This window comes from Schistocerca americana, chromosome 11 (genome assembly GCF_021461395.2).
Source record: "Schistocerca americana isolate TAMUIC-IGC-003095 chromosome 11, iqSchAmer2.1, whole genome shotgun sequence".
Lineage (NCBI taxonomy): Eukaryota > Metazoa > Arthropoda > Insecta > Orthoptera > Acrididae > Schistocerca > Schistocerca americana.
In genome coordinates, this window is record NC_060129.1 from 90,230,796 (window position 1) to 90,302,884 (window position 72,089).

The following is a 72,089-nucleotide window of genomic DNA, read 5'->3' on the forward strand; positions in this document are numbered from 1 at the left end:
TCCTTACTCACATATTCATCATAATATATATATATCCTTATACATTAAACATATTCCTCATCAAACATTAATATATCACATACGTGGGGCCATTTGGCACTTCTATTCTCATAAAACTCCAATAATTTTTTCCTCAAATTATCTCTTGTCTCCGTCAATTACTTCACAGTAAATTACCTTCTTATATTAACTTAAATATTAACTCATTCATACTGATCATTCATTCTTACGTCCTCATTCATTCTGCTACATACCTATGTCATTACTGATCTCAATAGCTATTATCTCCTGTCATTAGAGTGCCTTGAAATAACTAATTGTTGGTTCACCTTATAATTTACAATTAACAACAAATGTAATTTGTGTAGATCTCATTCCAATATGAATATCTTTTCTCATTCAGTAAGTGTACTCACCTGGGTTTACGTTCTCTTCATAACTATGTGTACAAGTGTAACTGCGGTATATAATTTCCATAAATGAATGTTTGTGTTCTTAGGCTGTATAACTTAATGTTCGTGTATTCAATACAAATATCTATGATCTCGTTTTCACAGCAACTTGCTCATGTTCAACTTAGTTATTATTATATTATGTTGTTTTAGTGCACAAAGGGTTTCAAATGTTAGTGGGGATGCAGCCCCCTCGTCTTGTGAGATAACGGGTATTCTAGGGAGTAACAACCTGGGTGAGGTATGCTTGCTATTCTGAAAGGACCTAAATATAATAGCTGCCATTTTCTGTTCAGTTGTTTTAATTTTGGTAGACTTGGGATGTGAACGCAACAGAACAAGGTCATCAACCTGATAGGTTTGTGTATTTGTAACATGTTTGTCATACTTCTCTTTCCTGATCTTGGCTTTATTGCACAACGTAGTGTATGCCTGTCTTACTTTCTCTTCCAAAGGTGTATGTGTTGTGGATGCGGTTAGCTTTGGAATGGGCATAGCCCACTTGTTCAGTTCAGGTTTGTTTAATAATAATTCCTGTGGTGGGTATCCTGTTGAGGCATGAGGCAAATTGTTTACTATCTGCTCAAAGGGTGCTAAAAATTCGATCCACTTTGTGTGTTTGCGAGGTGAATGTATTCTCATAAATTGACCAAATTCTCTAAACATCCTTTCTACGGGGTTCCCTTCCGGGTGAAATGCTGATGTAAGAATATGTTTGATGTTATGTGTGGCAACAAAAGATTTCCATGTTCTTCCCGTAAAATAGGGTGCGTTATCCATGATAATGCTGTGGGGCTTGCCAAACCTTGTAAAGTAACTGTTAGTCAAACGTATAGCAATAGCAGATGCGTTGACAGTGCGGATAGCATACAATTTTAAGTATTTTGAGAAGACATCAAATATAGCAACGATGTATTTCACACCTCCACGAGCTCTGGGATAAGGTCCGGCGATATCCAACGATACTATCTCCAAAGGTCGGGTTGGTACAATAGGATGTAATTCATTCAAAGATGATCGGTTGGAAAATTTTGCTTTTTGGCAGATGATACATTTACGAACAATTTGCAACACTCTCGGACGCAGATTGGGAAAATAACAGTACTGTACTATTTTATCAGTGCATTTGGTGACTCCGTAGTGTCCCCAAGTTTTGTGTGTGAACAGAATAAAATCGTCAACATGCGCGTCAGGTAGACAAACACACCAATGGTGCGAGTCTGGGGTACGCCTATGAAAAAGTACATTGTTGTGTATTGTGTAATATTTTTGTAAATGTGAAGAAGGATCTGTACGTAATTTCTTTTTGATATTTGACCACCTGGGGTCGCTGTCCTGAAGTGAAGCAAAGTTCTTGCACATATTGCGGTAGTATGGGGCGTATGTACCATCATACATACGTAAGATGTTAAAGTCTGATGTTTGCTCGGAAAGTTCCGAAAAATCCTGTATGCCTTGGGGCAAACGGGACAGGGCATCGGCTACTACGTTTGATTCACCTTTAATGTAAATAATTTCGAAGCTGCATTCTTGCAGTGAAAGGCACCACCGGGCGAGCCGTGAATGAAGCAATTTGCATGATAGCAAGAAACAAAGGGCTTGGTGGTCTGTGTATATGCGAGTATGTTTACCCCAAAGAAAGTAGCGAAACTTACGGAATGCCCAAATAATGGCAAGAGCCGCCCGCTCCCGCATAGAGTACGACCTCTCGCACTCAGTGAGCGTGCGGCTCGCAAAACTTATCGGTTTGATGACAGATCGTCTTGATTCGGATTGAATTTGAAACAGAAAAGCTCCAAGGCCGTATGATGACGAATCCGTGGCTAGGCAAAAATCTGACGTCATGTCAGGGTGGAAGAGGAGGGGTGCGTTCACCAATGCATCTTTAATAGCCTGAAAATCAGCTTGGCAAAACTCTGTCCATCTCCAAATTGCGTTGTTTTTCAGTAAAGTTAGCAGGTGAGAGCTCTTCAGAAGCTGTTTTGAAACAAACATCCGAAAGAAAGAAGATAAACATAAGAATGCTTTCAACTGTTTGCGGTTTTGTGGAGGAGGCAAATTACGAATAGCATCAATCTTCTTAGAATCGGGACGAATACCTTCCGGCGAGATAATATGGCCTAAAAACTTGATTTCACGCCTTCCTACTTTGGACTTCGAAAGATTTACTGTGATTCCAGCTTGTGAAAATTTAAATAAAATTTGCTGTAACAGATCAATGTGTTCCTCCCACGTATTTGTTGCCACGACGATGTCATCGACGTACGCCGTGACGCGTGACAACAAACACGGGCCGAGAACGGCGTCAAGCGCCTCGATGAACACGCCCGCGCTTACGCGCAAACCAAAAGGCAACACACAAAACTTATAACTGCGTCCTTCACAAAGGAAAGCAGTGTATTTACGACTGTCATTGTGAAGCGACACCTGCCAGTACGATAAGCGGAGGTCAATATTAGTTAGGTATTGTACATTATAAAATTTTAGCAACTGTTGGTCCAAGTTGACGGGTCTTGTGTTAACTGGTATAATAATTTTGTTGATTTCACGTGCGTCTAGCACCAATCTGACATTGCCATCTTGCTTGCCTACCGCCAGGATAGGACTGCAATAAGGGGAATGTGATTTTTCTATGACACCCCAGGTCAACATACGCTCGATTTCACGTAAAACTGCAGGTTTCTTCACCCATGGAATATTATAATGTGTACTACAATAAGTCTTATGTGGCTTAACATCCATTTTGTAGCTATAACCTCTGATTACACCAGGCCTCTCACTGAAAACTTGTGCATAATCACATAATAATTTGTACAATTCTTCTTGCTGTTGTTTCGTTAAATAGTCAGATTTGACACATTTCTGATACAATAAATCCTGCTCAGTCTCCTGATAGTCTGAATCTTCAGGTGTTAAATTACATACACTAACTATGGTAGGATATACCAATTGAAATTGACTTACTTCGTAATGTTTTTGTCGTGGTTCAATCGTCTTGTTAAATTCAACATTAATTAGTTGTTCTCCTACGGATAATTGACATATGCCATTACTTAAATCTATGATTGCTTTGTGTTCGTTCAAAAAATCCATCCCTAGGATGCAGTGTACGATAAGCTTGTCTACAATCAGAAAGTTACACTTGAACTGTGTATTGGAAAATGTGAAGTTAACAAGGGCTTGCATGCGTATGTTCTTAGATTTAGTACCTGTGGCACTAACCACGTAGCAATTCTGTACAGTTTATAATTCGTTTCAATTCATTATAGAATGCGCTTGACATCACACTTGCAGCAGCACCAGTATCGAATAAAATTTGTACATCATAATCGTTAAACTTAACCCATGCCGTAGCTTGTATGAATTCTTTAACACAACTGCCTGATTTAATGTTTATCTCGTCGGTTAATTCCTGTTCTGCTGTCATTTTGTCATCGTACCTGAGGAAACAAACCGTCTCAGCCGTTGCGCTCTTACTACACCTCACGACCGAAGCACGAGCGCTTAGCTCGGTCGTCGACCGTTTTCCGTCGTCTGCTGTGTTTGGCCGGGTTCATTGACCAGCTCCACTATGTTTACATTCCGGCCGGTTGGCGCCCACGCGTCAGCTGATGGCGCGCCGCAATTGTTATTGCTACTTCGTGGCGGGGAGTGCATAACTGTACTGGGGAACGGGGGCGGATTCCGTGGAGGGTTATGATTTGTCAGGCGTGAATTTTGTGTGTTCCACATATTCTGTCGGTGATTGTTGGGATTGTTGTTGTTTTGGTGGTAATTATGTCTGTTATATGTCATGTTCCTGTCAAAGTGGCCCGGGTTGTACCGGTTATTCGCACGTCTCCTATTGTTGTTGTTGTTGTATTGTCTGTAATTTTCATTTTGCTTGTAGTTACCATTTTGATATGGGTGATAATTATTGTTATTATTATTATTCCACGAATTTCTGCGGTTGTTCCTACTGTCATACAGGTTTCCATTTGAATACGTTTCGCGCGCAGGCATCGTATTGTGTCGCGGCGCGGACGGATGGTTCCACCGACCACCGTCACTACGGTTCCTTTGGGGTGGGTGCTGATTTTCGTTACTAATATGAGTAAAATGTGAATGGCGTGAATCGCCTCTGTAAACTACGTCCATTTGATCTAAGAAGTTTAAGAAAGTCTTAACGTCATTCTCCGGTACTCCTATTAATCTGTCTCGGTATGGAAAGGGTAAGTGGCTCTTTAAAGTGTCAATTATCGCTGGCAAGTCGGCTGGTTTGGACCAGTACAGTGTCTTGTCTAGGTACCTCTCAAAGTATTGTCTTAATGTCTCTTTTTCAGGGTCATAGGTCTCGGGGTTGCACACTTCTCTCCTTAGACTCTGTTGCTCATTCTCGGACCAGAATTCGTCCAAGAAGGCTTGTTCGAACCTTTCAAACGTAAGGCACCGCCGTTTCATAGCGGCACCCCACTTAGCTGCTCGTCCTCTCATGAGATTGGTGATGTACCTGATTTTATCGACTACGTGGAAAAACACCGTCAAATGATCTAATAAACACAATAGGGTGGACTTTGTGCTTGTCCTCACTGGAAAATGTCTGGAAATACCCATGTCTTGCAAACATGTCGTCGGCCATGCCGGTTGGCATACCTGTATTGACGTAGTTTGTGTCACTTGCTACTCTAGGTGTCGTACCGTAATATTACTCGTTTGGTGGAAAAGAAAGCTCCACATTGTAATTTCGACTGGAATTGGTGATTTCACAATAGGTGGTGTTCTGTCTGTGTCATTAGCCATGGTTTTAGCTGTTTTGTCGTTTCCTAACGATGCATTTGCACCAATCGCCAAACAGGGCACAACATTGTCTCGTAATTTTGTCACTTCGTCTTCTACGTGTTTTGTCTCGTCTTTAACATGTGTCTTTGTTTTTGAAAGTATGTCTTTTGTAATTGTTTCAAGTTTTTTGTCCAGATAGTCGTCACACAATTTACATTCATGTACAATTCTCTCGGCCGTGTTTGTGTCGTTGTTTAGTGACGCGAGGTTCGCTCGGTCTTCTAATTTTTCTATCTTTTCTTTGAGGTGGGTTTGTTCAAGAACTACCGTTGTGAGTTGTTGGGTAGGATTTCCCACTTCTTCAGTCAGCTTTTCTTGGGTGGAGCTAGCTGAAGTGTGGGCCTGAGCCAACTCTTCCACACGGGTGTTCACTTCCTGCTGCACATTAACTATTTGAGTTAACTGATTCTCACATCGGGCGATATTGTTTTTTGCTTCATGTGTGAATGTAACCAAAGTTTCTTCCTGTTTAGTGACTCGGTCGGACAATGTCTCAAATCGCTAGCTGAGCTGTTGAGTGGTGTTATATAATTCTGTCATCTGTTTTGTCGTTCGTTCAAAATTTTCGGTCATAGTACGGTTTAATACGTCAAATTTTTCGTCGCTTTTATCTAGCCTTTGTTTAAAGTCCTGACCAAGTGCGTCCAGATTTGCGTCAATTTTCTGACTAACGTCTCGTTTCATGTCTGCAAATAACGCTAATAGTCGGTCCAATTTGTCAGTTTCCTGCGTCCGATTTGTGTCACATTGCTGAATTTGTCTCATATTCGGTTCTGACATTGATGTTAACAATGGCGCTGACGGTCTAGTCTCGCGTCCATTCCACATTTCGTCATTTAAAGTCGCCATCTGTGTATTATCACAAATGTTGCGAGTTTGAGGCAAAATCATTGTATTGATCTGTGAACTCGTCCATGGAGGGAAACGCGGACTTTCTTGTTGGTTGAAAGATGAATCTACTTCACTTAACTCATCTGCCGAAACTATCTCTACCTTACCGCGTTCCATTGTAATAGGATGTATAATCGTAAATCAAAAAGGGAGTAATATAAGTCTGATTAATAAAGATTTGACTCAAATTTATGTTGAAATATTTTCTCGTCAATGTAAATGATTGCTCTATTGCAAACAATGGTTGGGAAAGATGCAGCAGGGTGGACAAAATTTTTCGTAACAAATGACTGTTTGGCGGGCAAATTCACGATCTTCACATGCTACAACTATACTACAATTACCACAAACTACAATAAAGATAGATAATTTTGGAAAAATCTAGAAGAAAACTACAGGATGTGTGGAAAGGGAAAAATGGATTCTGCAGTTGGCTATTGAATGTTTGAATGAAACATAATTGTGTGACTCACCATTAAATTTTCTGTCCTGCATCGGCTGGTCAAACACTTCTGCGTAAATCGTATTCGTCAAAATCTGGATTTTCTTAATACATCTCCATCGGATAATCACCAAAAAGTCTCAAAATAACAGTTTTGCATCAATATATGCCATGAAAAGAAAACAGATTGAATTAGTTACAAAAATTCTTTACAATATTGTTGTATAATCATTTTCTTAGGTACAATGAAGTTGGTCTTTTCGTTACCCTTTAAATTTCAGGATTTTTGGTTATTCTCTGTTGGGAAAAAATACAAATTAAAGTTTCAAATTTGCTCAAAAACGACACATCCGAAAATTGGGTCCTGTCACGGTCGCCAGTTGTAGTGGTTAATAAAAAAAGAAAAGAGAGAATAAAAGAAAAAGAAAAGGAAAAAAAGGTTGAAAATGTGGGAAGAAATCGTAAGTGAAAATGTTTTTTTTTAATCGTTAATGACCGTGGAAAAAGGGAAAGAATGAGAAGCAAATCGGACTTCATATTACAGAAAACCTATTGTTAGGGGTGGTCCTTGTGGCGTTTTTGAGCAAAAGTTAAACCAATTTCCACTACAAAAATTTTTGAAAAGAAAACAGAGAATAACAAAATGTAACTGACAGGGGGAAATGGCGTAGCTTAGAATTCATTCTTTACCAGGTTAACATGTCCTCTTTCGTGCGGCGTCCAGGTCTTCAAAAATCTCCTTCAGTTCTGCGTGAAAAGTCTGCTCCGAAATCTTGCAATAGCCCAGGAATCACTAATTTATACCAATTAAAATCATCTTGATACTGTATGAAATTTAATTTACTTTGCTACTTCCATCCTCCGAACTTCTTAACAACTTCCACAATATGTCTACACATTAAAATCAGATCAAGACTAGCTAATAAGTTTTTTTTAACGTCTTCATTAGATCATGTCTGCCTTAAGCTTCAGCTATCAATAGACAATTAAGAAACGAATAGGAAACAAAAAAAAAGCTACAATATTAGTAGTTTCTCTGCCATCGAGCGCTCATACCGCTGCGACGGGATATTTTTTATCTGAGGGAACGAGTGTAGCGCAGCGAAATTCAAAGTCCCGCTACACCCTGTAGAAGGATATGGTTCAGTTGTTCCAGTTCAGGATGGTACTGGATGACAAAGGGGACACTTCTTTGTGGCTGGTTTTTGGGGGGTGTTGGGAGGATTGTGGTTATGAGGAGAAATCACATGCATGAGAGATCTGTTTGTGGACTATGTCTGGAGATAGTGCCTGCCTGTGAAGGCCTTAACGAGCATCCACATACTGAGCAAGGGAGTTTTTGTCACTGCAGATATGCTATTCTCAGGTAGCCAGGCTATATGTGAGGGGTTCTTTGGTGTGATCGGGATGACAGCTGTCAAAATGCAGGTACTGTTGTTAGTTGCTGGGTTTATTGAGGACAGATGCACAGACGGAGCATCATAGAAGGGGAGGTCACCATCTTGGAAGTTGGCACACTGGGTTGAGGAAGACCACATGAAGTGGTTGTGAGAGAAGGTGTTGAGGTTGTGAAAGAACGAAGATAGGGTGTCTTGGCACTAAATCATGAAGATATCATCAATGAACCAGAATGAGACACCGAGCGAGGTGGCGCAGTGGTAGCACACTGGACTCGCATTCGGGAGGACGACGGTTCAATCCCGCGTCCGGCCATCCTGATTTAGGTTTTCTGTGATGTCCCTAAATCGCTCCAGGCAAATGCTGGGATGATTCCTTTGAAAGGGCACGGCCGACTTCCTTCCCCATCCTTCCCTTATCCGATGAGACCGATGACCTCGCTGTTTGGTCTCTTCCCCCAAACAACCCAACCCCCCCCCCCCCCCAGAATGAGACTAGAGGTTCAGTGTTTTGAGAGGCTAGGAAGATCTCCTCTAGGTGCCCCATAAAAAGGTGGGCATAGGAGCGTGCCATGCAGATGCCCTTAGCTGTACTGCTGATTTGTTCATGTACCTCCCCTTCAAATGAGAAGTAGCTGTGTTTTGGGATATAGTTAGTAAGGTGTGTGAGGAATGAGGTAGGGGGCTTGGGAAATACAGCATTCAATAGTGGTAAGACCATGGGCATGAGGGATGTTGGTTGATAGGGAGGTGGCATCACCAGTGATCAGTAGGGATTCAGGAGGTAAATAGGTGGGGATAGAGGAGACTCAGCGAAGGAAGTTGTCTTTCACTTGTGAGGCTAGATTATGGGCAATTGATGGGAGATGTTGATGAATGAGTGCCAAATAATCCAATGTCAGAGCTGTCACTGGAAGGCACATTGAATCGGCAGGAGTCTCAACAATCTAAAACCCCATTGCAGCTGAGGGGATGAATCCATAAATAGTATGAATCAGAGTGTTGTTGAGATAAGAGTTCATTGCAATGTTACACTTGATAAGGATTGTACTGATGGGAAATATGTCCACAGTCTGATCTGACTTGTAAAATTTAGTATGTTCCTTCTTCAATCGTGCCCTTTTCGTGAAACCCAGTAGGCGCCCTGTTGAACCTTTCTGGTTAAAGTCAATCGTTGCATTTACAGTCCTTATTTCAGATTTAAGTGTATTGATGTCTGCACATAGCTAAATACCTTTTCCAGACTGTTTTAAGACTTTATTTAAATCGTCGATACCGTATGCACCCGGTTGTATTTACACAATATCTTTTTCACAATTAATATCCAGGTGCAGTTTGTTGTTAGTCTCGGTGATATTTTGGATGCTGTTGTACATCTCCAGTCCATTCAGTGCAATACTACATTCACCAATACTCAAATCAATAGGCGGGAAGCAATTTGCATGCAATACAGATGATCGCTCCTTTAACATCAAAGTTTGCGACATTGCATCTAAACTTTAACTGATGAAGGAATGGTTAAAGCCCCTCCTTATATAGTCTCCTTCTCCTTCTTTGTAAACGTCAAGAGAAACATGATACATAGTTGTACACAGTGCTGTGTATTAAAGTCCTGATAGCGCCGGAAATTGTAGGACACACGTCTTCTGTGAGTGACGTGTCGTGGTAACTCTCCTGGCAGTTACCGCCCATGCAGTATACCTTCCAGTGACAGCTCAGGTATTGGATTATTTGACGCTGTGTATTGTGCACCAGGTTAAACACCTTGTGGCATTTCGTGGTGAGGAAGTCATTGTACGATTACATCCAAGGCAAGACGGGCATACAGCATAAAACCAGTGGTCGCAATCTACAGAATGTCACTACGTTACCAAACTGCTAAGTGATAACATGTGCGAACTATGAGTTTCTTAAGTCAGTTGGCTTGAAACCCCGCAATGACGCCCTCACTCAATATAATCAGTCCAGTAGAGAATGATGAGAGAATTATACCTCAGGAATACTTCTCGCGTAAACCTTACACTTCAACCATATTTAATAAGAACGACATTCCTGTTCCAAGAGAGACTCTATGAACTCAGTGGGTCTGAGATCGACTGTACACGCAGTGTCGGCATAGCATCAGCTCTGCTTCACGTGCAGATTTGAATAGTTTAGAAATTGCGGGATGATTCATAGATGATACATAGGACAGAGCAGTTGCAGAGTATAAGCGATTTACTGCATGCATACCTCTAAAAGTGCTTATGGGGTACTTTGGGGACATGAGGCATATTATTATGAACGCTAAACAGGAACTCATTGTGGTGCGGAGTGCGACAGATAACAAATCATACACTCAAGGAGCTCAAGAGGAGAAAATGATCACAATCAGAAAGATAATATGGAAAATGGCTCACATCAGTGCAACAGAAGAGGAGCATTTGAAGCTTTTAAAAGTCCTGAATTCTGGTACATTTCTGTCACTGACATTTCGCTCGTGGAAGTTTTTCGAGTACCCAGTGTTACCGACTGCGAGCAGTGAAACAAGGGCTATTAAAACCTCTTCACAGCTAGAGACACCTAAATATATCATACTTGTGTTTCAAATTGATAGACGAGGGAATATAGCAAATGATTCCACCGTGTCCGACAAATGCAAGTTAACTAATGCCAAAATCTACCTGAATTCATATTTCTACACATATGACATATACACAAGGTTTCGCGCTTCTTACTATGAAAGTGCTGAAGAAGAAGGAGGAGGTTGTCTACTCAGTCCATGGAAGTTCAAAGAGCTATCACGGATCATCGTAATAGACTGCTCGAAACAGAACAAAATAATTAAGTCTGGACTGATAGACATGCGAAATGAATTTGAATCTTCGACAAATTCCACAGAACACACTGCCGCGTATGCTCTAGTTCTACATGACCGTGTGATCTACTACTGCCCACTCGCCAGTGTTGTGAAAGAAGCTGCGCAAATGAACAGGTGCTGCACCACGCCTAGAGCATTTTACAGTGACGTCTCAAGGTGTGAACATCATTGCGGATGCTCAGGGTGTGTATGATGGTGAGCGTAGACAGTTCATATTTAAATATGTTGCGTTTTTAGCATACACAGAAGATGCAGGAATAATAAAGACATTCTCAGTAAACATTGCATCACTTATGTCTTTCAAGTGTGTGAATTGTGCTAAGACATGGAAGAGTGCAAAGTGGTTAACACATTTCTACCATAGAATTGACTGGGATGATCATGGCATACCCTGTAAAGATATGGTGACATCGCTTCAATTATTCGACCACACGGATACCATCACTTACGTGAAGGGGAAGGAGAAGGGCTCATGGATGCATAGAATCTTTAAGTTCGCTGCTACTCAAGATCTTGAATTCTACAGGTGTCCTTCTCTCCATCGACTCAAGAAGAAGAACAAGAAGATGTGTGGAAATATTGTTGCTGTGGCTACTTATGAAAATGTAAAATTACTTCCAGGTTGGATTACAAATAAATGATTTTTTACCTCACAACCTCTGTGTTCTTGTTTTCAACCGTGTTTCCACTTTCATAGTGTACACTTTTAACCACATGCTATGTCTGTGGTTTCCTTCAAGCACAGAAGATATAATTTTAGAAATGTGATGGTACGCATTTCTCCTCCTTACACGAGGCACCACAGCAACGTTTCACCAAGCAATGTTGGTCAACTGCTGTTTGTGTATGACAAATCGGTTGGAAACTTTCCTCATGTCAGCACGTTGTAGGTGTCGCCACCGGCGCCAACCTTGTGTCAATGCTCTGAAAGCTAATTATTTACTTATCAGAGCATCTTCTCCCTGTCGGTTAAATTTCGTGTCTGTAGCACGTCATCTTCGTGGTGTAGCAATTTTAATGGCCAGTAGTGTAATAAAAATGAATTTGGCACCCCTGAAATTCTCACCGAAGGCAGATACCCCCGTCCCCCCCTCCCCGCTCCCTTCCCGTCCGCCCTTAGATCCGGGCCCAGCTTATGAGAAGCACATAGGCAATTACATGTCATCATTTTTCATTCTCTATGCGCAGTTGTTTTGCTAGTTGTACTGCTGTCAGCACTTTGAAGCTCACGAGTGATTCCTTTCACTGACTTCATGCGATTGTCTATAACCCCCTTCCACAGTGCTCGACAGTCCCCGTCCGTCACTACATGTGGTCTGCTCGGTCACACTCCTTACACCAAGCGAGGCATTCTTTGGCATTTACCGGCGTGATGTATGGCTTATGAGCAGCCGCTCGATCATAAAATCCAAGTTTTCTCACCTGCCCCCTGACTGTCATAGTACCTGCAGTGGATCCTGATGCAGTATGGAATTTCTGTGTGATGGTCTGTATATATGTATGCCTATAACACATTAAGACCCACTTCAACTGTCAGCGGTCTCTGTCAATCAACAGACGAGGTCGGCCTGTACGCTTTTGTGCTGTACGTGTCCTCTTCACTATCACATCGGAAACAGTGGATCTAGGGTTGTTTAGGAGTATGGAAGTCTCACGTACTGACATATGACACAAGTGGTACCCAATCACCTGCCACGTTTGAAACCCGTGAGTACCACGGAGCGCCCCATTCTGCTCTCTCACGGTGTCTAATGACTACTGAGGTCGCTGATATGGAGTACCTGGCAGTAGGTGGCAGCACAATGCACCTAATATGAAAAACGTCTGTTTTTGGGGCTATCCGGATACTTTTGATCACATAGTGTATACTCTATATTATATTACACCTAAATTCAATTTAGATAGTGTACAACCGATTTCAGTGTTTCCAGTTATACCTAATTATTTCATTAGAGTACGAACACTGTTCATAAAATATGATGGTTACGAGAATTACTCACTAGGTAATGTTATAAAATGTTCCTTGCTACTAATATTTATTACTAGGTCCAGGTATCTACGCAGTGATGTTTGATGGAGTTTTCTTTTCTTTTTTTTTCCAACTTTCGGAAAGCGTTATCGGCAGCATAAAGAAAGCGACGACATTCATTAAAGGACTTGTGATGCTAACAGCCAAGTTCCTTGCATTATATTTGTTCCATGCCGGCTTGATCATATTTGGGTTTCACTGAACTTTGTTCCTGTAAACATTATATGCAGTGCTGTTTTTCTGGGGAACGCTGGGGGATGCGTACCCCTAAACATTTTCGTCGACAAAGTAATTTTTTTAAGATGTTGAGAACTTGGAAGAGTGCCAAAAATTTATTTCGCGGACGTAAATTTTTATTTCTTTTTGTCGCGTTGGCAATTGCAATACGAACGATACCAGTGCAGTTTTTGGTGGGAAAATCGATGTCATTGACTATTTCAAGCATTTCGAAGCTGCGGCAACCGTTTTCGACATCTGAATCGCTGGCAGCCAGTTGGACAACCACGTAATGCCTTCGTCCGTTAATAGTGGGCGATGGTAGTGCTAAACGGATTTGCGTACGCTCAGACCGCATGCTTCACTTGAGGTGATGTAAACTGAAGTGTTCGATACAACTTTCTCTTGAATGTTTCTCGGCATCGCCAGCTTCATTTGAGCTGTAAAGTCAACTTAAGAGTCCGATACCAATTTTTGTTTTCGTAGTTCGACATGCTGATGACGTCATGGCTAAAAGCTGACGGTGGTATCCCATGCTTCAATTATAACTATTTTCCGCTGCATTATATCCCATGTCGGAGTACCCTCAAACTTTTATTTTTTTTAAAAAAGCACTTATTATATGTAATTCGAAATTAGTGTCGAACAGAGTTGCAATCTAGGGCATAGGTTCATCAGGCTACTAAAAATAAACTGACGGAAAAAAACTGCAACACCAAAAAATATTTAATGTAGAGTAATGAAATTTCGCGAATACACTTGTCTAGTAATATGTGTAAGTGATTAAGATTGCGAGACCACACGTTGATGTAAGTGCGAGATAATTGCAGCCACACATTAACAAATACCTTCTCAGAAATGATCACGAAACGTAAGACATCTACCATTCATTATATTATGACAAGAGATTACGTAACTGATAGAAACCCGCGTTATATTTGTGACCTGAAACTTGTAACAGAGGAACACGAATTTTTCATTAAAATGCCGTTGAAGTTGCATCTAATGTTACTCCGTGAAGAGGGGGCTGTGACTGTTTCTGTGATGGGGAGGGGGGATTTGGGGGGAGGGAGTGCGCAAAATTCCCATCTTGAGAGATACACGCACACGTCCGTGCGCGCACATGAGAGCGTGTAGGTGTGCGCATGCGCGAGTTTGCGCGCTCAAATACACTGTCAAAAATGAACTCATGAAACTTTTACGCAACCTGCTAACAAATAATTTACATTATTGCACATAGTCCCAAGACTGACTAAACGCATTCTGGAGAAAACACCTCACGGAACTATAGCACCAGCTGAGTGGCACTAAACGTACAAGGCAGTCATTGCCATCAACAGCATGTTTGTAAGTTTTGAAAAAAAAATGGTTCAAATGGCTCTGAGCACTATGCGACTTAACTTCTGAGGTCATCAGAACTAATTAAACCTAACTAACCTAAGGACACCACACACATCCATGCCCGAGGCAGGATTCGAACCAGCGACCGCAGTGGTCGCTCGGCTCCAGATTGTAGCGCCTAGAGCCGCACGGCCACTCCGGCCGGCTGTAAGTTTTGAACATTAACTCGACAGGCAGTAGATCATGAACATAAAACTGACCAGGAACTCACTACGGAGCAGCGACACTAAAGACACACGCAGCTAGTTTTTTACTAATCCAAGCCACTGACAACCAAAAGAAACACCGTTTCAGTTATCGCAGCGATTTTGCTTATGGGTGATCACGAAGGAAATGACTGTCCCAGAAGCTGCAGAACACGAGAAACTGCGTGCAGTTAGACCACGTATGTTTTTCATATATGTTGACATGTCTAATAAAGACGCAAAAACCTTAACATCCTAGAATAACACAAACATCACACATATTCGCAACTACCTATGAGCACAATCGCTATTGATTACGCGTCAGCCACATCTTGCGCTACAAAAGTTGAGTATCTCTTACCTTTTCGCCGAGAGAATTTTCTGCTGGACGCTGGAAACCTAAAATAAAAGCTTCTGTTACAGAACTCTGTTATAGAATTGTGCAAGCTTCGAATTCGCGTCGTTTGTAACTCTCGAGGGCAGCGCAACAAGACAAGTGTCGCAAACCGACAGCTGCTCGTATAAATACGCCATTCAGAGAGCAATTATTCGTCGCGGGAAAACGCTCAGAGAGTAAATAATACGTGGCGGGAAAAGCAATCTCGCAGCGAATATGACTGAAAGATGCGTATCAGTCGTACAGAATTTTGACATGAGCTAAAAATAAAATATATTAACTGAAGTAATGCATAGTTTTGTAAATAGCACCGCCGATTGCACCAGCCCTCTGTCAACCTGTATGTTTACAGAAATAATCCTCCAATTTTTTCCAGCCATTGATATGACGCAATTTATACACACCAAAAAAAGTTTTGCATCACCTCGGTTCCGAGAGTTCCGGAGACTGTACAGAAAACTGGAATAGAGGTCAACATAAACACCATTTCCGCCCTTTTTATTGCTCATGGAAACCACACATTGCATGTTGTACCACCGTACAGCGAGACCTTCAGAGGTGGTGGTCCAGATTGCTGTACACACCGGTACCCAGTAGCACGTGCTCTTGCATTGATGCATGCCTGTATTCGTTGTGGCAAACTATCCACATGTTCATCAAGCCACTGCCGGTCCAGACTGTCCCACTCCTCAACGGTGATTCGGCGTAGATCCCTCAGAGTGGATCACGTCGTCCATAGACAGCCCTTTTCAGTGTACCCCAGGCATGTTCGATAGAGTTCATATGTGGAGTACATGCTGGCTACTCTAGCCAAATGATGTAGTTATCCTGAAGGGAGTTATTCACAAGATGTGAATTGTCGCACGTGAAGACGAATGCCTCGGCAATATGCTGCCGATATGGTTCCACTATCGGTCGGAGGATGGCATTCACGTATCGTACAGCCGTTACGGCGCCTTCCGTGACCACCAGTGGCGTACGTCGGCCCCATATAATGCCACCCCAAAACATCAGGGAACCTCCACCTTGCTGCACTCGCTGAACAGTGTGTCTAATTCGATCAGCCTGACCGGGTTGCCTGCAAACACGTCTCTGACAATTGTGTGGTTGAAGGCATATGCGACACTCATCAGTGCAGAGAACGTGATACCAAACCCGAGCGGTCCATTCGGCATGTTGTTGGGCCAATCCCTACCGCACTGCACGGTGTCGTGGTTGCAAAGATGGATCTCGCCATGGACATCGCGAGTGAAGTTGCGCATCATGCAGCCTATTGCGCACAGTTTGAGTGGTTACACGACGTCCTGTGACTGCACGAAAAGCATTGTTCAACATGGTGGCGTTGCTGTCAGGGTTCCTCCGAGCCATAATCCGTAGGTAGCGGTCATCCACTGCAGTAGTAGCCCTTGTGCGGCCTGAGCGAGGCATGACATCGACAGTTCCTGTCTCTCTGTATCTCCTCCATGTCCGAACACATTGCTTTGGTGCATTCCGAGACGCCTGGACACTTTCCTTGTTGGGAGCGCTTCCTGTCACAAAGTAACAATGCGGACCCGATCGAACCGCGGTATTGACGGTCTACGCATGGTTGAACTACAGACAACACGAGCCGTGTACCTTCTTCATGGAATGTCTGGAACTGATCGGCTGTCGGCCCCCCGACGTCTAATAGGCATGGTTGTTTACACCTTTGGGCAGGTTTAGTCAAAAGGACTGTGTCTGTGATACAATATCCACAGTCAACGTCTATCTTCAGGAGTTCTGGGGATCGGGGCAAAAACACATATTTTGCACGAAGAGGTTTGACTTGTCGTTCGCACTTCGTTCCGGCAGTTTTGAGGAAAATTAACTAATGACAATCATCGCAGCACAGCATAAAATTTGTTGTACGACATATAAGTTGACAGAATTAATTAATCCTGCCACCTTATACCACTAACAGATTAATATACTGATCCTGTGAAGATATAGGACACAGGCCAGGAGAAAGGAGAGTAATTAACTTAAATTTGAATACCATCATAGTTGATATGTTACGGTTTCCAACCGGAGACATTCCAAAGCATGTTTAACCGATTTATTTTTCATAATGTGGGGCCACAGTCATAATATATTTCCTTAAAGTCAGTATCGCCATTAGACTGTCGTTCAGTTGCAAGATGGTATACTCAGTAATGAAACAAAGCAGTAGGCTTTACCAGAAATATCGACCCTTAGACAATGTGTCTAAAAGCGTATTTTAAATACGAGAGCATCTTAAGCACTTTATAACACTTAAAACACTTGATAATGGCACTTTGAAGCCGAAATTTATCTTGTAAGTGTAAATGTAACACCAAATAAACAACAGTCTAATATCGGTACTGACTTTAAAGAAAGGTTTAACAAATTTCAGCTCTTGTTTTACTACAAGCAATGACGACTATGGCGTTTGGCACATGGCGCACAGTACAACTTGAATGCGAAATGAATCACTTATCAGCAGCTGGAATTTGAGCAAACGCTACCACTTCATTACAAAGGAGACCAGCAGCCAAGGAAATGTGGGAGCACTAAACTGTTATTAAGAATGCGAACTGCACTATCACAAAGGTGATAAAGCACCCCCACCTTAGTTAACGACACTTAAATGGACCATACCGTGGTTCAGGTGGAAAAAAGTCGATTTTCGGTTTTCATCATATTTCGATGGATTTAGGTTTCATTAAAAAAATCTGAAAAGGATTGCGCTGAAAAAAATTTTTTTCGAGCCTTTTCCTACCACGTGTGTTCATGTGCCACGCCCACTTTTCTGTCACCCACTTTTCTGAATATATTTTAGATCTTTATATCCCCTACATTGCACGTTAGGATTTTTTTTACTTCCGAGTGTGTTGGCTATCCTTGGAATGCAACGGTCGGTGTTCTTTTGTTTCTGCTGTTTGTAAACAACACACTTTCAAAAACGCGGTTAGTTTTGTTCAAGTGTGATTGCGAATAGTTGTTATAGAAAACTTGCAGGTATACTATGGGCAGGCAATTAGGAGAAATAAAGGAAATCTGCAGGCAATGAGAGAGAGATCTTTGGACCACATTCTTCCGTAAGTCCCCTACTGATGATAGGCCATGTCATGGATTGTGTCCATCAGGAGAAAATTCGTGGTGCAAATACAAAGGGCTCAGGCAACTGGAGAATCTTATTCTCACCAGCATTTTCTTTATGCTGCTGTTATTACAGAAATTAAACCTATTTTCAGAGACTTGGCTCATCCTGACCTTCTAACGAAATGTCTGTAGGGGCAGACACAGAACCCAAATGAATGTTTCAACAGCATAACTTGGAACCACCTTCCTAAAAGTGTATTTGTAGGCATGCATACAATGAAACTAGGAGTTTATGATGCTGTTATTACATTCAGTTGTGGTAATATTGGAAAGTGTTGAGTACTGGAAAAGCTGGGAATTAGTCCTGGTGAAAATATGATCAATGGGCTGCAACACTGCGATAAAATGAGGATACCCGATGCAGACAGGTCTGCATCTAACATGGCCAAGAAAGCTAGAAAGACATCCAGCAAGGTGAAAAAGAAGCTGGAAGACCTGCTAGAGGCCAAAGAAGGGCCATCATGTGCAGCAGGACAGTTTTAATTAACTGTAAATAACAAATTTCAAAAGTTTTTTTCTTTAAAGTCAATATTCCGCAAACTAAAATTATCAGTACATATGCCCCTTATATCTGAAACTGTCATAGATAAATGAATGAAATTTTCAGAGACTCTGCATAACATAAAAAGCCACCTCTGATAGTACATTCATTAATACTCCTTTTAGGAAGTTAACAAAAAAATATTTTCTGCTGAAAAAACTTAATATTTTTTGTTAATAAATTTAAAAAGTATTTCATAAAGATTATAAAATGGATAAAGTAGATTTTAGTACACTTCACTCTATTAGCATCATGTAACATACAGTAAAAATATTAATGTCTTGCATCAAATAACTTTTTTCAGAAATGGGTCAAATACTTGCCTAAATTAACATGGGTTAGATAGGCAGGGTGTGGTCCCCTTGAACAGAAAAATAATTTCGAAAGGCATTTCGCTCCGTGAAGTAGACAGCTATGATTGAAATGGCAAATAAGCGTTCTGTCGAAAATAGAGGATAAATTCTCGCTTCCGTTTCCAACCGTCGGCTTCCACCAATGACGTCATACCTAAGTCAAGGTCGCTACTTACAACGTTAAGTGCCCATCGCACCCCCGTCATAGTTAGTGGTAAGATGGCCCAGTGGATAGGATAGCCCGTCAAAAACTGAACACAGACCAGGCATGAAAACAGGAAGACGCTGTACTGGACTGGAAATAAAAGCAAAATAGATACAGTGAACGGTTGAAGAACAAGAAGTGCAATATAGGGCAGCCTGAAAGATTAACGGCGCCGTGCGAAGTCATCATGGTGTATGACTGTATGGTGCGAAAACTGGCAGTTGACCCTGAATAACGAAAAGTGTGACGTCATACACATGAGTGCTAAAGGAAAACCGTTTAACTTCGGTTACACGATAGATCAGTCGAATCCAAGGGCCGTAAATTCAACAAAATACCTAGGAATTACAATTACAAACAACTTAAATTGGAAGGAATACACACAAAATGTTGTGGGGAAGGCTAACCGAAGACTGCGTTTTATTGGCAGGACACAAAATGTAACAGATCTACTAAAGAGACTGCCTACACTACACTTGTCCGCCGTCTTTCAGAATAGTGTTGCCCGGTGTGGGATCCTTACCAGAGAGAATTGACGGAGTACAGTTAAGTCCTAAAAGAACTAGGGACTCACGCCTCCTGAAAATGACGTAATAAAGGAACGTGGAGTCAATAATTAGAGCGACACCAACTTGAAAATTCTAAAAGAGTGCACAGCAGGAGTGTGCAATGGTTTGTTATACGATACCAGTCTCTGGACTGTAGACCACAACAACATCTGTTTCGGTGTTGCTTTCGGTACTACTGTTGTTGGTGTAGCTGTGTACTGTCCATTCTTTGAGTATTGCCATGTATGGTATCACTCCATTTGTTGATTCCTCGTTCTGTTATTTTTCATGATTTTTATTGGCTGTTAATTATTTCGTCAAAGGTTTAACTTTTTCGTATCGCTTGCTATGCTCTTGGAAGCACGAAAAACATTACTAACTTTGGAATCGACAACTACACTTAACCTAGCGTATATCAGACAATAAATAAGTAAATAATCCTAGAAGAAGTAACAAACACTTTTGAAAAACCACGAAAAATAACGAAACGAGGGATGGAGAACTAGAATTGACCTATGTAACTGTCGTCTTTGGTTGCTGCCACGCCTCACCCTCGGCAATCGTGGCACATTCGGAAAAAAACGGCCAAATATTTGTGAGAAGCAAGATTATAGATACAACTGAGGATCGCCTCACACGCAGCTATTTCAGCTACACTCTTGAAGTTCCTGTCTAACCCCGCCTTCGGAAATCATGCCGTATTAGGAAAAAATAGCCATATATATATATTTACGAGAATACGATTATAAATACGATTGCTACTTGGTTGACACGCAGCAACTTAAGCTGTGCACTTAGGTTCTTGACTAACCACAACCTTGTAAATCGAGATATGTTTATAATAAACAGCGTAGTTTACGTCAGTCACTAAGACAACCTCAGATAAAATTTAATAACAAGCCACTTGAACATCGTAAACTCATGGCGTCCATCACTCTGGATGTCATTGGTCAAAGCTGACAGGTAGAAACGGACACTAGATTTGTTTCAACATAGAACTTAATGCCTGAAATTCATTTAAATTAAGTTAGAAAGTGTTTAAAATACGTTACTTATTACGATATTGCCATGGAAAATGTGTGTTTCACGGCAGCACGGTGATGTACTGAACACGTCACGTTGTCTACGCGAGCGAATACAGCAAACACTTCGGATGGGCATCTTCGTAGCAGCATGTAAAATTTGTAGTAATTCCGAGCTTACTCTAATTACAAGATTTATGAAGTTAACGGTTCTCCAACACAAACTGCTTTAGACGAACCGTAATAAACAGTCCGGACGCCTGTTTTGCAAAACTAAATTACCTCGAATATAATTGCTGTGTCGAAGACCGTATTCACCCAACATACGTGATGTGAGAAGTAATGTTATCCGTCCGCGGAATCGTGCTGCGATTTAACGCCTGTGCTTTGGCTGCCAAGGATTGGCGGAAAACAGATGCTGGTTCAAGACTTACCAGAGACGGCTATTGGCGTTGCCCGTGCCGCTACAGCATTTCACGGTTTTCTAAGGTTTTGCTGAGCGCGGACAGAACCATTCGTGATGCTCGCCATTCGACTCGTCTCAGACTGTTGCTAAGACACGACACGGGGCGTTGAAGAGATTCCTGTATTGTTGAGAACTGCGTCACGTCGCGGTTGCTGTTGTTTGCTCTAAGAGGGTATGAGGACAATTATCGCCATATAATTGCAGGAGGCGTATATGGGCTGTGGTGTCCGGGGCAATTTCGCCGAAAACAACGCCCGCACAGCCTTACTTCCTGCCCCGTCTAACAATATCCGAACATCACAGAGGCTCTCCTGCGAAACATGCAAGACCGGGAGTCCTGAAAGAAAGGATATTGCGGAGACACGGCGTAGCTCCAGGCTGAAGCCAAGCAACGCCTCCGCAAGTTTCTTTCTTCCAGGAGCGTCGGTCTTGCACGTTTCGCATGAGAGCCTCTGTGAAGTTTGGAAAGCAGGAGCCTAGGTACTGGCGGAAGTACGGCTATGAGGGCGGGGCGTGAGTCCTACTTGGGTAGCTCAGCTGGTAGACCACTCGCCCCCAAATGGCAAAGGTGTCGAGTTCGATTCTCGGTCTTGCACACAGTTTAAATCTGCCAGGAATTTCACATCAACGCTCGCTCTGCTCAGAGTAAAAATTTCATTCTGGCAAGTAGTTTATTTATTTTTTAAATTTTACGTGTCTTGCTCATTAGGACCAAGTCTACGAGCAAATCTCCGTGGTCATGGAAAGAGAGAGTGCATGAAATTAACATCAGAAACATTGACAACAGATAACATCTACACGATGATGAACAAAAACTAGCATAATCAACAATATAACACACTAATTTTCTTTCTTTTATCCGGGAACTCGCTGACACACTAGAAGGAGTGAGCTATTTTCTTCGCAGCAGCTTACTGAAAATGGATGCACCGGAGTACCACATGCCTTTCTGCACAGTAGTAAATGAGGTACGGGCCAAGTGCAGACTGGATCCCTGCCTGGTATTAACCGAGCGGAAAGCTGCTGCTTCTCGGGAGTAGGCTCATGTTGTTAACAGCGAACGGAACTGAAGGAAATGCCTGTTGAGAGGCCAGTGACAGAATCCCAGGGGTCGACAAGAGGTTCGCGATCGTGTACCACGTTTTGCTCGAACTGCCCATTTCTGAACCAAAAATACGCTTTGAGAACGGGTGGAGTTACCCCAGAGAAAGTAATAACATATGGCATAAATGAATGAAAATAAACAAAGTAGACTAATTTCCACGTTCGACTACCACTTACTGCAGATACTGTACTAATAGTGAATACAGCAACATCACGTTTATGAAGACGGGCTTTCCATGACAACTTATCTCTTACGAATTTGGAGTGTTCAGACTCCCTAATCATTTGCCCATTCTGTGTAAATCAAAACGACAGTTTTGATTAAACGGAGTGATAGAAACTGCAAAACTTGAGTTTTAATGTAATTTAGCATCAATTTTATTTCTACAAGTCTTGAACTGCATCATTTGATACTTTGCCTATGTTGCACTCAACAAACTTCTGTATGAAGTTAGTGTCATCAGTAAACAGAAATATCTCATAATCACCTGTCATATATAAACATACATCATTCACATATATAAGAAACGGGAACGGTCCCAGCACCGACCTCTCAACCCCCCACCCCCCCCCCCCCCTCCACCCCCGCTTTACATAACCATCTCCCAGTCAGAGTCCGTGTTGTGCCCGTTCTTATTTACTATGGACACATCATCTTTCGCTGTATGTTCTTAAGATATGAGGGAACCAGTTGGGTTTTTATTCATATTATTCCATAATGGCCCAACTTCTGTAATAACATTTTGTGACCGTCCGCCCCCGGTAGCTGAGTGGTCAGCGCGACGAAATGTCATACCTAACGGCCTGGTTTCGGTTCCCGGCTAGGTCGGAGATTTCCTCCGCTCAGGGACTGGGTGTTGTCTTGTCGTTATCATCGTCATTTCATCCCCATCGACGCGCAAGTCGCCGGAGTGGCGTCAACTCGGAAAACTTGCACCAGGCGAGCGGTCTACCCGACGGGAGGCTCTAGCCACACGACATTTCCATTTTTTTTTTCCATTTTGTGACCAACGCAATCAAACACCTTATTTAAATCAAAAAATATCCCCGGTGTTCGCGCATTTTTGTTTAGTGCTTCGAGTGAGTCACAGAGAAAAAGAATACAGCATTTTCAGTTGTTAAAGCACATGAAGCTGATGGCTTGACAGCAAATTTTGTGAACTAAAATGATCAATTAAGCTTATATGTACAGTCTTTTCGATAACTTCAGCATAAATCGATGCCATGGAAAGGTCTAGATTTGTCGACATTATCCCTTTCTCCTTTTTTATGAAGTGGTTTCACTTCTGAGTACTTAAATGGTTCAGGAAACCAACCATTTTTAAAAGAAAAATTACTGGGATAACATACGCATCACAGTGCTTTAGTATTCTGCTACGTACCACATCATATCTACGAGAGCCCTTAGTCTGCAGCGATCTGATTATTGACTCAGTCCCCCCTCTGTCAGTCTCACTGAGGCGTGTTTCAGAGAGCAGTCTTGGAAAGCCGTTTTCTGTGAGAGTTATGTGATTCCCCATACAAACTGAATTTTTGTTTAATTCACCTGCTATATTGCTCATATGGTGTTACTTTTATCCAGAGTATTAGGTATTCTATTTGCATACCACGCTTTTTGTCTCCCTAATAACACTTTTAAGCAGTTTACAGTTCTGTTTGTAATGTGCTACTGCAACTCCACTGTGGCCATTTCTAACATTATAAACTCCCACTAGTCAGCCACTTAGATTGCCTGTTAGTGATAATACCCTGTTTTCAATGTTCTAATGGAAATCAACTTTCAAACAGCGTGAGAAATGTCATAAGGAAAGCGTTTATTTGTCAGTCGTCTATGTTACCACCAGTATAAACGTCCTGCCACTCTTCTTCTTTAATGAGGTTCGAAAAAACTTCTGTTGCCGCTGGGTTAACTTCTCTAAATAGTTTGCAATTATATTTGACATTTGTGTATGCACAGATTTCTTTTAGTATTAAAATTTGTGCATCATGTTTTGAAAGACAATTCACCCTTTCACCAACAGAATGTCTGTCTAGCAATGAAGAATGAACCAAAATGTATGTGGCTGTGCTACCGTTCCCCTCCGCTCTGGTCACAAAGAATATAATCTGCATTAGATGATGTGAATTTAGGAGATCTTTCAGCATTCTTTTTGTTGCACAGCCACTTGTAAAATTAATATTAAAGTCACCACGTAAACTAATATTTGGTGCTTTCTGTAAAGTCAACCAAGAGTTCTCTCTAGCTGGAACGAAAATGTTCTGAAATCAGAGTTACGGGGCCTATCCATAACTGTAGTTAAAACTTAAATTTCACTAAATTCGACTACTTCCACACAACATTCGAAGACATATACTGTGCATTGCTTTGACATGTCAACAGACTCAAATGGAATACCGTTTTTCACTTACATGACCACACCCCCTCCGAGAAGAGCTCCTTGAAAAACAGCCAACTAATCTGTATCCTGGTAAAGGACGCCTATGACCTGTCACATTATTTAAGCGATGCTCTGATATACCAACAATGGCAGAGTCAACATCTATACGCATTTCACTAATTTTAACTCTATTACTTTTTGTATTTGATAAACTGTGCTAATCCCTTCATTACTTAGATACCTGACTTTTTCTGAAGGAGAATTCTTCATTAGAGAGACTTCCCTTAAGCAGAGGTACCTATCAGCTGATTTCAATCCAAAAAATCTCTAGCACCAACAACTACGGAAATTTTCCCATAGGTGATCCCTCCCTCTCCACTACACTGTCACCCATAAGTTTCGCCAACTTCTCATCCCATGCCGATCGAGACGCACGCTACGCCTAGCGAAACCCGATCTATCGATAGACTCAACTGGCTCCATTGTCTTGTATATCTTTCAGCGGTTAAAGTATCAGAATTTTACCTCTTACATCCAGGCCAGAAACCCACCTCGAACATCAGTTAACTCAATATATAGAACGAAGGGGATCAAGACGCGAACAAGTTTTTCGGCCAACATAATGATGATGATGTTTGGTTTGTGGAGCGCACAAGTATGCGGTCATCAGCGCCCATACAAAGTCCCAATTTTCACACAGTCCAATTTTTTTACACAGTCTAATCTATCCACTGTCACGAATGATGATATGGGTGATGTGTCGACAGAAGTGCCGACACAGTGTTATTTTGAGGGAGCCGATAGGCACGCTATAAGCTCACGCAGAATATCTTGAAGTCTGAAACAGGACGCTCAATGAATTGCTATAAAGAAAAGTACGTTGCTTTGGGAATACTTAACTTTTAATCCGTCATTGGTTTACAACGTTCTTGATGAGACATTTCATACGATAACTATCAAACTATGTAAGGCTAATGGCGCCTTGCTAGGTCGTAGCCATGGACTTAGCTGAAGGCTATTCTAACTGTTTCTCGGCAAATGAGAGAAAGGCTTTGTCAGTGTAGTCGCTAGCTACGTCGTCCGTACAACTGGGGCGAGTGCTAGTCCGTATCTCGAGACCTGCCTTGTGGTGGCGCTCGGTCTGCAATCACACAGTGGCGACACGCGGGTCCGACATGTACTAAATGGACCGCGGCCGATTTAAGCTACCACCTAGCAAGTGTGGTGTCTGGCGGTGACACAACAATGGGGATGAAATGATGAAGACAGCACAAACACCCAGCCCCAGGGCAGAGAAAATCCCCAACCCGGCCGGGAATCGAACCCCGGGTCCCGTGATCCACAGGCAGCAGAGCTAGCCGCTAGACCACGTGCTGCGGACTGGCCAACACTATGACGGAGAATTTATCATGCATGAGTGGTGTATAAAGAAGAATAGAGTCACAATCCGAGTATAGTCTTTACAGGTGCTGCGGTATCTCAGTGGTGAAGCAAACAGCAGCGCTGTATTTCAAAACCGTTGAGAATAACTACAAATTTTTTGATCTAAACGTGATACAGAGACGAGAAACAATGTGTGTGTGACGTTTCGTTTAGTTGGCAATGGGGTGGAGGCAGAGGGGTACTCACTGTGGGTATTCCCCCCACGGTCCGCAAGAGTTCACGTAGTTACGCCCCAGTAGCAGGTGGAAACTTTTTTGAAATGGTTGTGTTTTTCACTATCAGATATAGCATTATTCAGACACCACCTATCCCAGCGTAGTGTTGCTGTTATGTGTTTCTTTCCAAATTTCCGTTTTTATGTAGTTTTTTACTGCATTATGAAACTGTACCAGTTTTCCAATTAATAGTAATAATAGGATTTCAACGAAACACGAAATACAACCACAAAGATTATTAGACAAGCCAAGAGAAAATTCATGAAAAAACAGTTGGACTTCATAGAGGACATCTTCCGTAACACAAGGGATTTCTACAGAACGTTTTCAGAACAAATCCGAGGATACACACCACCGAACCTGTGCTTCAAGAAAGGTGATGGAAAATTGGCACTGACAAATAAGGATAACTGCAAGGTGCTGGCACAATATTTCTCAGAACTTCTGGATTGCCCAGAACCCACATAGAGATTTATAGAGGAAGAACCGACAGAGAAGAACACAGACTCACTATCCCCGACACAAGAGGAGGTCCACAGACACATCCTCGAACTCAAAACACCAGAACATCTGGTGAAGACGGTATAGTGTCCCAACTACTGAAAAACCTCGGACTAAACTCATCTAGCATCAGAACACCTATCTGCTGGTGGATAATAATTTTGATTTTTAATGCATCTTCATTCGTTGTCAATACTAACGATATCTGACGTTTTTGACTCCCAGTGAGACATACAACTATTTGCGAGGTCACTGTAAGTTCAAGGACGTTATTACGAGATGCTGGTGGAGAAAAATTCGGTAGCTGACTTCTCTTTGTGTGTAGTCAACAATGGTATGAGTGGGGTTCGATTCCCACTCAGCATGCCGATTCTGTGACCTTCCAGGGTGGCAGTGGGGAGGGGGGGGGGGGTAGGGGAGTGTTTCTGCAATTGACTTCTTAAAACGGTTTTCTAACGCTTTTATGCGCATTTTAAAAGTGTCAGTACAACATCTGTTGTACTAAAATCATAAAGTTCTATCATACCAGATCTCAAAATCTACGGTATCGATCCTTTTTTTTTTCCCCAGACCGAGATACCACCAGTAGGAAGAACCTATGCGTACAGTCACAAATAAAGCACTGAATGGAGGGTTGGGTTGTTTGGGGGAAGAGACCAAACAGCGAGGTCATCGGTCTCATCGGATTGGGGAAGGATTGGGAAGCAAGTCGGCCGTGCCCTTTGAAAGGAACCATCCCAGCATTTACCTGCAGTGATCTAGGGAAATCACAGAAAACCTAAGTCAGGATGGCTGTACGCGGGATTGAACCGCCGTCCTGAAAGTAGGTCGTACTGGATATGTAGTCTGCAACGTCAGCCATACAGGTCCACTGCTCATATTGCCACTGTTGTGTTGGAATGCACAGACTCTGACAGATGTAACTATCACTCAGCCCGTGTGCGGATGTAGATATGGCTCGTCACTCGCAACGCTGCAGGAACCAGGGAGTGGCTGTACTACGGCCGTCAGGGAACTGGCAGCGTATGTACTGTACATATGTATGTATGTTTTTGCTACACGAAAGAGCTGACTGCCACATGGCGCCGCTAACCATGGAGTGTGTAAGCTCGATTCACAAAAATCTGCTAACGCTATTCACATCAGTTTATGGAGAGGTGGAGTACAGGCGAATTTCGCAATTCTATATATTTTCTCATTTTCATGTGTAAAAGAATCTTTTAGCGATTTCAAAATGCAAGTGAACATAGGTTGTTATTTTATTGACGTCACTTACGTCGCATCAATTCACCTTGCTACCAAGTGATGGAATGGAAACAAAAGAAAAGTAAGGATTTGCTCAGAATAGTCCTCTTACATAAAAACTGACACTTTAGTCTTAGAAAACGAAGTAGGGCAAAAGTTCTACAAATAGTAGACGGCATAGTTTGACTATATAAAATTACCTGTTAAGGGAAAGCGTTGGTCAAAATAAAAGCGGCACCAGTCATATTTGTAGAAGTGTGTCTGTACTCTGGCAACCCGTTAACAGTGTCAGTGAACTACAACCGACGTGGCACAGTACAGAACCGTTTCACATGGAGATGAACGTACAGCGAAGATAAACATTCCACGTCTAGATGAGTTTTGACCAGTGTCGTTAGATGTGGCCGGGTTCCTCATCTGGTAAGAAGTTAGGGTCAAGGTTCAAGGTTGAAGTCTCATGTAGGACAAAAAAGTCTGACCGGTTGACGACTGGGCACGTAGATCGCCATCGCGAAACAATTGACTGCTGGCTAGTGATGGGGAGCTCGTATCAACTCTGTCCTACGACGACATTTTGTCTGCATTACATGCATATTTCAAAGAATCAGTCAATGTAGTTGCAAAAAGGTGTACCTTCTTTCGTACAAAACGTACGGCAGGTCAAACTAATCGGGAGTGGGCTGCAACCTTGCAAGGCCTTACTAGGGATTGTGCTTTTGAGTGTCAATGTGGTCTCCCTTATTCAGATACTATGGTCCATGATGCAATTGCACAGAACGTTTCTGATGTTCGTATACGGGAACAGATTTTGAAACTAGGCAATCCCCCCCTTCAACAAGTGATGGACATATTGGATCGGCAGGACACACTTGACTTTGCTCAGGAATCATTTGAAACTTCACCAGCCATGTGTCAGGTTAACCGGCCCGCCGGGCGAGCTGCAAAGTAAACAGTCCTCGCGCCCGGCCGCGCCCCTGCCGCCAGGCTCTCAGCCACGTGTGCTGTGCAGGCAAGCAAATGCAGTGCTAAAATCATGCCTGCGGTGTGCTACTAGACATTCACGTTAGACTTGCCCATTATGCCAGGCTATTTGCTTTTTCTGTAATAAAAAAGGACATGTTCAGAGTGTTTGCCAGAAAAAGCTCAGATCGGAAACTTGCAACCATTCCAGGCCCTTTGCTTCGCGCCGAATTCGAACCAAAGATACTCAGGCTCGTGAAATTTCTCCCATGGAAATTCATGTAGTTCATTTCACTCCTCCCAGTGCCACTCTAACAGTGACTGTGTTCGTCCCACATATAGTGTGCGTCGACATCGCCGGAAATCCCATCAAGTCGCAAGTGATTATGTACCAGTGTCAGTTCACGTTGCACGAGACAGTCGCTCTTGTCGTCAGCAGGACAATAAACTTTTTCTAGACTTGGACATTAACAGCAAAGTGATACCATTCCAGCTCGATACCGGAGCTGCAGTTTCACTGATCAATCAAGAGACGTACAAACAGCTGGGCACACCTCCATTGCGTGCCCCAAATGTTAAGTGAACTAGTTATTCAGACATTTTTGCACCGGGCCTTCGTTGTGCTAAGAACTATAAAGCACATGTGGAACTGAAAGTCACCACGCAACAGAAATTTTTCAGAGCGCGCAATGTTCCCCACGAATTGTGTGATGAGGTCACAAAAACATTACACGAATTGGAATCACAAGGTGTAATTGAACGTATGCAGGCTTCTCTCTGGCATCACCCTTAGTAATTTTGCCAAAACCTTCGAGAAAATTGAGACTTTGTGTGGACTTCAAGGCAACAGTGAATCCACAGCTAGTGATTGCAACTTTTCCTTTACCCTGCACGGAAGAGCTTTTTGACAAACTGTGCCCGGGTAAATATTTTTCGAAGTTGGACCTAGCAGATGCGTACTTGCAAATACCGGTGGACGAAGAATCCCAGCGCGTTTTGGTGGTTAACACGCATCTTGGTTTGTATTGATTCAAACGACTGCCATTCGGGTGTGCATCCGCCCCTGCATTGTTTCAGCAATATCTCCAAACTGTTTGTGCGTTGGTCCCTACTGCAGAAAACTATATGGACGATATTGTGATCTCCAGAAAGACGGAAGAAGAACATTTAGCCAATCTCAGAACATTATTTCAGGTCTTGCGACAAAATAGTCTTCGCTTGTGGAAGGACAAATGTGTGTTTTTTGCTCGTGACTTGCCCTACCTGGGACATGTACTCAATGCCCAAGGCATACATCCCTGTCCCATGCACCTTTGTGCCATACAAGACTTGCCTTCGCCGCAGAATTTGAAGCAGCTACAGAGTGTGCTGGGAAAAATCAATTATTATCATAAATACACTAATGGAAATTGAAATAAGAACACCGTGAATTCATTGTCCCAGGAAGGGGAAACTTTATTGACACATTCCTGAGGTCAGATACATCACATGATCACACTGATAGAACCACAGGCACATAGACACAGGCAACAGAGCATGCACAATGTCGGCACTAGTACAATGTATATCCACCTTTCGCAACAATACAGGCTGCTATTCTCCCATGGAGACGATCGTAGAGATGCTGGATGTAGTCCTGTGGAATGGCTTGCCATGCCATTTCCACCTGGCGCCTCAGTTGGACCAGCGTTCGTGCTGGACGTGCAGACCGCGTGAGACGACGCTTCATCCAGTCCCAAACATGCTCAATGGGGGACAGATCCGGAGATCTTGCTGGCCAGGGTAGTTGACTTACACCTTCTAGAGCACGTTGGGTGGCACGGGATACATGCGGACGTGCATTGTCCTGTTGGAACAGCAAGTTCCCTTGCCGGTCTAGGAATGGTAGAACGATGGGTTCTATAACGGTTTGGATGTACCGTGCACTATTCAGTGTCCCCTCGACAATCACCAGTGGTGTATGGCCAGTGTAGGAGATCGCTCCCCACACCATGATGCCGGGTGTTGGCCCTGTGTGCCTCGGCCGTATGCAGTCCTGATTGTGGCGCTCACCTGCACGGCGCCAAACACGCATACGACCATCATTGGCACCAAGGCAGAAGCGACTCTCATCGCTGAAGACGACACGTCTCCATTCGTCCCTCCATTCACGCCTGTCGCGACACCACTGGAGGCGGGCTGCACGATGTTGGGGCGTGAGCAGATGACGGCCTAACGGTGTGCAGGACCGTAGCCCAGCTTCATGGAGACGGTTGCGAATGGTCCTCGCCGATACCCCAGGAGCAACAGTGTCCCTAATTTGCTGGGAAGTGGCGGTGCAGTCCCCTACGGCACTATGTAGGATCCTACGGTCTTGGCGTTCATCCGTGCGTCGCTGCGGTCCGGTCCCTGGTCGACGGGCACGTGCACCTTCCGCCGACCACTGGCGACAACATCAATGTACTGTGGAGACCTCACGCCCCACGTGTTGAGCAATTCGGCGGTACGTCCACCCGGCCTCCCACATGCCCACTGTACGCCCTCGCTCAAAGTCCGTCAACTGCACATACGGTTCACGTCCACGCTGTCGCGGCATGCTATCAGTGTTAAAGACTGCGATGGAGCTCCGTATGCCACGGCAAACTGGCTGACACTGACGGCGGCGGTGCACAAATGCTGCGCAGCTAGCGCCATTCGACGGCCATCACCGCGGTTCCTGGTGTGTCCGCTGTGCCGTGCGTGTGATCATTGCTTGTACAGCCCTCTCGCAGTGTCCGGAGCAAGTATGGTGGGTCTGACACACCGGTGTCAATGTGTTCATTTTTCCATTTCCAGGAGTGTATATGCTGCATGCCTCTTCCATTTCATCGCTTACGCCGTAAAGGTGTTCCGTTCGTCTGGACGACGGAATGCGAACGCGCCTTTCGCCAGTTGAAATCAGTGTTGCTTTCCAATACTTGCCTTACGCCATTCAATCCCCAGAAGCCCATTTTGTTGATGGTAGATGCATCGGAGTTCGGGATCGGTGCTGTGCTTGCACACAAAGATGGATCACACGATCGCCCTATTGCCTTTGCGTCCAAATTGCTCTCGTCTGCGCAAAGAAATTATTCACAGATCGAGAAAGAAGCATTGGCTCTAGTATTTGGTGTTACAAAGTTTCACGATTTCTTGTATGGTCGTCACTTTTCCATCAGCACAGACCACAAACCTTTGACATCCCTTTTTCATCCGAACAAGCCTGTACCTCCACGTACAGCGCAGAAATTCATTCGCTGGTCTATTTTCCTGTCGCAGTACCGCTACGATATCTTGTATCGGTCCACTGCTAAGCACGGAAACGCCGATGCATTGTCCCGTTTGCCTGTTGCTGAGGATAGAGCATTCGATTCCTCCGAAATTGCTTGCTTGTTCATTGATTCGGAAACCGATGACGTGGTCGAATCGTTTCCGATTGATTTTCGTCGTGTAGCTACAGCCACCGCTGCCGACCCTGTCCTTCCTACCGTTCTGCGTTTTGTTGCTACACAGTGGCCCTTGTCAAAGTCACGGATCGAGAATCTGATTGTTCGCCGATTTTTTGCTCACAAGGAGAGACTTTTTGTACGATGTGGTGTTTTGCTGTTGCGTTCTGATAATGATCAGTCCAGGGTCGTGGTCCCACGTTCGTTACAGTCCTCTGTCTTAAAGCTTCTCCACCGAGGACGTTGGGGTACAGGGAGAACGAAACAACTTGCTCATCAGCACTGTACTTGGTTCGGAATCGATGCTGCGTATACACAAATGTGCTCTTCTTGCATGGCGTGTGCCGAACAACAATCAGCACCACCGCTGAAATTCTTTGCATGGCCAAAAGCCACTTCCCCTTGGCAACGCTTACACATCGATTTTGCTGGTCCATTCTGGAATGCTCGGTGGTTGGTTGTGGTCGATTCATTCAGTAATTTTCCTTTTGTTGTCCGGATGTCTTCCACGACGTCTTCTGCCACCATCCAAGCGTTGTCCGCTATCTTTTGCATTGAAGATCTACCACAGACTATTGTTTCCGACAATGGCCCCCAATTCATGTCCGCAGAATTTCAGTCATTCTGCAAGGCCAATGGTATTCAACATCTGACGTCCGCGCCGTTTTCGCCACAGTCAAACGGTGCCGCTGAACGATTGGTCAGGACTTTCAAGTCTCAGATGTTGAAGTTGAAAAAGTCGCATTGTCGGGAGGACGCGTTATTACTCTTTTTGTCCTCGTATCGCTCTCAGCACCGAGATGGTCGCTCGCCAGCTGAGCTGCTTCACGGTCGCCCTCATCGAACCTTGATGTCTTTGCTACGTCCGCCGCATCAGGTTCCTGCGCAGCGGCAGACACCTGCTTTTGCTCCAGGCGACGTTGTCTACTCTTGTCACTACCGAGGTTCACGGCGTTGGCTCGAAGGGCGCATTCTTCGCTGCCTCGGACGCGCTATGTATCTGGTTTTGGGGGCCTCTGGTGAGGTGCGTCGGCATCTCAACCAGCTGCGCCTGTGTCGTCGCACAGGATCTGTCGCTCGCTGTCTGCTTTCAGCGACGGTGCTGTCCGGTCAGCGCCCTGGGGACCAATCTACTGGCTCGCATCAGCCCCAGGTGTTACCGACGCTGCCTTCCCTTTTGCCCCATGGCGACGCGCCACTGCCGCCGCCTGTTCTCCCGACGCCGACGCCCGCAGTGGACGCGTCGCTGCAACCGCCGGGCGCCTGCCTGTGTCACGTGCCGCCGATTGCTTCCCGTGCCCAGTTGTCCTCCGCCATGGAATTCTTGCCCGCTCCGGACCATATGTCGTCTTCGCCCGTCGGGTGCCCCGGCCCGATGGAGGTCGACCCTTCGGCCCGTCCCGTCTCTCTACGGGCGCATACACCGCATGTTGGCGTGCAACCTGGAGCAGGTTTTCAGGCGTTTCCTCAGTCCCCTCAGTCCGAATGGCAGGGTGCGGGTGGCACAGCCTCGCCTGTTGTTAGGCTCTCCACCTCATCGCATACATCAACATGGGGTCCTCCCCACAGTGGGCGGAAGCCTTATGCCTCAACCGTACGCCGATTTGCGGGGGAGGAATGTGGTGTCACCGCCAGACACCACACTTATTAGGTGGTAGCCTTTAAATCGGCCGCGGTCCGTTAGTATACGTCGGACCTGCGTGTCGCCACTATCAGTGATTGCAGACCGAGCGCCGCCACGCGGCAGGTCTAGAGAGACTTCCTAGCAGGCGCTCCAGTTGTACAACCGACTTTGCTAGCGATGGTTCACTGACAAAATACGCTCTCATTTGCCGAGACGATAGTTTAGCATAGCTTTCAGTTACGTCATTTGCTACGACCTAGCAAGGCGCCATTATCAGTTACTATTGATATTGATTCATGTACCGTCAAGACCGACGTTCTACATTAACGGATTAAAGTTAAGTATTCCACCAGCTACGTCCGTTTTTCTAAATTCTAATTTCTTTGTCCTGTTCCAGACCTCACGCCAGCGTGCGTGCTAAAAAGCGTGCCTTTCGGCCTCCTTCTAGTAACACAGTGTTGGCTCTCCTGCCAACCAAAACATTCGTCACAAATTTCTCACAGTGCCTGATCAGGTTTAATTTCACCTTCTCAGCAGAATATTTATCTGGAAAACCAGTACTTTGAACTGGGGTTTTAATGAAGTTGCTTCTGCAAAAATGGAATTTTCCTCTATATTTCGAAACCGTCATTTTAGGTCCTTAGCTAGCTTTTCAGCCATTTGCTGCACGTCTACATGAATTTCAGTGTTATTAAGAAACCTGCAACACCATTTTTTCAACGAGCAACTAAGGAGTATAACTTTAGAAGCAGTGAAAACATTTTCACTTGACCTTTTCTCCGTGCAGTCTTTGAACACTGTCAACACTTCACAGCCCTGTGTTACACTAGCAATGTCCTTTGCAGTCAGATCCGGATAATTCAGAGTGATAACTGTCATTAGGGAGTTCCTACGCTCGATTATTCTTCGCAGCATATCATAGGTTGAATTACATCTTGTAACAGTGTCCTGTCTTTGTGTCACAACTGGCTCATTTAACTGTTCCTGCATCATTTTCAGTTTCGTGCAGGCCTGTAAACTTCTTTTAAAAAATTGAACAATTTTTTTTTTACTTTATTCAGAATGGGTTGAATGTGTGGAAGCCCATTCTGAGCAATTAAATTGATTGTGTGTGCAAAGCAGGGGTTGTGTTTCCAGGCTGTGAGTCTTATAGCTGCCACAATATTAGCAGCATTGTAGCTAACAACACACACGACATTTTCTTGAATGCCCCATTCCTTTGTGACACGACACAGTTCTTCGGAGAGTTTTTCTGACGTGGGCCTTTCGTCGCATTTAACGCAATCTAGGAGGGAAGGCGCCAGCTCCAGGTCTTTAACGTAGTGTGCTGTCACCGAAAATTAACTCTCATCTGTGGTTGAGGTCCACCCATCCATTATCAGCACAATCGCTTCCGCAGAATTAATTTTGACTCTCACAATGTCTTTCATCATGGGGTACTGTTGTTGTAGTAGTGTATTGGGAATGGTCTTCCGAGCTGGCATTCTCTAAGCAGCATTCAGTTTGCCTACAAATCTTTGGAAATGTTTGCTTTCCACTAAGATGAAGGGCAAATAATCCTTTACAACAGTCTTCAGAAGTGCGAAATCTATCTCCTGATTTCTTTTGTTCGCAAGACGTTTCGGAAAGTACATAGGTAATTTTCGATGATATTGATGTCTGCTGTCTGATAATGAAGTGATACTGTTATTTTCTGGCACCGACTGCTGTTCAGTTCTGGCAGTTGCTGATGCTGGTTACTGGTTGTACGGGTTATTTGTCCAAGAAACATCGGAAGATGCAGGAGCAGGGGGCGCTAAGCGCCTGACACAATGACACTGTTGGATGCAGCACTCGAACATGACGAGCTAGATTAAATGTATTTCCTCCTTTATATGAAACACACTTAGGACAACAGTTGCACTTTGCTTTCCCATCACCTAAATCTTGGAATAAACCCCAAATTTCACTACTTTTACGCGATCGCGAGTTGCTAGCCATTGTATAAGAGTGAACAGACACAAAAACTGCTTTCCGAATAAAATAAATAGGGATTTTACCTGAAATCGTACCAATGACTATAGGTGACAGTTTACATTTTGAATTTGGAGGGTTATTATTCTCAACAAAAATAAAATCTACAGGAAAACTTCTGAATAATTACTTTAACGTAGGTATATAGACTTTGTGACAGTGGTAAACATATTCATTGTATTTTGGATTAAATTTTAAAAGGAACATAAAATTGGGCGGCATTTCATTGGTAGCTCTAGTTTGCAGTCCATGAATACAACAAATACGGTTTCACTTGGCACATAACGACTTTTTTGGGCGCTTCATGAGAAAGTGCCGAGCAAGATTAAATGTAATACCTTCTTTATATGTGACAGGCTTCTTTGTTTATCTTTCCTTTGTCCCCTTTGACCATGCTCTATTTAAGTTAACTCAGACGCTGTAAGAGCGTAAATCGTTGCGTGCACGTTACTGCATAGTTCGGCCATCTGTTGGTAAAATTATGAAGTATTACGAAGCTTTGTTGTACGAGCGAGGCGAAGCGAGTGTAGCCGCGGCTGACCAACTTCGCCATGCTCCCGTACTTCGTGAATGAACTACTTCATTTGAACACTTAACGGCAAGAGTGAAATGAATGAAGTAGTTCACACGACTGACCGAGTTCGGCCCGTCTCTACTGCCGGCAGGAAGCTCGACAGAGGCCGGGTCTTCCCCGAGCAGCTGACGCAGTGCGGCCACACCTGCAGAAAAGTACTGGCTGTCATGGCGGGGGAGGGGGGATCTGCAGCAGCTAGGCTGACGTCACGGCGGAGCGGACAGTGGCCTTGGTGTCGCAGGCATCCTCCGCCGCACACCGCAAAGTGGTCTGACGAGTGGGGATGTAGATGCTTACCTATGTTTGCGAAACGCTCCATCACATTGCTAATTTGTAAGTACTTCATGGCAAGGTTCGGTTTCTCTACCAGATAGGCGATGAACAAGACCAAATAGAACGAAATAGGATTTTCTGGGCGACAGCATACAACTACTGTCATTGCAGTACATATCATACACTTTATTTAGCTGATAAACATTGTTCTGTATTAATATGGAAAGCATTGGTACTTAAAAAACGAGTGTATACACCATATGAGGTTTACAGGTATAACAATGATTTCTCCAAATGATGCGATTTCTCATTTCGGATAGTTTTTGTAAAACTGGTTTGTCGACTAATGAGCTGCATTCTTTTCCTCTTCTACACAACGTTCACTCCCAAGAGTTGAAGCTCAGACTGAAGGCAGAATTTCTGTGCTGTGGCTGGGATTCGACAAAGTGACTTCGCCAGAAGATGATGGGTACGAAACACATTGAAACGTTGCGACAAGACGACGCCACCACTCGGCTGATAACCCGAGTAGAATTCATCGAGTGACCCCTCGGTTTCCGGGCTCGCGCCCCACCGCCAGACCCACCAGACTCAACTGTCTCAGCAAGCTGGAGAGAGCCTTTAATCTCCCCTGCACAGCCGACACAGCTGTAAGACTAGGCGACAGTGGTAAATGGGAGAATGGCGATGTTGAACTGCTGAAAAAAAATTTTTTGCCATAGTCTCTTTCATGGTTTTAGACCACTCTTTCTCACTTCTCTTTCGCGCTGCATTTGTCATTTCCTCACTGACACAAAATTTCCGCTCTAGTTTCCTGTTGCACTTTCTCGGGCACACAGTTTCGCCAGCTTGTGTCCTAACTCATTCGCAGGACTGCAAGCTTTTAGTTCTGATCATTCCAAGATGAGGTGCCACTTCCCCTTGCACAGTTCTCATTTATGCTCTTATTTATCTGAGATTGCTGTAATTTTTCAGGGAATCCAGCGTAACTGGATTTTCTGTGCATATTTCTCGTGAGTCGTCCTGAGCTTCTGTGCCTATATCTGGAACAAGCAGCATTTTCTAGAATATATTTTCCAGTTCCTAAAATTATTCTCTGTTCCCTGGCTCGAAATGCCTCGATAATGCCCACGCGTAGCTCATACATGTCAACAGTCACAGTTACTTTCATCATTTCCACCGGAAGATGGCGATGGATTTGCAGGTATGTGTGCAAACTGAAAAAGTAACTTCATGAGCCATGATCGCTGCACCTCAGAACTCTGACGATGCTGAAATGACGGTCGAGCGGAGGAAGATTAAACTTTGATATCAGGACACAAGTGACTGCCCTTTTCCACTACTATAGACATATTCGTAAGGTACAAAGAACGAAATACAAAAGAACTGACACGTCAAAAAGAGTGAGAGGTAAACGATTTAGTGCTCGTTCCACAGTATCGAACGTGAAAAAGTGCTCATAGCTCATAAGGTATGCGTTTTAGAACTTCGTATGCTGGACCGTTTCTCTCTGATCGCCCTTTGTAGAAGTGTCCACCTTATTCTACTGAACTGGATAATGCGCTATATTGCAGTATCAGTAGCTTCAGAGACATTTAAGCTTGCATCTCCATTACTTAGTACTTATGTAGTCCACTTTTTTGCATATTGTTTCTTCCTGACTAATGTTTCAAACTTCAGTCTACTCTTCACCACAACTAAATTGTGAGCTGAGTATATAACTGCTCCTGGGTGAGCCGTACAATGCAATACCTGATTTCGGAACCTCTGCCTGACTATAATGTAATGTAACTTTAATCCTCCTGTAGCTCATGGCCAGCGTATTCTCCAGACATAAACCCTATCGAACATGGCTGGGACAGATTGAAAAGGGCTGTTAATGTGCGACGTGACCCACCAACCACTCTGAGGGATCTACGCCGAATCGCTGTTGACGAGTGGGACAATCTGGACCAACAGTGCCTTGATGAACTTGTGGATAGCATGCCACGATGAATACAGGCATGCATCATTGCAAGAGGACGTGCTACTGCGTATTAGAGATACCGTTGTGCACAGCAATCTAGACCACCACCTCTGAAGGTCACGCTGTATGGTGGAACAATATGCAGTGTGTGGTTTTCATGACCAATAAAAAGGACGGAAATGATGTTTATCTTGATTCTATTCCAGTTTTCTGTATAGGTTCTGGACCTCTCGGAACCGAGGTGATGTAATACATTTTGATGCGTGTATCTACAGGCAGATCAGATTTTCAAACCTTTTTAGCATCAAATGCTAAGCATTGTCCTAACAGAAAGCCTGAAGGTAGTACTATTGGACCTCCTCTTACAAAGTCAATACCGTCTTTAGTTGCTCATATCTCTGTTTTAAGTATGTGGGTATTTGCAAGTAACTTGAACCCTTCTTAAGCTGTTTTAAATGTGTGTTCATATCGTCGAAATTTTTTTACACTGTACCATACTGGCTCTATTCACTCAATGAGTGAATATATTTACTGTATGTATGATTGAGGGTTTGCAGAATAGTGTGACGTATTTATCATATCTGTAAATATCTTGCATAATATTTGTTTTGCACTGGTGTTCTTTCTGTGAAAGAGAAATACACATTTTAAATAACTTTGTTTATTAACATTTCTTACATGCACAAAATAAAAAAAACAATTGTTGACACATTTCATAATATTCATTCTGTCTTATATCTCTGTATTATTCTTTAAATAACTGTTTTTTTATGCTATAAATTCTGCTTCCATTGTGTTCAATCCAGCAGGAGCAACGACGTATCTCCGTTCTCTGTCTGTAAACCAGGCTCTACAGTTTCAATATTTATGGGTTTATAGTAGCAGCCCTTGGTGCTGCAAGCATACATATGTTTACATATTGTTCTAAATCATCTTGTATGCAACATTCACTTACATAACATACAACATCGTTTAGTAACGCTTTCACATATGCTTGCCACCGTATTTGTCTGTTGCAATCCGTAGTGCACTGCATAACCAGTACAACTTCACGACACTTTTATACAGGTCGATTATGGTTGCCTTATTGCTACAGATGTTCATGTGAAGAGGAAGTTGAAAAGGATCGTAGTCTGTTGTCATCAAGCTCTCAGTGTGCTTCGTCGGCTAACAATGCTCGCCCTGACTCATATCTGTAAATTGTGTTTTACATTACGACGGACATTCTCAGTCTCTACTATAACTTCACACACACGATCTCATGCTAACCCTACATTTTCATGCTTTGAACCCTAAGCTAACATGTATGTACTAGTAAATAGTAGCATTCTGAAATGAACTGATAATATCACAGAGCTGTATGGTTTATATACCTCTCTGCAGTACAGATGACGTCGAAATCCCAAGACTTAATGCAATAACATGCAAAAATTACATAGCACGACGACAGGGCAGTTAACACACTTTCTAAGCAGTGAAGACATAGTGAAAATGACACTGTGCCACGACTCTCGTCGGTAAGTACTATTTCAGTATCCACAGTCCAGTTCACTTCAGGATACAGAGACCAAGACCATGGGAGAAGCATAACTGATAAATCATATGTAATTATTTGATGAAATTATGACATGCACCTCAGGATCCAGAAGTCAGCCCCTGGGTGATTACATATCCTGTTGATTAAGCATGCACATAATCGAATCAGCACGTGTGAGGATAAAGAGATCTCTGGAATCAGCATTAGATTTGATCATCATGTGATGTCACAGCAGCGGGCAGGGCATGCAGCTGCCTCAAGGGTGTTGGAACATGTGACCCTGTTTCTGATGTGATAATACTGAGGCAATTGAAACTGGAATATTTAGAAAGTGACATTGAATTGTCTGTAAATAGAACACTCACCACATGCTTGAGATAAGCACATCAGCCTTCTCCACTGCTAATCCATTTCAAGATCCTCTACTGATGTCTGGGGAGATCGAATCCTGTCTGCATGAATGGGTCCTTGACTAGATGCTTGTTGACTATTGACGACGGATTCCACTGAATTTTCAATAAATGGTTGACAATCATAGAGAACACATCGAGGTTTTCTACTGTGCATGATTTCAAGTGTTGGTGTTCTGCCTGTGCTGCATCTCGATGACTGGATAGCTGAGGATTCCTCAGAATGTTCTTCCAGACCTTTAGGAGAGCTGGTTTCTTAGAGCTGGGGGTGGGATGATGCTGAGAACAGGAAGTCTTAGAGCGATTGTACTCTGAATACATGCCATAATACCAGATTCAGTTGGACATCTATCTTATTAGTACGAGCACTATTGATCCTGGTCGAACAGTAATCTTCAGCAACAGAGCACCTATGATAGAGTTAGAGCTATGGATCTCAAAATACGAGCATTAGCTCCCCATAAGATAGCACCAAATTTTTGAAGACTGTTGTTTCTCGTTTTGACTTTAGGTGCTACTTGTAAGTCAAGTGTTCTATCTAGCCCTATGTATTATGGTGTAATGCAGTACAACGAGACTTGGTCTCTGAATCTGTCTTCTTGTGTGCACTCTGACTGTCTTCTGCATAGATGTAATGTAGATACAATTATTTTCTGTGGGTTTAGGTGGAGCCACTATTTCTTGATGTATACATCTAACACTTCCATATCACTGGATAAAGAGGTTTCAGCATCATAAACGTTGAGGCTCTGAGCCACCAAGCAAATGTCATCAGCATAAATCAATTTTTTTCAAGACTTTTGGTAAGCTGTGCATGTACAGACCAAAGTGGTAGTGGACTCAGAACAGACATTTGAAGTAAACTATCATTTGGTTTAAGTACCCTGCATCTGTCATTGTGAGAATGGGTATGAAATGCTCTATTGTTTAGCATATTGTTAAATAAGTCCTTAAATTTACGACACAATCGTGAATTTCTAAAGAAGTGCTTCTCACCAAGCAGTGTCGAGAACAGCTGATAGGGCCAAAAAGGCAGTTACACTTACTGATTTCTGCTCATACTCATTTTCAATATAAGTAACTAGAGAGAGTGTCTCTTCCTTAAATTACTTTCGCTTCTTAAGCTGGGCTAGGGTCTTTATTCTTAACGAAAGAATGTGTTTCGATTGTTACTATATGTTGAGAGTTGCACTCTGTAACTTTGTTGGTGTAACCAATAGTCTATGGAAAATGTGGTTCATTAGTCAGCATGGTATGTTTTCATTTTTTCTATTTGCTTATTTCTTTTATATCTGAAAACAGTTTACTATTGACATTCACCCGATAGGTACTTTCCAATTACTTACACAGCTCCAAGAAATGCTATTAGATGATGGGGCTCAAGCGTACAGAATTCTGAGCCAGGTAGTATTTACCATGATTGGCAAATCATCACGCAATACTAAGTAACTTTATTAAATTTGGTTAAATCTAGGGCAATTCCCTGTTTATTGTTTCTTTTACAAGCTAACAATAGTTGATTGGCAACCAAAGCCTGTAATGAATGATAAAGCAATGTGTTTTTGCGATCAAGAAAATTAAAAGGTTTCGTAATTAAGTTTTTGTTTCAAATCAAGTTCTCACTTTTACTTTTAAAACACTTTATTTAAAATATACACATGTTGACTTTATTAAAATAGGCGCACGAAGACTGACTAATGCGCCTCAACACACACACATATATACACAAACATCTGTCACCATTATCGATATTTCTCGAACATACTCGATATCCGATATAAATGTATTACAATTCCAACACGCCTCCTTACATTTATATCGCGATGTTTAACATATTCCTAATTTTAATGAATTTTTCTTTACATAACGACTTTGTGAATATATCTGCAACATTTTCATTCGAATCTACTTTAACAATATCAATGAGTCCCAGTAAATAATACTCATGCACAAAATGGTAATGTACTTCTATATATTTTGAATTCTTTGTGAAATTACCAAACTTCGCTATATTTAATGCTCCTGAATTATCTTCATATATGACAATAGGTTTTTCAAATTTAACATTAAAAATGTCTAAAATATCATGTACAAGTTTCACCTCGCTAACAGCTTCAGACAATGCTACATATTCTGCAAAAGTTGAAGCCTTTGTGACACTCGCTTGTTTTCTTGACTTCCAAAATACAACATTACTAAATAATCTAATTACATAACCAGAAGTTGACTTTCTATCCACACTATCACCTGCCCAATCTGAATCCACAAAACAATCTAATATCTCAGCACCTTCATTCCTACAATAGTTTAATTTCAAATCTTTAGTTAAATATAAATATTTCAAAATTCTCAAAGCATATTTAAAATGAGTACTACTGTAACAACTTTGGAATCTGCTCAAGTAATTCACACTATAGCTAATATCTGGTCTAGTACCCGAACTTATGTACAAGAGTGCACCTATCAAGTTTCTATATCTAACGTCATTACAATCTTCATACGCTGGTTCTAACTTTAAATTTACTTCCATTGGAGTTTTGTACAAGATCGAATCTTCAATTTTATATTTCGCAGCTAACGAATCAATGTATTTTTCTTGACTCAAACTCATAACTCTTGTTTCATAATCATAATTAATATCGATGCCAAGATATCTTTTTACCTCACCTAAATCTTTCATATTAAATCGCTTTGACAATAAGTTCTTAATCTTAACAATTTTTTTCTTTTCTCACACAGCAAATGAGCAAATCGTCGACAAAAATAATCAAATAAATCAAGACATCTCCATCTCTCAATACATAAAGACAATAATCATATTTACTCCTTTTAAAACCTAAACTTCTTAAAAACTCGTCAAGACAATTGTACCAAGCTCGTGAGCTTTCTCGCAAACCATACAATGCTTTATACAATTTACAGACTCTACCCGTACCATCATCATATCCTCTTGGCTGCTTTACATAAACTTCAGATAAAACTTTACAATTTAGAAACGCAGTCTCTACGTCCATTTGTTCTATAACCAAACCTTCTTGACAACAGTATGACACCAAAATCTTTAATGTTTGCATATTGGTTACTGGAGAATAAATATCCTCAACGATTTCTTTTTGTTGAAACCCCCTGACAACTAATCTTGCTTTGTAAACACCCTCTGATTTCTTTGTGAAAACCCACTTTACATCAATGGCTTCTTTATCAACTGGTTTATCTACTAATTCCCATGTTTTGTTTTTGTTCAAACAATCAATTTCCTTATTCATCGCTTTTTCCCAATAATTTGATTCGGCACTGTTAATCGCCTCCTCAAAGCTTTCCGGACTATTTGCACTGCAAAAGTTTACATAAATAAAATTGCTGTAAACATAATCATTTAATATTTTTGGTTTTCTTTCTCTAGATGATCTCCTCAACTCAAGTACTTTCTCTGATTCATGATTATCAGAAAGCTTTTCATTTTTCTCAATTTCCTTCTGTTTTTCTATTAGTTCAGTTTCATTTTCTATACTTTCGTGTTCAGAATCACTAGAATATTCACTTACTGAATCATAATCTTTAAACCCAATACATTTAACACCACTTTCAACAATGTCCACATGTCTAGCAACAACTATCTTATTATTTATTAGCACTCTGTAGCCTACTTCACAATAACCCATTAAAACCCCCAAATCGGCTTTCCTATCCCATTTCGACTTTCTCAGTTGCTCAGGTACTCTTACAAAAACTCTACTCCCATACAACTTCAAATGATTAACATTAGGTTTTTTTCCCAGTAATATCTCATAAGGAGTTTTCTTTTCAATGGTGTTAGCTAAAGTTCTGTTTTTGAGGTATGCTGCTGCACAAACCACTTCAGGCCAAAATCTCTTGTCTACTCGCGCTTCGGCTAGCAGACACCGTGACATGTCCATGATGGATCTGTTATACCTTTCAGCAGTACCATTAAGCTCATGCACATAAGGTGGACAAGCATTCAATACAATTCCTTTTTGTCTCACAAATTCATAGACATTTTCATTTAAATATTCCTTCCCATTGTCACATCTTATCTTTTTAACAGTTTTCCCAGTGAGATTCTCAACTTCATTAATATACTCTACAAAACATTTGTATACTTGATCTTTAGATTTTATGGTGTAAACACGAGCTGCCTTACTGTAATCATCAATGAAAGAAAGAAAATATCTTTCCCCATGCATTCCAGTAGTTGAGTGAGGCCCATTTAGATCTGTGTGAACAATTTCTAAGATTTCTTTTGCTTTGGTTCTATTATTTTTAAAAGGAACATTATGCATTTTGTTTTCGATACAGATTTTACATTTCATAAATTCTGATTCTAGTTCTGAAGGAACCCCATCTAACAATTGATGTTTACATAAAGTATTTAGATAATTGAAATTAACATGTCCCAAAATGCGGTGCCATTTTTCCTTTGCTGTCATATTATTGTCTTTACTCATAACATTAACATTAACTTCTCCTTTATTAATAGTACTACTCATTTTATACAACCGACCCTCTTTCCATGCAATCGCAATCAATCCATTAGCTTTATCAAAAATTTTTGCATTATTCCCTACCGATACAATTTTGTGATTATCTGTAATTTTAGCATAACTGATCAAGTTTTTGTCTATGTCTTTTACAAAGAAAACATTTCGCATATTAATTGGAACCATTTGATCATAGACAGGAAAATTACTAATTACATTACCAACTTTAGTAGCTTGCAAAATTTTTCCATCAGCAATTTTTACATTTATAGGTTGTTTTAAAGTTATACTCTTAGAAAAATATTCCTCATTATTAATAACATGATCAGTACAGCCACTGTCTAATAACCAATTGATTTGAATTTGATTGTTATTACTTGACTCTACTGTTCTATTTTGACCTATCATAGAATTAACCTCTGTTATAAAACTACTCATACCATGATCACTCTGATGGTAACCTTGCTTGCTGTGATGCCGACCGCTGCTAAAACCATGCTGCTCTCCTCGACCACGTTGCCTGCTGCCATAACCTCCACGCTGCATGTTGCCGTAATATCCACGCTGTACATTGCTATAGCCTCCACGCTGCATATTTCCATTACCTCTGTCGCTGCTTTGAAAATGTACTCCACGATGCCATGTGCCTCTGTTACTTGTTCTTCCCTGGGTACAATCACGTTTGAAGTGACCTGCTTTGCTGCATCGATAACATACTTGCTCCTGATTTCTTGAATTCAATTTTCTTTCTGTGTGAAATGCATTTGATTTTACCTCTTCATTTCCAGTTTTTGCATTCAATAATTGAATCTTACTTTTAACGTATTCAACTGTCTGGTCCTCTTCCTTCAAGACGTCCACTAAGTCCCCAATATAGCTCATTGACTCTGGTAACGTTCGCAGCATATAATTTAACTTCTCCTTTTCCGTTACTTTGGCGCCTGCAGATTTCAGCTCATTTACAGTTTTTTTAAATGCACTGAAAAATGTCCCCGTATCACTGTAATCACTTAACCTCAATTTGTCCAACTTGTTTCTGCATAATATTTGAAGGGCTGTAGACTCTTTCGAATATAATTCATCAAATTTCTTCATGATCTCGAAAGCACTTTCTCTGTCACTCACGAATTCTAGTTGCTTATTTGTGATTGCACCATAAATATAGTTGATAGCCTTCAAGTCCTCTTCATCCCACGTTTCGTTGTCTGAACTCACTTTTGCCCTCGTAGTCACTGTATAGCATTTCTTCATTTTTAGGTACATGATTATCCGCTGCTTCCAGTTCCCATAGTCTTCGCCATCAAATACAGGAATAGTTATATCAGCCATGTCGAACTTTCTGAATAACACGCGACGGCCACAATATAATATTTAACTTCTACTTTTCTTTTCAAGAACCACGCTCTGCTACCATGTTTCAAATCAAGTTCTCACTTTTACTTTTAAAACACTTTATTTAAAATATACACATGTTGACTTTATTAAAATAGGCGCACGAAGACTGACTAATGCGCCTCAACACACACACATATATACACAAACATCTGTCACCATTATCGATATTTCTCGAACATACTCGATATCCGATATAAATGTATTACAATTCCAACAGTTTTAATGTTTTACAAATACATGAGATCACTTATCTGCAGCACCTGATAAGTCAGGTCTTAATAACATCTCATTAATGTCAAGATCATTCGTCGACTACTTCAGAGTGACTTTGTTAAAGAATGTCTGTTTCTGAGTTGCTGATTCCAATTACAGTCACTGTTGACAGGGGAGAGGTGAAAATGAAAATATTTAAGTTCAGTACAAGCAGCAATGTGCCCTAGCAAACGTGTTACTCTTTGAACGGATATGCGCTTAATGATGTGGTGACGCTGTTCATCTTTAATCTGAGGCTCTTATTTGGTTTGGACACAGCGTGTAATCCTGGCGGATTGGAGGACGATGTTATTCTTACAGCTGAGTCCGGGCATTCGCCTTATGAGTGGGTTAAAACCTTCCTTTAAAAAACCATCAGCTGCGATTGTTTGTCGATCGTTATGGCATTTTGTGTCCTGTTACATTGTACTAGTAGTCTTTAAGACTAATGCTTAGGAACTAATCTCTAGTATGATACGAAGGGATTTGTAATATAACCGTGTAAGTCAGAGGTAAGTGCCATGTTATATAGAAGAAGCTGGAGTCCTCCTGAATGGTGTAGTGGTCTATGTCTTTGTATAGTCAATAGCATAGCTACATCATATTTAGAATTTCTGCTGTCATGACATCAGATAGGTTTGTTTTTTGCTAATGTAGTTATGTCAGATATATATCATAGTGAAGGTAATATTACAGATAGGGAAGTGGTCATGGATGTAAATGAGGTGGGAGATGTAACTGTGCGAGATCAAATTTGACAGTGTTCTGAAACATCTAAGTAGAAACGAGGCCCAGGGAGTAAACAGTCTTCTGCCAGGATTACAGGCAGCCTCGGGAGAGCCGGCCACGGCGGAGCTCTCCCACCTGTTGTGCCCGGCGTATGAGACAGGCGAAGTACCCACAGACCTTAAGAAGAATGTAATGTTATCAATTCCAAAGAAATCAGTTGCTGGTAGGTATGAATATTACTGAACTATCGGTTTAATAACTCGTCGTTGTAAAATACTAACACGACTTCTTTACAGAAGAATGAAAAAACTGGTAGACGCCGACCTCAGGGAAGATAAGTTTGGATTACCGAGAAACGTGGGAACATGCGAGGCGCAACCTGACCAAATGGAGGGGCGGTTGGTAGGACACGTTCCGAGGGGTCGACAGGTAACCAATTTAGTTTTGAAGTGAAGTGTGGGTGAAAATCGTAGAGGAAGACCAGGTGGTGAATACAGTAAGGAGATTGGGATGGATGTGGGCTGCAGTATGTACTTGTAGATGAAGAGGCCTACAAGTTATACAGTAGAATGGAGAGCTATTTTTAAAACCAGTCTTCACACTGAGAGGCGCAACAACATCTCTCTGTGTTATAACATCTTATTTTCCAGTTGGCGTATTTCTTCATTGTTTATAACTGACTGTCAGAGTACCTCTGAAGATAACGTGAGGAATGCATATTTATTTAAAGTAGGGGTAGTTGAAGATCACAGGTTGGCGATGAAGGATAGATTTCGTGGATCCACTGTATTTCAATCTACTCGACTTGCTTAGCAATGATTCCTGCTTATTTGTGAAGGGGCTGATCTGCTCGTTAATACTGCCGCATGTCGGGCCCTGACAACAGTACGCAGTGTCGTCTGTGTACAGGGCTGTTGTTTCGATCCTCGACCTTTAGCGATGTCAGCCGTATTGTTGGTGTGTAGCAGTGGTGACGTGACTGTCCCACGTGGCGTCTCTGCTTCTGGCTTAATAGTTGTCGAATGGTGATCACCAAGCAGCGCTTGTACTTACCTGTTTCCAGCAACGTTTTTAGTAAGCTGCACACTTTGGCATTGGAAGTTCAAAAGTAACGTTTCAAAGAGCAGCCCAGCATGCCACAACCAATGGAAGGCGCGTTCGCCGTCCACGAGAAAGCGTGCCGGCGTTGAGCCTGCCGTGTTGCGTTCAGCCTGCGTCGCTCTGCTGCTCAGTCCTGGGACCGGGTCGCCTGTGCTGTGGTTGCCGCTGAATCCGGCTTGTTCTTGTGCCATTATGTTGCTCTATTCCTTGAATAATTTTAGTCTGTTTCGAAAGCTTTCCCTGTCACTGAGAGCACGGTAACCTATGATTTGGTGTTGTTTTTTGGTCTTTCGGGTTGGGAAATCATCTTGATTTTATCTTGCTTCTATTTTAGAGAGACTATTTTCAGTTTCATGGCCGCGATGAAGAAACGTCTGATGTGTTTGAGGCAGGTGTCTTCCAGTGCCTCCAGTCTCTGAGCTGCTTTCTTTCCATTTCATATTCGTCAAACTTATAAAGTAGTGGATGTTAAGCGGTTGCATTCGGATTTTCGAGTATTATTTCTTCGTCGGTTTCATCGAATTTTGGATACCGTGGATGACCGTGAATGTTTTTCTAGCACTTTGAGGAACTTTTTTGAGGTCGTCAGTAATGAATGACATTCTCATCTGCTATTAAGGATGGCTGTTCGCAAATAGTGTGCTATGGCCTGTTGGAAATTTTTTCCAAAAACTACTGCTATTGTGGGACCTAATTCTTGTGATTACCTCGCGCATCATTTAGTGGGTTTCTCTTCTTATTAGGTCATTGAAAACGTTCAAGCCAATCGTAGCATATCCATTTGGTTAGTGCCGTATGGTCTAAAGAATTTCCCTACTGTTTAATTTTGTTTCTTATGTACGTCAGGAGTCTTTCTCTTTGTTACGTTATTTTATTCTTAGGGTAGTTTTAGGTATAGCAGGTTGTATTGCTTCCACTTGTATTTGGTGATTACAATATGTTATAAGGAGGGGCTTGAATAGTTGATTCGTTAGGTTTTGTGTTAAAACGTATCAATCTGAATTTTTCGACTACCCGATTTCGTGAGTTTATGATCGTTTTAAGTTGTTTCCTACTTTTTGTGATTCACAGCATAATAAATGACAGGTATTCGTTAGCTAAGCAGTCGCCAAATTCAGTGTAGCTCTGTCGTATGTAGTATATGTTCTAAGATACAAGTGCCATAGTGATTGATAAAAGGCGGCGAGTCATTTCTGAGTCTTGCATGATTCAAAATGGCTACAACAGGTTTAATATCTTTCTTGTTCAATTTTTCAGCAAATATCGCAGATCTAGCACTGAGTCTCCTGTTCCTTTAGCTGGGCAAAATGGGAGTATATAATTAACGAGATCAGTTGGCAGTTCCTCGGCAGGATACATCGTGGTTGTGTTTTATACAAAAGACTCTGAAGCATCTATCTCAGCTTCTACTACGGTCTGGTTTGGGTTAATCAGGTCGGTGACAGATACAGTTATCTAGATTGATTTCTCTACCTGCTCATGGAGTACGTGCTGCGACTGTAATACCAACTTCTTTTCTCTTACTATGCCTCTAGGGAGTTTGTTTTTAGAGCAGAAACCCAGTGTGTTGACAATGCAGATAGCGGCAATATCTTTCTTAAGCTTCGATGTGAAGGTTAATTCTTGTTTCCTGGTGTCTCAGGCTAGGTTCGGCATAGGCCTCCTTGTCTATCAATATGGCGACATAGACGTGGATCCGTGTTCGCCAAAGAACGTAGTAAGAGCTTTTTAGAAACTGCTGTTATTATTTCCCTTCTTTCCAATATCATGTTGGGAAGGGCTGTAGTGAAGACTCAGAGTATGTTTTCCGTTTGATTGTTTTGGTGACATTCTTGGACGAAGACCGTGATAGTTTCATCACTGCGCTTAATGTTTTCAGTTTTGTTTACTGAGATAGGCTGGTTTGGTCTTTCTTTGCGACTCTCATCACTATTAACGTTATCAGTGTTGCAGCTCCTGCATTTTGGTGCTTCTTGTTTCGGGTCTATTTTGCAATTAAAAATTGGAAGTGTTCGACTCCGTTCTTCACATTTCAATTTTTATCGCAGCTTTTCGTGGCTTATTGAAAAGTGTTGCAATATGGACGTTTCTATTATTGAGGAGGTAGTGTTTAAATAGTCCAACCTTGTGAGGTACACAGTGCATTCTGAAATGGTGAACAAGTAGCTTGTTAGTTGGTTCTTTGTAACTATAGATGACTGGAAGGAATAGCGAGGAATTTTGATTTAGTTTCCCGGTACCTTTAGGTCCCCTTCAGTTTTTTCGTTTGTTGTATCACGGTCAAAATTGGTTATCACAAAGGCGAGCGTGAGTCTGTGTGGTTTCTCTTTTGCTTAGTGTTTGGCGTGCGGTGTGATTTCTGTTACTGTTGCTTCAGATCGGTAAGTAACTCAAACTGTTCTCTCGGGTTTCGATATCTGATGGGTGTGTTGTGATGCTGGCAGATTTTTTCGGATTTTTTTGTGAACGACTTGGTGGCCCAGGCAACTGTTTTAGTGCAGGTTATAACGATATGGCAGTTTCTTTGCCACCTTCTTAGTTTATAGTTTATTGTAGGGTTTGCTAAAGTGCCATAAGTTGTGTTAGATGTGCTATAATTCCATCTGCACCCAACCAGTTGTAAACCTTGTTCTTCGTGAGATGTATTTGGATGAGTGTAAACTTTTTGTAATTGGAGTGCCCGCATCTCGTGGTCGTGCGGTAGCGTTCTTGCTTCCCACGCTCGGGTTCCCGGGTCCGATTCCCGGCGGGGTCAGGGATTTTCTCTGCCTCATGATGGCTGGGTGTTGTGTGCTGTCCTTAGGGTAGTTAGGTTTAAGTAGTTCTAAGTTCTAGGGGACTGATGACCATAGATGTTAAGTCCCATAGTGCTCAGAGCCATTTGAACCATTTTTTGTAATTGGAGTATCGTGTTTGTGGCGGCTTTGCCTGTTTACTTCGGGTTTCTTGTCCGGGTTTTCGGCTAGTTCGCGTAGCGTTGCGTTTCTGGAGATCTGCTGGAAACAGAGTTCTCTACTTCAGTCTGGTGCGCTGAAAACTGTTGTTGCATATCGGAAACAGGACGATCCATAGTCCCCACGCCCTGCTTGAGAACGCTCGCAGTCAGCGTTGAGTTCTGTGCCTTTAGCCTCGGCAGATGCGAGTTGGTCGTCCCTGTCCCAAAGTGTGGCGGTTGTGCAGACTGCCGATCCCAAGTCTGAATCGCTCTGACAATGCTGCGTTTGGCGACAGTGGCGCGAGTTACGCATGATGCACTTTGCAGGGGACATCGTCTGAGTAACACATGTGCTGTCGAACAACTACGTACATGTAACAACAGTTCAAGCAGTTTCGGCTGCGAGAATGCTTGTCCCCAGATATACCAGAGGAAAGCCCTTAACAGGTATATCAGTTGCAGAAGTTAATGCTTGATACCCCACGACTCAAAGGCTTGTAACAGGTGATTCCCCGACCACCCATATCTGCTCGCTGGTTCGCCTTTCTGGAGATCAGAACGTGACAGCAGCGGCTGTAAGCAGTAGCAGGGAGTGGCCAGTGGTGGGGCTTGCAGTCCTCTGCTGCTCCTGATTGGCTGAAAGGCCCACGTGTAGAATGATTTCGTGCAGAGGCTCGGGGCTCGGGGAATCGAGAGCTAGCTGTCGCCGCCCGTGTGGCCGACGTGGCGGGTCGCGGGCGCTCTGGAGCGGAGTTCTGTGTCGCGACGCACAGTGTTCTCGAGTTTCCAAACGCGTTCTCGTTTGCGCGCATCCATTACCGCTTAAGAACTTTCCTGTCGTTATCTGCGAATGTTGAAATAGTAATTAGTGTGGGCGTTTACAGTGAATTGTAGCTCAGGGAAAACTCGGTGATGTTAGCTAAGTGGTAGTGGTCCTCCGACTCAGACTGACTTGGCTGGGGGTAATTGGATAGCGATAATCTCAGTATGTTATCCAAATCTGGGAGTAATGTTTTTTGAGTGACCGTCTTCCTGTTGAGTTTGAACTGTGTATTTCGTACAGCCAGTCGAAAGTAATTTCCTGGACTTGGCTGTGAATGTTCCCAGTACTGCGGTCGGAACTCGGGATCCTGCCTGGGGGTAAGTAGGTAGCATGAGGGCCGTTACCTACTGGCTTTCGAGCGATGAGGTTCGATACTTTCCAGCGGGTGGAGGCTCGGCTGGCGACCACTGTGTCGGACCGACTTTACGCGTGTACCGGTGGTGCAGGACACTTGTCTGGGTGGGCCGCTAAGCGCCCCCAGTGCGCGCCGTGTCGGCTCTGGCCGCCACCACCTAAAGAGGAGGCCGCGGTGCGCTCTTGTGACGTCACGCAGAGCGGGCCAGGGTTGGCTTGGCGCTGCGCTGACAGAATCGAGGCGCACGGCCTGCAAATCTTCGTCAAACGGTTCGACAGAATCTGTTGAGCTGCCGGCGCCCCCTTGCGGCCAGGCGGGCTGCACCCGGCACCTGCCTCCCTCGTGGCGCTGCGGCCTCTGGTTCCACTGCGTCCAGCACAGAAATCGCGGTTAACACTGCGGGTGCCTGCTAAGTGCGCGATGATTGCTATACTTTCACAATTCACGAAAATGACTCCACTTACTACTATTTATGACAGGATTTTCAGTTGGGCTGGGTACTAAATTCACATAGACACTCCTTTACTTTGCTCACTCAGGTTTTATTTGAACAAATGGGAGATCGTCTATTGATTACGAATCACAACAATTTTGGCGTACTGTGTGCTTCTAGTGAAGCTACTATGGCACATGTTTTCCAGGACTCACAGTACTGGCACAAGTTTATCCTTCCACAGTACTGTTTCTGTAAATACGCCTTTAAGTAATGTTCTTCCTTGCTCAAGAGTGGCACATGGAACTCTAACTGTTAACATCTGCCATAGTACCCTTACAAACCTCTAGCTTAACAAATCATCATCTTGTCTCACAAACCCAATAATGCTAATCTCATGTAAGTCTTCCATTCGACACTTTGCGTTCACTTCAAGCCACATTTCACACAACAAGTCATGTGTTACTTTATTACTATACCTGTTTGAGCCACTCTATGTAATCGAACCACTAATAAGCTCAACAAACCCATTTACACTTTCATGCACACACCACTTCAATCATTGGCCCCTCTCTTTTGATTTGATAAGTATCTGAATGTCTCTTGTCATGGTACTTGATTTACAAATCATGTAAAAGTACATCTTTCACACACATATGGAAAATTTCCTTGTTTCAGACATAATGTTATATACTAATTTCATACATTATACATTAATAAAACCGACAAACTGCAAAGACAGATCGTCGAAGAAAAACGGTGAAAAAACGTCCTACGAACATGTGTCCAGAGATGCACCATCGCCACGGTAGATGACACTGACGAACGGAAATTCCTCCAACAAAGTGCTGCATTTTCCTTGTATATAACAGGCCGTGTGATTGACGCAGCCTATTGTATACACGAAGCATTTCCCATCAATTTTAGTAAGTAGTCTCAGTGCATTAGAATAAGTAGACAGGGGCTACCACTCACAAATAAGCACACAGTTATAAATGAAGGAGACGTTAGGAAGGAGAGGTACTGGCTGTACGATATCACATTTAATGACATTTAATATTGTCATACCAGGTAGAGTCCATTTTTATAACTGGGTTTAATGCAGTGTAGTGTGGAGACAGTTATTTGCGAAAAATACTGAAGGAGGCTACACCGAGGATTCTGAAAAGGGAGACTGTTCATTGTTTCTCCTGGCCAGATTCCTCTCGGCTGCCGAACACAGCTCTAGACCTGCAGGGATGTTAATTGGGTTCCACCAAAGAAGTATCCTGTTCTTCAGTACGGGGAGCGTCGTTCCATTGCAAACGAAACAGACGAAGAGCACTGGTCCTTCCACCATCGTAGCTAGATGTATATAGTACACAAACTGCGCTATTCCCTGAGCCTGGTGGAACCCAATTCTAATAATAATTCCTATTCCACTTAATATAATGGCCTTAACTGACATAAAAAGACATTGCTTCTTTGAGGCAAATTTCTTGTTATCAACAATTTTGAGTTGCCGCATGGAGCACCGAGTACGTAGGTACATGTATCCAAGCAGTCTGAGACAAACCAAATTGAATGCCACAGACACTGAAATCCCTGCAAGGACTACTATGCGACTGTGGATCAGGTAATATTTACTCGTCTTTTCCAAAGCAACAGCTGCCACACATACTATACTCCACGGTATAAACACACACACCACCTCACGAAGGAATAACTGGCTTACTTCAGCAGGTAGTAGCTGGTCAGGAAGCCTGAGATGGCGAACACAAGCATACATGTGGTAGCAGAATGAGTTCAGCCAGATACAGCTGAGAAGTGTGAGGGCGCTGTCTATCAGCACTGCTGTTGGTAAGTCAGGGACGCCTGCCATACGATACACGACCTCAGAACACAGGATCTGGACTATGCACGTTATCTGAAACGACAAGAGTATCTTTCCAGGCAAGTGACGCAACTGGGGAAGGTACATGTATACTCTGGCAGTCGAAAAACGGAAAATGATATTTATCAGTATAAATGAGATTTCTAAAGGCTTCAAGCTGTCTATTTTGAAATCCTTGTATTTCAAGGTGGCGTTGGTTAAAGTGTTTTTGTAGTTCAGTGTTTCTTCTATTAGCTTTTGATACAGTCCACTGCTACTATTACGCATTTTTCCAATTGCGGAAATAGTCAACATACAATCATGGGAAGTCCTGATGGAGGAAAAGTTGCGACACTTTAGCAACAGAATAGCTCTGGAACCAGAGCAGATGGCGTCTGTAGCGTTCGACTGCAGACATGATTGATCGTCGGGACTATCGAAATAGCAGCAAGCATCGTGTACGGACTGTATCATACTAAACGGGACGTCCTGACAAATTCCGTACGAGTTGACCGCCAACCAGGCCAGCAGACAGAGGTTGACATTTACCCTCTGCGTGTAGGCCAGGTAGCTGGTGACGGGTATGTGGGGCGACCTCTGCACCACGTCGTCCCACAGCTGCTCGCGGCACTGCTCGCGCTGCTTCACGGCTTCCAGTGGCAGGTCTTCCAGCGGACACGTGGGGTGGTCCAGGGCGTTCACCAACAGCTGCACGCAGTCAGTGTTCACGGAGAGCGTATCGTGGCTTCTGTCCTCCAGCTGCCACTCCTCGTCTGCAAGAAAACGACAGCAAGTAGGTGGTGGCCGTACACTGCAGGCAGCTGAATCCAAAGTCTTCTCTGGATGAGGAGCCTGGGCGTTGTTTACCCACATTATCCAGGTTCAGTTACCCAGAAATATGTAAGGCGGCATGTCAACACAAAGTAAGAGTATTAACAAAGATAGATATCATGTTACTATGCACATCTATTTCATCTACAGGGTGTCCAAGAAGTCCCTGTATCGCTCTTGACATAGTAAAAATGAGGAAGTAAATAGGTTTTATTGATATTCCTGCATTGGAGATGGCAAAAAACAATGTTATCAGAATTATATTTTTGTTTCAGCACTGCAGTCTTTGAGTTCCGAATCCATCTTGTAAAGGAGAGTTTAGTGGCCGATTTGTGGGTGCATGAACATCCGCAGATAGGAAAAACTATGTAACGCATGATGAGACCATTTGCCTCAGCCACCCTCGTAAAGTAGCCATGCCTGATTGAGATAAATGTCCCGTATTTCAGGCTGTCTCAAAGACAGACCACATATTGGAAGCAATGAAAAGTGACAGGAAACGTGTGTCACCCACTCTTAATCAGATGAGCAGTCTCCAATGAAAACCATTTGCAAAAGAGCAGTTTGACTTAAAGCATCTTGTTCATCAATGCACGACCATATTGAAAAAAATATGAATACGAAAGGATTTAGGCCCATGTTTGTTACTGAATTATCTGACAGTAGTGTGGAGCAACGATTTGTAACCTACCGTACTTTGTTGTGGCGACTTGTGCCATGTCTCGCTGAAGAGTGTTGTTTACTTATAAATGTGCCATATACCACTGTTTGCTCAGGAAGAATATTGTTTTCTTGTCTAAGGAAAGTACCCATTATCAGCAAGAGTTGGAAAGGAACCTACCTCACCTTATGTGGGCCATTGTGTGATCAGAATACCTGTTAGGACCACATTCTTTTGAAGCTTACATGAATGGGAACTTCCATTTCTCTGTAAAACAGAAGTTTTCAGTATCTCAGCTCCATGACAAGGCAATCACGGATCTTGTGTGGTTGTAGAAGGAAGGAGCTTGAGTCTCGTTTTGTTGTTCAGATGTGTGGGTTTCTTAATGAACAACTTATTCTCGGATTCTATGTGGTTCTGCAGCATTTAAAGCCACATTAAAATGGTTACCACAAAATCGCAACATTACCACCTCAACAACCTTTTGAAATGGTCATGACAAACGTTTGATCTTACCACGCAAATAACTGAATATGAAGAATAATAAAGCCTCATGTGGCTCAACGTTGAAAGATTAATGGAAAATTGACATAAGTGTTGAGGAAGTCTTTCTAAGGAGAATTACTAGAACGATCCGAAATAAAGCAAGGGGGACAGCGAGACACACAGATATCTGAGGAAGGTGTGATCGTCCATACACTGATCCGTTGGATACGTATTTTTTTTTATATCTAACTACATCCATATAGAATATACTCTTTTGACATAACTCCATAGGCGTCCTGTACAAAGAAATAGGATGCAGGCTGAATTCTTGTCTTTGTGATATTTCACTTTCCTCCGTGAAGTTAGCGATCCCATCACGCAGCGTAAAAAAAAGTGATGGAGCATATTTGTCACCAGTTTGTTTCGTTAGCACGAGATTATCGAGAAAAAGCACAACAAAATACAGTAACTGACGATTTTGGAAGTACCTTTACCACAATGAACGATTTACTGTTAATACTCTGTTTGCATACATTTAAAAACACGCAGAAAAATGTAATTACTTCGTCTCACTTGTACCTAGCGTAATGATAATATTGCAGCAATAAATGCAATTGGGACATATATGCCTCAGCTGCTGAGTGGATGAATGTGGGATTACAACTCCAGAGATTTGGGATTCAGGCATTGCTCCCGAGATTCCTTCTGTCAGTTATCTCTTGTTTCACCTCTGACATTGATTTATGGAAATCGAAAATGTTGGAACTGTAGAATTGTTCGGAGACCCAATAATTAACTTTGTTCCACAATCATTAACTGGGTAAGTTAGTTCAAAAGTAGGAAGACGGCGAGTGACCACAACCTGCAGTAGGACAATGGCTCGTGAAGCACTGTGGTGACCAAACCAGGCTTCAGCTTGATGACAGCTTTACCTACTGCACTCTGAGAAGTCCTGATGGTCGTTTTCCTCGAGCACTATTCCTGTTCGGAGTACAAATCAAAGGAGAATGATACTGATATGCTACACATCATCCAATGTATATACACTCCTGGAAATTGAAATAAGAACACCGTGAATTCATTGTCCCAGGAAGGGGAAACTTTATTGACACATTCCTGGGGTCAGATACATCACATGATCACACTGACAGAACCACAGGCACATAGACACAGGCAACAGAGCATTCACAATGTCGGCACTAGTACAGTGTATATCCACCTTTCGCAACAATGCAGGCTGCTATTCTCCCATGGAGACGATCGTAGAGATGCTGGATGTAGTCCTGTGGAACGGCTTGCCCTGCCATTTCCACCTGGGGCCTCAGTTCGACCAGCGTTCGTGCTGGACGTGCAGACCGCGTGAGACGACGCTTCATCCAGTCCCAAACATGCTCAATGGGGGACAGATCCGGAGATCTTGCTGGCCAGGGTAGTTGACTTACACCTTCTAGAGAACGTTGGGTGGCACGGGATACATGCGTACGTGCATTGTCCTGTTGGAACAGCAAGTTCCCTTGCCGGTCTAGGAATGGTAGAACGAGGGGTTCGATTACGGTTTGGATGTATCGTGCACTATTCAGTGTCCCCTCGACGATCACCAGTGGTGTATGGCCAGTGTAGGAGATCGCTCCCCACACCATGATGCCGGGTGTTGGCCCTGTGTGCCTCGGTCGGATGCAGTCCTGATTGTGGCGCTCACCTGCACGGCGCCAAACACGCATACGACCATCATTGCCACCAAGGCAGAAGCGACTCTCATCGCTGAAGATGACACGTCTCCATTCGTCCCTCCATTCACGCCTGTCGCGACACCACTGGAGGCGGGCTGCACGATGTTGGGGCGTCAGCGGAAGACGGCCTAACGGTGTGCGGGACCGTAGCCCAGCTTCATGGAGACGGTTGCGAATGGTCCTCGCCGATACCCCAGGAGCAACAGTGTCCCTAATTTGCTGGGAAGTGGCGGTGCGGTCCCCTATGGCACTGCGTAGGATCCTACGGTCTTGGCGTGCATCCGTGCGTCGCTGCGGTCCGGTCCCAGGTCGATGGGCACGTGCACCTTCCGCCGACCACTGGTGACAACATCGATGTACTGTGGAGAGCTCACGCCCCACGTGTTGAGCAATTCGGTGGTACGTCCACCCGGCCTCCCGCATGCCCACTATACGCCCTCGCTCAAAGTCCGTCGACTGCACATACGGTTCACGTCCACGCTGTCGCGGCATGCTACCAGTGTTAAAAGACTGCGATGGAGCTCCGTATGCCACGGCAAACTGGCTGACACTGACGGCGGCGTTGCACAAATGCTGCGCAGCTAGCGCCATTCGACGGCCAACACCGCGGTTCCTGGTGTGTCCGCTGTGCCGTGCGTGTGATCATTGCTTGTACAGCCCTCTCGCAGTGTCCGGAGCAAGTATGGTGGGTCTGACACACCGGTGTCAATGTGTTCTTTTTTCCATTTCCAGGAGTGTAGGAGTCCTTGACTTCATCAAGGCGTAGGGAGAGTTTGATTGGCATAAGTCAAGTTATAGAATGAGAGTTATCTTATTTGTCGGCAGGGAGTGGTGCAAACAGCAGTCATCACAGCTACAGCTCTTGCGACCCCCACATTTCCTCCACAACAGTACCCTTCACTGCATATCACATGTGACAGCCTCGACTGTACCTAGCAACATTCTAACCGATAATTATTCAAGCTGAGTAGGTGCGGCTCTCAGCCATTCTGCCAAGTCAATAACAATCTTAAACTTTGTATAGAAATTTCATTAGCGAATCCTATCCTTAAGAGGTAACTACACATTCTGAAAAGAACCCGCAAATAACGTGTTCAATTCATAAATAGAAGCTCTATTGTGATTTCTCAGAATTTTTGCAAAATGAATAATAATTTTCGTTACTTTCACGTTTATCTTACACTAACTAACACTACTCCAGTACCCAAGTATCCCACTAGTTACATAAGACATTTTGTGAATTTTTGTGTCATTTCCTTACAGTGGACGACTCCAGAAGGTATTTATTGCTGTAAGTATTTCAAGCATTTCTCTTTAGAACGTTAGGAGTGTCTGTCTGACTTCTGTAGTAGTGTGGGGGCGGAAATTGCATCTTGCAGGGGCCAAAGGGTAAAGGGTACATCTCAGATTAATCTGTTGCGCAGAATGACAGAATAACACCAACCCACACGCTCACAAAATGTGTGGCTTTATAGTCTTGTGTTGTAAATGCTATATTTAATTCGTTTTGTGGCGTTATAGACAGGTATTTTAAACTGGCACCAAGAGATATGGTGGTTGTATTTGTGTGACATTGTATGTACCGAATTGTCGAGCAGTCATTAGATACAGGGAGTATATCTTTAAGATATGAAGAACTGAGTCTGGCTTGTTGAGGTTGTTTGGTAACGTGTGGTTGTTATGGATGAGAGGAGAATGAATCCTTTTTCAATAGATTGTTCAGTTTATGGAAAATGTGGCAGTGTTTTTGTTCATGTGTATCACCAATCCCAAGGTTTCTGATCTGCAGAATGAGGTGCTGGTATCAGGATATCTCACAAGCACCCATTGGCAATACCATCTGATTGTGTGTTCTAGCAATTATCTGTGCTTTGTAGAGTGTAGAATGACTGGGACCGTGTTACGTGACTGTAACAATTTTCATTAAAGTCTAGTTGTAGCATTGAGATAACATGTGAATGATGAAGCTCTCGGTGGATTTGATGGAACAGACATGTGGATGGAATGCTATGCTGCTGCTTTGTCTTGCAGTTTTATGTGGTTAAACAAGGTTAGGTATAGGTTTTAAGCTGATGTTTTGGTGTGGCTGAAGATAAAGTTGGATTGCTTTTTGGAATAAGTGACTTGGATGTTAAAATGGAAGGTGACTGTGGCTGTTTCGTCATCTGTTGGATGATATGTGGACGTTGAAAGAGAGTGAATGTTGTGGAAAACCGTGGTTCTAAACTGGATGTCTTTCATATTAGGGATGCGACACAAAAAACTGTTGGGATGATGACGGTGAGTTCGACTGATGGTGTAGAAAACTGTGGATCTGAACTCAATATCTTGACTCGAGTTGAGGCTGTGTAGATGATGCAGCTGTGCAAGGATTGTACATTTGGCATAGTTAACATGGTTGGTTTTACGAACTTCCAGTATGCTGCAGTAGTTTGGGTCAGCAACTTCTGGTAATCAGTGAACGAAAAACCGTTCCAAGGTTTTGTTCATTCGGTGAGTTACCTGTATGCACTGTAAATGTTCATTGCACGTTTTTGACATATTCGGAAATGCCATTTTCGACTATATTATGGTGATTTGAAAATGGGTCTCGGTCTGAAACAAATCATCGAATGAATAAAAAATAAAAATTTGCAACTTGTACTGGCTTTTCGTCCTACTGATGGGTGGTCTTGTTTGTAACTGGGATAGGCCAGGTGGTTCTGCGATACTGGGTCAGATAGTCGTCACACAGGAAGTATTTTTGACATCTGTAGCCTTGGATTTGCGATTTAGGTGATGTTACACAATGGCAGCGACAACAGATCAGGGCTCAGTTCTTGATACGTTGGTCTGTTGTGGGCAAGCATCTAGTTCTGCTGGGCAGTGATGCGTAAAGAAGCCGGCAGAGAAGCGCCACGTTTTTAATAGTGGCGAGGGCAACTCTTTCAGACAGGGGCGTTGTGGCAGCCTGCTGGATGGTGCAAACCATTTCGAACATCGCCACGTGCTCAGAAGAGATTCGCACGAGTTTCTTCTTTCCCTCCCCCCCCTCCCCCCTCATCACGACCTAACTGCCACGACCTCTCCGATCTCTGTGGATTATCACGACCACTTCCCCTGAAGATAAAATGGCTCTGAGCACGATGGGGCTTAACATCTGAGGTCATCAGTCCCCTAGAAGTTAGAACTACTTAAACCTAACTAACCTAAGGACATCACACACATCCATGCCCCAGGCAGGATTCGAACCTGCGGCCGTAGCGGTCACGCGGTTCCAGACGCCTAGAACCGTACGGCCACACCACCCGGCCCCTGAAGATATCTTCAATGTCGGGCTTAAATTTAGCTTCCAGACAAACGGCTAGTGGTCCACAACTCTGTAAGGTCTTGTCGCTGCTCATTCTTTAATATCTTGTCGCCACTCGTGAGGAATTGAAACATCAACTACAGCTCACACGTTTGTTCTCAGTGTCCATAACAGTTACAGTCATAATTATAGACATGCTGCAGAGTGCAGCTCAGTCTGTCAACAGATGGGGTAAGAGTCTGCTTGTTTAGTAACTTGCTAAGAATGCGTATTTCCTTTTATGTGCCAGTATTATTCGTATGAGTGTCTGCAGTAAATTATCGGCGACAGCCGAAATTTTGGAAAGGCCTTTCTTCTCAGTATTACAGTTCCTGGTTCTACTATATGGATATTCTTATGATAACTTACTTCCTTATCTGTTGTAACCCTTTTCGACCACCTTAGTTTCTTAATTAGTCGGCTTACTACCAATGAAAACCCTGCAAGTTCAATTGCCTGAAGCGGTCAAGATTAATAACGGCAGGCATAAATGATTTTTCCGCTGAGAGAGCACAAGCCCACTGTCCTCCCTTCCTCTCATTTAAATGGAGTTACTCCCTACCGAACAAGTAGCTATCAGGGAAGTACAAAGAGAGAATTAAACGATTACAACTTTTTTCATGTCTGGTGCATGATAGATAGATGATCGAGTAAGAGATAAAGTCCAGCAACGAGAATAAAATAATAAATTTAAAAAATATAGTGATTCGAACAAATAGAGTTGTTTAGCAGACAGGTGCGATAGCTGTGTTTCCTCAGCCCTACTACAGTTCATAGTATTAACACTTCTAAGGATAATATTAACAGTGTACGTCATACAATGAACTGTTCTGCTACAAATCGAAATATTGTTCGTCAAAGAAAATTAGTAAATACGAACAGTATCGAGCTAGGATCACACATGAGAAATTTATATCACTACACCAGTTACAGTATAGACAGAAAATTAGCTTCTCTGTAGCCGTTATGTTGCAGAGACCATTCGCCATTTTTAAAAAGCCTTAGACCAGGTCTGAAAAAAACTACATGTACAGAATTTTAGAGTGTTTATAGAAGATAAGAAGGAACACTTTTTTATATGAGGCACGTGTCGCACATTTATGAAGGTCTTATCTGAACTGGCGTTCAGAGACGGTGTTCAAAGTGCTGTGGGATGGGCACTGTTTTAGAGGTGTTGCGTGCCTCCTACGGGAGGGAGACGAGTTGTTCAGTGTACCAGACACTGGCAGACACCCCAGGTGAGGTGGTCGCCTGTTAGGCTGAGGCTGAAAACATTATTTGTGAGACACCCACTTGTGTCGAGTGTGTTAGCGCCCAGCTGGCAATTCAGTAACGTCTCTAAAACATCACACAGCCTCTGTGCATCGCTGGCGTCGAAACCTTCATGGGCCACGTGCAGGTGGAAGGTACAGTGTCACATAAAATTTGTTTTTTTTTTAATCTTCTGTAAACAATTCAAAATTTTGTCTATGTAGTCTTTTTTTAGTCCCTGTATAATGAAGAAGTCAATAATACATCGAAATGAAGTAGTTAGCTTGTCATAGATCCAGACGGAGAGCTGCCGTGGAATCTAAAAACTGACTTTGGAAAGAGCACCAGAGATTATCTTGCGTGGCGTGCAAAATCATGCAAGATCTAAAACTACATATTCAGAAGGATATTTGAATCTCATTCCTCGAACAATTGAACAGTTGTCAGCGCATAACCGTGAAGTGGCCGGGTCCCAGTATTAAACTTACCTACAATCTTGACGTCACCTTCGTAGAATGAATCGCTGTACTCAGGTGTAGTGGCCCAGTAGACACGATAGAAGACGTACAGTTCGCCAGCGAGACTGAACATTGGCGACGCCTCTAGCTGCCGCTCCTTGCACAGCGCACTGAAGTCGTCGTCAAAGGAGAGGCTCCACCGCTGATAGCTCAGCAGGCGTTCACTCAACAGCGGCCGCCTGTAGCAGACAAGGTGCCAGGTTAAAAGTTAAAAACCTATAATGTATAGTTTATTCAAGAACGTACAAGTGTCCATAAACGTGTGTGAAATTTTATGGGACTTAACTGCTAAGGCCATCAGCCCCTAAGCTTACACACTACTTAACCTACATTATCCTAAGAACCAACACACACACACACACGCACACACACACACACACACACACACACACACACACACACACACACACACACACACATGCCCGAGGGAGGGCTCGAACCTCCGCCGGGATCAGCCGCGCACCCCATTACTGCAGCGCCTGAGACCGCTCGGCTAATCCCGCGCGGCTAAAAGTATCCAGAACGGATTTCCACTCAGCAGTGGATTAGAAACTTCCTGGCAGATAAATACTGTGTGCCAGACTGGGACACAAACCTGGAACTTTCTCATCCTTTAAAGGATGCATTGTAACACAGCAAACAATCGCAAATCCATTGGTCTTTTTAGCATTTTAGCTAATCGAGATTTCATCTTTAGATTTCAGAGCACTTGAGTGAGACACCGATTATAACTATTTCTTGCAGGTCATCCACTCCGTTCTGTGCTGCTATATCGTTTTCAGTGGTTTCAGACACATCAAACAGCAGAACTGCAGCGCTTGCCGCACACTACCTCTTTTCTTTAAAGAAGAATTTTGTATGCATTGCAAGAGAGTGAACATGTGATATTTATGTTAAGGATATGAATGACTTGTTCAAATTAATTATAGATGATTTTAGACGATGACATGTAGACATGTCTGTCATGAGCTGAAGCGAAATCTTCCACATTACCACTTGAAAATGGCTCAAAACGCCGAAACTGCAATTGTAAAACAATTTTTATAGTCAATAGCGAATATGACGTCCTTATAAAAATAGACATCGAGCTAGGCAGGCAGGAACCGAGAGCCGCCGTCACAGCCTTACTTCCGCCAGTGCCTCAGCCGCTGCCTTCCAGCCGTCACAGAAGCTCCCCTGCACAGCTGGCGGGACCAGCGCTCCCGGAAGGATGGGCACTGCAGTGACCAGAGGCCTCGGGAGTTGCTTCCTGGGCGAATCCTCACTCTGCAGTGGAGAGTGCAGTCACTTGAAACGTCGGGGATCCGACACATGGCTCTGACCTGCCAGCGAGTTTCCTATCTGCATTAGGTGATGTGACATCTGCGATAATTTTCCGTAAAGACAGTATGACACAGGAAGATGAGTTCAGTGGACAAACGTGAATGTACCGTCAAGCAGGTCCACTTATTCAGTCCCTTTCACCTAATCCAACGGCTAAGGACAGCGCTATACGATGACTTAAGCTATTTCAAATCCGTCTTCGCAAATACCAAACACGTGTTTTTATTTCATAATACGTGTTTTGCTTTACTCATTATATCCTTACCAGTTGTGGCATTTTTATAATGTTTCTGCTTACATCCGGCAGTGTGAATCCCACCATCTCACACTACTATGCTTGACGTGCGGAAGTACATGTCTGCTGACGTAATATTGCATACAAATGTTTGTTTACTTGGCTCTGAAGCATTCGCTCGGTCTCGTTTCGTGAGTGGTTGGCACGGGTCTCTCGTTTGGCAGTGGAAATTATCATACAGAAATTGTTGGCCGTAAAACTTTGTCCTAATATCAGTGTTCCGTACATCGATTCGATGCATCTGTGTCAGGTACATCTTATGATGAGAATGGAGCCCTCAGAATCGGGTATGAGACAATTTTTTTCGTGATTAATCTACGACTGCATTCCCTATAGCCCATCAACGATGAAAAGTTTCCATACTGCCAGATACAATGCATAACAATCATTACTCCCTCTACTCCTTGAAGTATGGTCCTTGGTTATCACTGTTACTTGACAACGACGTTTTCAATTAAAGCATGAAGCTGCATCATAATGAGTTCCGTGCGATGTCTGGGTCCCCAGTTTGACCGGAAAGCTGTCCCTCCCGTAAGACAAGTGGTGCCATGGTGCTAAGGCTCGCAAATCATTTCCACGCCACGTACACCAGCACGCTGTTCTGCTTGGAGCTACAGTACCACACCTACTCCACTGACAAGCTGGGACTCAGAACCCGTGCCGTGATAATGTTTATCGTTTGCATGCCACAGATCCAGGAAGTAGATGCATACTGACAATGATCTGAATAATCATTATACTGAGATTGTTTTGGCAAAGAATTTCGGGAATGGGCTGTTTTTAACGCAATGGAACCGTTCATTTCATACGGCAACCAAAGAAAGTATTTAAGTGGAGCAAGGAGGTGAACATACGGCCGGTGTGGCCGAGCGGTTCTAGGCGCCTCAGTCTGGAACCGCGCAGCTGCTACGGTCGCAGGTTCGAATCCTGCCTCTGGCATGTATGTGTGTGATGTCCTTAGGTTAGTTAGGTTTAAGTAGTTCCTCGTATCTCGTCTTCGTGGTCCCTACCAGAAATGTATGCTGGCGTCATTAGGATCGTTCTGCAGCCAGCTTCAAGTGCCGATTCTCTAAACTTTCTCAGTTGTTTTCTTCCAAATGAGTGTCTTCTTCCCTCCAACAATTCCCTGCTGAGCTCCCGAAGCATATACGTAACACTTGCATGCTGATCGAGACTCCGGTAAGAAATCTACCTGCTCCGCCTGAATTGTTTCGATGCCTTCTTTCAATCCGACCTGGTGCAGATCCCAAACACTCGAGCAATGCTGAACAAGAAGTCGCTCTGGCGTCCTACACGGGGTCTCCCGTACATACGAACCACACTTTCACAAAACTCTCCCAATAAACCCAAGTCGACCGTTCGCCTTTCCTACCAGAATCCTCACACGTTTATCAATTTCATCTCGCTTCGCAACATTACGTCCAGATATTTCAACGAAGTGACTGTGGTAAGCAGGACACTTGGAGTGCCGTATCCGGATATTGCGGGTTCGTTTTTGCTACTCATCCGCTTTCGTCTACAGCAAGAGCCACCTGCCATTCATCACACCAACTAGAAATTTTGTCATCTTGTGTCAACCTGCAGTCACTCAACTTATTCCATATGCTCGTTCTTCCGTTATCACCCCGCAATGGGACACCGTGACAAATGCTTTCGAGAAATCTAGAAATATGGAATCTGCCTGTTGCCCTTCATCCATAGCTCTCAGTGCATCATGAGAGAAACGGAAAAGGTGAGTTTCACAGAAGCGATGCTTACCAAAACCGTGTTGATTTGTGCACATAAGCTCCTTAGTTTGAAGAAAGTTGATCGAACTGAGAATATGTTCAAGCATTCTGCAGCAAACTAGTGTTAGGGATATTGATTTGTAATTTTGTGGGTCCGTTCTTTTACCTACTAGAGTCACTTCCACTTTTTTTCCATTCGCTTGGTTCTTAGCGCTGATCGCAAGATTCGCGGTAAATGCAAGCATTTCACCTAGGCATTGCCACTTATTTATTTTCAACTGTTTCAGCTGTTTCTCTACGCCAACGATACTCATTACTATGATTTCCACACGGGACTCTGTGCGACGGTCAAGCGACGGCACGTTTATGCCATTCTCCTGCGTGAACGATTTCTTCAAAGAGGAATTTTTAACTTCGGCCTTCCTTTTGGAATATTCTACCGCCAAAGCAGACTGGTCAACGTGTGACTGAATAGAAGCGTTAGATCCCCTTTACGATTTTGCAGAGGAGCAAAACTTTTTCCGGATCTCCGGTGGTAGCTGTTGTATGCTTCGTGCACAGATCTTTTCACAGACGCACGAATCTGTACAAATCTTGCTGTCCTCATTTGCGCGTTCTCTTTTGAACCCAGAATGTAACAGCCTTTCGTTCTACAGCATTTTCCGAATTTTGTTATTAAAGCACGGTGAGTCTTTTCCGCCCTTGATCCACTTAGTAGGCGCATACTTTTCCGGATCACGATTTACAATCTTTTTAAACTTTGGCCATAATTCCTCTATGGACATAATTCTGGAATTAAATGATTGTATTTTACTGTCTAAGTGAGACGCTGACAACTGCATATCAACTCTCCTAGCGTTCTCGACTGATTTACTGACTTTCGTATCCATAGTCGCTATGATGACATCATGATCACTAATCCCCGTCTCTATGCTGACACCATCGATAAGGTCCTGCCTGTTTGTGCTGGCTGACGAACTAGCTGCTGAACACAGTCTTGGGAAAACGTGTTCAAAAGTCCTTCACAAGACTGTCTCTCTGCACGACCTGCAGTGAATCCATAGACGTCCCAGTCCATACTCGGTAGGTTAAGGTCACCGCCAGCTAGTGTCGCGTGATCTGGATATTTATGCAATGCTGACTGTTTACCTTCTTTGAATGGCTCCACATGACTGATATGGTTTCACCTAGTCCTGTTATGTGCGACCACGTAACTTCACTATTGCACTCAAATTCAACCTCAGTGAAGACAATATTTTTTGTCAACTGCAATGAACACTTCCCCTCCTACGGCGTCGAATATGTCTTTCCGATAAACATTCCAAGACTCGCTAAATATCTCAGAGTTTTTTTATTTTGGGTCTCAATTCAAGAATAATTTGAGGCTGAGAACGTTCATGGAGGAGAGCAAATTTGGGAACAATGTTACAAATACATCGACAGTTGACTGATAAAACTTTCAGAGTCGAACTAACTTTACTCTGAAAGCTATCTGATTTCCCTAAATGTGTACCAACTGGCGAGTGTTCATGAGAGTACCTCAAACTACTGGCCAGCCTGAAACCCCCCACGTGCACTCCACAAGTACTCTGCTATCCGATTAGCTGCTTCCTTTGTGTAGTGCATCCCTGTCTTTAAATCTACCCATCTACGATTTTCAGTTCACCTTCCCAACCACTGTTACCTTCATTCCCACTGCCTGACACAATATCGATATTTTTATCCCGTCACACTATCTGCATGTGTCCGTACACAGTGATCCAGTAACCCAGTCACAGTTCTGATGACAGATGTGGAGTAGCAAACCAAAAATCCCCACACAATAAACATTGTGGAGTAACAATACCGTTCCTCAAAAACAGCTCCAGTTGGTTACAAATCATGTTCAATCATCCTGCATAATACTTTTTCCTGAGTGTGTATTTTACCACCCTGACCGTGGTCTGTGCTACTGCCTGTCTCTGTCCGAGCCATCCTATAGCACGTAATTTCGTTCCTCACACTGACCACTGCCTCTCCACAGCTGTTTACCCACATCAATTCCCATGATGAACTTATTTGTGGATGTCGGTTGATCACTTTCGTTTCAGAAGACCTAGTCCATTTCCCAGACACACTCATCCCAAAGTGATTCCCCTAGCGACCTCTTCAGATATAACTGCAGAAGTCTTTCATCCTATTGATAGTAATCACGACTGAGTCTAATTGTCCATCCTAATCCATGTTCTCCACCTCCATAGCTACCTCACAATAAGCCACCTGAAAGAGTCCAACAACACCGCCACAAGACCTGGGGTGCCTGCTGGGAGCTTGCCCATTCTCACATAGGAAGCCACCTGGTCACCCTCCATAGTGCCAACATATCTCCTACACTACTCCATTCCACGGCCCCATATGTCAACCACTCGAGAGACTATTCCGCTTTCCTCCCGCTCGCAACCTCCAGTATTTACGCTCTATGCTACGGACTGATTTAAGCACACCAACCACAGGACAAAATATAAGAACGATGGCCATCCGCTTCCTGCCCTGTGCTGACGTCTTCCCATCTTCCCTCATCCCTGCTTAGATTTTTCCTCCATCTATTGAGATGAACTTGACTTGTGGCCTCTTTTCCTCACTGACTGGATGCCAGTATCTGGACTAGAGTCGCTAATACACGGTATTACCGTAATTTCTCCCGAAGTGTTTTTTTTTTTTTTTTTTGTCTGTCCCGAATAACACGAGGACACGCTCACTTTTCGTGTCGGGTTCCACATCATTGTTTCCACAAATTATGAAAACTTCGGAAGTGTCTGTAACCATCAATACTTCCTCTAGTAAATGCAGTAACATCGTTTATTGTGTCAGTTTTCTCCGCTGGTCTGTTACGTAATACGTGGCACATTTTAAGACACAATACGAATCAAAAAATCGAAGGCTAAGCGGAGTCAAAAAACTTTGTAAATCACGAGTTTCTGTAACTATGTCCTTCACTACTCTCTATTAATGCTAGTTCTTTACTCCATTTTGAATTAAATGTTCCCTGTGTTTTCTATAACTTTAATGAATACTTTAATGGATAAAAGTGAGATAAACTCCAAAAAACCATAGTGAGTGCGACAGACATTTGAGTGTACACTGGTTTATACCTGAGTATCAAGTGCCCTAGCCTGTCCTTGTCTTCTTCCACCTCGTAGTGCTCCACCTGTTTGCTGGCTAATTGCAAGTCCTGTACCCATCCGGTTAATTTCGTGCGCAGCATGTCTTTCACACGTTCCATGTCCTTAATCCAACCGTGGAGTTGCTGATAACTTGCGTGGTTACCCTGAGACACACAGAAAATAGTTCAAATTACTTTCATAATATCCACAAGCAGCAGCCTATCTTAATATAAAGTTACATGTAGCACTATTACATGACACTGAAATTACTGCCAGCGTATGAGTCTAGTACATTCAGTTTTGTACAGGCATAAAAACATTAATGCACAGCAGATGCCTAGTGGGGTTTTATTAAATAAATACATTTCTCAAACTGTGACATCCGATAAGAGAGGTGCAGATATTTCTTGGTATTTGACATTACAGACGTCTGAATGTATGAATGTATACTCGCTTGACGATGTATCCAACTGAAATGTTCTGGAGCTGCCAGCAGCGTCGAGTTCCTACGTGTAAAGCCACATGGCGTGGCTGGAACTCTGAGGAGATTCTATTCAAACTTTTGAACGATTTTCGAAAATAGAATGGCCACACTTGACAAATACGTCAAAATCCTACTCGTTACCTAAGCTATGAGAATCCTGAACACATGTTATGACCTTCTACAAACGCAACGATAGACATTAACCGCTCCATATCTGAAACATTATCTGAGTTAATTGTGCACACACGAAATGTCAGTTTGACTCAAAATGTTGTAGAGTTAGTCTGTTGCCTGGCTGATCGCTATTGCCGAAAATTTGCGTTTGCTGCTCGTCATCTAACACGGTGTCGTCTGTATCTGAACACGTCTCGAATATTGCACATTTGAAGGAATGTATTGACTGTCCGAGTGTTAAGATCATTTTCTCTGGACCATTTTCGGGTACGAAGTTCACATTTGTGTCACGTATTAACGTCTATGTTCCTTTGGCGTTGTACAAATTGTAGGCCCCCTACAACGTGTATCAAAGTACTTGTAACTAAGAGATTGAGATTAGTGAATCGTATAGGACAAAAGAAAGGTAAAAATTAAAGCACTGAATATGCAGCTGAGACGCATCAGGAAGAAGAACTGGTGCAGAATAACCAGAGAAAGGAGAGATAAAACTATTGAGGAAAATAGAAGGCTCCAAGGCTACAGCCTCTCAAACGTGTTTTTCGCCCGCGGTCTGTGACGTAATTCGGGCAACACTCAAGACTGTTCAGTGGTAGCCGCAGGGCGCACTTCTCACGCAGTGTGAAGCCCGGGGAAATCCCGTCAGCAGTGCGCCGCGCCGGTGCAGGCTGCGGAAACATCTCCTGGAACTGTGAGTGGAAGTTGATTGAA